This window comes from Eulemur rufifrons, chromosome 26 (genome assembly GCF_041146395.1).
Source record: "Eulemur rufifrons isolate Redbay chromosome 26, OSU_ERuf_1, whole genome shotgun sequence".
Classification (NCBI taxonomy): domain Eukaryota; kingdom Metazoa; phylum Chordata; class Mammalia; order Primates; family Lemuridae; genus Eulemur; species Eulemur rufifrons.
In genome coordinates, this window is record NC_091008.1 from 2,464,592 (window position 1) to 2,536,680 (window position 72,089).

Sequence of the window (72,089 nt, forward strand, 5' to 3'; positions counted from 1 at the left end):
CTCTCTGGCTCAGACTCCTTAATTATAAAATGGAGGTAAAGATGCTACCTACCCAGAGAATGATGCAAGGATTAAATGTGTTGATACCCCCACACAGTACAAAGAACAGCCCCTGGCACCAGTGAGCCATTCAGCAAGTGTCAGAAATACAGTGAGTGCATCACATTCTGCCACGTACTATGCACGGTGCTTTCACTTCGTCTCCTTCTCTGTGCCCCATTAATGTTCTCTGGGGCAAAATATATATATATATATATATATATATATATATTATATATGCAAAGGCTATATAGTGATTTGAATTCTCCTATATAGTAAGTTGAATTCGCTTGGAGGCAAGATATCACAAAGATGGCATAATGTTTTCAACCCAAATAATATGATGCAAAATAATTTTTAATGGACAGTATTAGATAATATGCTGTTACTAATCTTGGAATATCCTAAAGAGAAATGTCCAGTGAATTCACTTCTGTTTTGCACATATTTACTGACTGTTCACCATGTGCTAGGTATGGGTTGAAGCTCTGTGTGTATCATATTAAAGGAATCTCTTTCCAAAAGGTCCTTTTTATTATTTTACAAAGATCAGACTAAAATTTCTACCCAATTCAGTATGTTCATAACTTCTATTCCCAGGAGGCATTTCTCTGGGTATGATTTTTCATTTGTCTTGAAAGTCCTTTCTCATCGTCTTTCAAAGGAGTTCTGCATCTCCTTTCAAAGAAGCCATCCCGCTTCATTCTCTCCTCACTTTGGTCCCTGGAATCAGTTCTGTTGAGCTTTCTGTTCTCACCTCAGGATGCTCCTCCTTTAGGAAGATCCTCTGTGGCCAGGCCTGCTGTCACTGCCTGGGCACAGGCAGAGCCAGACTTCCCAGCCCGCACGAGGACTGGTGCCAGGTAACAAACCACACCCAAACTAAACCTGTGTTTAACGACAACCACTTTATTAATGTCCGTGACACTGTGAGTAGACTGGGTGACTCTTCTGGCTGGGGCAACGTGGCAAATCTCCGTAGGGCTGATGGTCTCGGATGGCCTCATTCATCACCCTTAGCAGGTCGGTCAGGCCTAGTGAGCCTCATCTCCGCAGCAAGGAACAAACCTGCCTCTGCTTCCTGCCTTCCCCCCTCTGCCAGGAGGCCAGTCCTGGTTTCTACCCGCAGTAGTCTCAGAGTTCTGAAAAACAGGAAAAGAAAAGCCAAATCCCTAAGTTCAAACACTTTTGAAGCCTCTACTTGCAAGTTTTCTCAGTTCAGTTGGCCAAAGTGAATCAAGTTGTCAAGACCAGGGTTCAGAAGGGGAAAAATAGCCTCCGTCTCTTGATGGGAGGAGCACACAAGTCAAGACATTACAAAGACAGAAGGAGATATGAGATTTTTGATACTTGATGTTTTGGAAAAGCATTAAAGTGGTTACAGTGGAAAAATCAGTACTGAGTTGGACTTCCTTATATTTAGGATGGTGTAGTATTTTGATGTTTTAAAGTACATATGGAGCAAAGATGGGCACCAACTTCTTTCCACGACTTAGGAACTCTTCGTTCTCCTCCTTCTCTTCTTTCTTAGTGTCCATAATTGGTACAGTTTTAGGAGAAGCAGTTTCAAAGGTCAACCTAAAACTTAACAGTTCATCCTAATCTTATAGGATGGTTAGCTGTCCCCAGCCTTTTTGGCACAGAGACCAGTTTCATGGAAGATAATTTTTCCAGGGACCAGGTTGGGGGCGGGAAGTGGGATGGAGCTCAGTTTGTGATGCCAGCGATGCCGGTTTGCCACGAAGCCGAAGCTTCCCTCACCCACCCGCTCACCCGCCTGCCTGCCCCTCACCTTATGCTGTGCTGCTCCCCCCTCACGGGAGACGAGCCAGGAGCGGGCAGAGCTCTGCATCCGGGGCCCTAACAGACCTCGGCGTTGGGTTTGAAGACTGCCAGGGGGTCAGTGATATTAACAGGGATTCAGGATACAGTCTTAGCATTTTAGGGTCAGCAGTTCTAGCTCCATTGTATTTCATCCAAGCATGAGCAGGCAAGCAATTATGTCTAAGCAATTTATACTACTAAAAGTATAAGAAAGTGATTTAAAAAACCAGAATTCCAATTTATTATTTTTAAATGGATATATCTTTTCAGTAGACAGACAGATTTCATTTACCACCGAAGGTAACTGCTTTCTATTTTTCTTGTAATGTGAATACTAATAAAAGTTCCCGTGGTAAGAAAAGAATCAAGACCAATAGATGTGCTGATTCTTGGGAGAGATTTCACCAGACATTGATAGAAGCTGAGAGTTATCAAAGCTCTAGTATAAAGTGGAAAACTTAGGTCTGTCATGTTCACTGTATTAAATTTGGCTGTTTCCTTCTGGCATGAGATTACCACATGTATGTGACAATTAATTACATCATAGTCTATTTTACATTGATTACATTTTAGCCTTCCTTTAGTGCCTCCAAAAACTATGAGAACCTTCAAAATCATTAAATAGCAAGGAAGACCCAGCTGTGATTGAATAGCAAAAAATCAAACAATACTCAAGAGCCTGGAAACCAAAGCAAAATAAATAAATAAATAGAGCTGTTTACCCAGGGTGGGGACGGAGTTGCCCCCACAATAGGTTATGACCGCGTTTGAGACTCTAATAGAACTGTATACATGCCCTTCACAGCGCTCGTCCCAATTGTAACTAATCACCCATCATTTCTCTGGTAAACCGCGATCTCCATGAAGGCATGGGCCACGTCTGTCGTACGCCCTGTTGTGTGTATCTCCAATGACTGACCCATGACGGACCTTTGGACCTTAAATAGGAAATAGGGGAGTGAGTGGCAAGGCGGCAGGAGGAAAAGATCAAAGGCAAGACAAGAGCAAACCTTAGACACTGATTGAGATGGTTTGGTGAGGGAGCGGCTGAGTTGGGCGCAACTGCCTGCACAAGTTAACGAGGGAAATGATCACCCGCTACTAGTTTGATAGGAATGAAAGCAGAGGAAGCGCACGAGTTAAAGACTTTCCATTTTGAGGGATTAGGAGGCCCAATGTCAAACTGAGCCTAAGGGTAGCTAAAAAGTGGAGCCATTAGGAAGTCGGGCAATTAAAAGGTTAATAAATCAAGGATCCAAAAACAATGCTTTAAACCTGGGCAAGAGAGAAACTTGCCTCAAGTCCCGTCCTACTGAGGGGCTGCTCTCTGTCCCTCGCCCAGTCTTGTTGCTCCCCAGAGGGCAGGGAGCTGACTCAGCAGTAAATATGCCCCCTTCTAGATCACACTTTTTATATCTAGGTCTCCAATATTCCAGGCACAGATCCCTTTCCAGGTCTGTCCTACCAAGGGGGACCACACCGCCATAATATGCTCCCTGGATCGAAGGGAGACTTGAAGGGACTGTCTGAGGGGCTGTGGACAGTTTGGACATGTGGTCTGGAGTATCTGCACCCTTGTATCCAAGGGCCTTGGGGCGCAGGAGCAGGGACGGATACACAAGGAGTGACAATGGACTGGGGACCCCCTGAAACACCAACTCGTGACATGCAACTCTGCCAAGTCCAGGAACTCTAATCTTAACCCAGGCTTCCAGGTCATTTTGAAGGCAAATATACCTTTAAACTCTTAAATTATATCTTTATTTCCCATGTATATTTCTTTTCTCTCCCTTTAGTAGAAGAGAATGTAAGATTTCTAGGGTAGCTGGTGTCCAACTGGTTTCTGCCCTAAAAATCTTTCACTTTGCTTTATTAAAGAGAGAGGAAAGGAATACAAAAGGGAAACAAAGAATATTATTTTAGGTCTGGAATTCATTATAACTCTTTATATTTACTTGAAGTCATTGAAGCTCAGCAAAGTTAAGTGAATTGCCTGAAATCTCAAAGAGAGAGGAAGAACCAGGCCATGAAACCACGTTAGGTTTAGAATTCTGAGACTTCCTTTTCCCCGTGTCCTGGGAAACAGTCTGCACTTCATCCAGTTGATCTGGTTCTTTCTTCTTTACTTTCTTGTCATCCTCTGTTCTGTTTAACACTGTCTCTACCCAGTGATTCAAAATTACCAGTCTGAAACCACGTATATCTTATACAGAAATAAGTACATATAATCTAATATAGTAAATGTATATATTTTATATGTACTTATAATTCTGATATACAAAATTTTTTTTACTTTCCTTATGCAATATAAGCACATTTTATATCTCTTTATTATATTTAAAATGATCACTTCTAATGGCATAGCAGTATAAGCTAATACTCCATAATTTATTTAACCCATTTTTCTATTATTTAATATATTAAGGTTATTTCTGTGTTTTCCATTATCATGACCACCATTTTATGGATATACCTTTTTTTTCATTCTGCTGAATCATTTTCTTAGGATAAATATCAAAGAATGGTATTTCTGAGTTAATGTGTAGAGATATTTGTATTATTTCAGATTATTGCCAAGTCTTTTGTTTTTAACAAAATAATTAAAACAGCTAAATATGAGCCTTAAACTATTCACATAGCATTTTCAGTTAGAAATAAAAATGTAGAAAAAATACACCGATCAGAGACATTTAATGCCTTTTTACTGTTCCAGATCATAAGTATATCATGTCACTCTCCAGACTCGAATAAAATTAACTCAGTATTTCTTGACATCTTTTTTTAAAGAATGACTCAGACTTCTACTTCCATCCATAGCCTCTGCCCTCGCGTTAGTGCTGAATCCCTGAGGCTTGTGTCATTTAGAACTAAAGACTCCTGACCTTCAGGCTATGTGGTATTTTACCAGCAAAAGGTTTTTTTTTAATTTCAGAATATTATGAGGGTACAAATATTTTGCTTACATGCATGGCTTTTGCACTGCTGGAGTCAAAGTTATAAGTGTGCCCATCACCCAGGTAGTGTACGTGGTACCCATTAGGTATGATTTCACCCATCGCCTTCTCCCCCCTCCCACCTGCATGATTTCCTTTGAGTTTTACTTCCCTATGTGCACAGCAGTGCTCATTGGTTAGTTCCAATTTAATAGTCAGTACACGTGGCATTAGTTTATCCATTCTTTAGATATTTCATTTAGGAGAATGGTCTCCAGTTCCATCCAGATGCTTGCAAAATGTATTAATTCTTTTTTATGGCTGAGTAGTAGTCCATGGTATCCATATACCACATTTTATTAATCCACTCATGAATTGATGGGCACTTGGGTCAGTTCCACATCTTTGCAATTACGAATGTGCTGCAATAAACATTCTAGTGCAGGTGTCTTTTTGATAAAATGACTTTTTTTCCTTTGGGTAAATACGTATTAGAGGGATTGCTGGATCAACTGGTAGTTCTACTTTTAGTTCTTTGAGGAATCTACATACTATTTTCCATAGAGGTTGTACTAATTTGCAGTCCCACCAGCAGTGTATAACTGTTCCTTTCTTTCTGCATCCACACCAGCATCTATTGTTTGGGACTTTTTGATAAAAGCCATTCTCCCTGGGGTTAGGTGATATCTCATTGTGGTTTTGATTTTCATTTCTCTGATGATTAGTGACATCGAGCATTTTTTCATATGTTTATTGGCTGTTAGTCTTCTTTTGAAAAGCTTCTTTCTGTTCATGTCTTTTGCCCACTTTTTAATGGGGATGTTTTATTTTTTTTCTTGCTGGTTTGCTTGAGTCCTTTGTAGATTTTAGTTATTAGCCATTTATTGGATGTATATCTTACGAATATTTTCTCCCATTCTGTAGGTTGCCTGTTTTGCTCTGTTGATTGTTTCCTTGGCTGTGCAGAAGCCTTTTAATTTAATCAAGTCCCATTTATTTATTTTTGCGGTTTTTGTGAAGTCACTCTTAACTAACAAATAATCTTGTGGTCACTGTACATTACAAAACCTGATCCCAACTTAGAATTAGGATGCTCAATAATACGTAATTATAAAACCTCTGAACTTCAGTTAAAGCAAATCTTTTGTGCTTTCCCCAGGTCAGTTCTACTTCAGTGTGGAAACCTAGGGTATTTTCCCTGCCTAGTATTTCTACTCTTCCTTCCCAAGCTTAACCTCAACTTCGGCTCCTCCAGAATCAATATGCAGAGAGGGACAAAAGGTAAGGGAGTCAAGTAAGTTCTTAAATGACCAGCTTTATGTACTCCAGGCCTGGCAGGTGTTCAAAGGTGACTTTTTCTTATATGGGCTCCCCGCCAGCCTCTGAGGATCTCCTCTCTGCAGTTACCCAAATGGAACTGGGCATCTCTAGGCATATTCTGTAGAGTCAGCCCCTTAGAGTAGAGAGCGACCCCTTAATTCTACTTATGGAGGCTTACTCGAGCCTGCCAGAAGCCGCCTTTCACAGGACTGTAGACAGCCCCAGGCCAGTTTTCGTTCACACGGGGGCCCACACCTGGTTTCCAGGAAACACTCAAGCATCCTTGGCCCTGACAAATCTGTGGAGAGCCAGCCAGCTTCTGTAACCTCTTTCCTCTGGTTCAGCAGCAGCGTATCCTGAGGTTTGCTTAGGCAAACACTAAACACCAGACCACTTGAATTTCAGGGGTCAGCCCCTCCCCTCTCAGGCCATGTCGGCAGGTGTAGGTGTACTCAGGACATGCCAATGTATATTTTAAAATGTCTCTTCCCAAATCCTCTCCAATCTCCACACACGCTCACCTTTTTATTACCTTGACATAAATAAGAATTTTAAGAGTTGTCCAACTGGTTTTTAATAATCTCCTTTGAAAACTGGCATCTTGTTCTGGCACAGGTCTTTGGAAAAATCACAGCTTTGAATCTTGGCACCTCAGTTAAGACTTCTGATTTAATTGTCTGTTAAATGTATTTCATAATCAATCATGTGCTATTGAAATTTCTGTATCATTTAACAGATGAAAATAGAATAGGTTCCCCATATATCTTGTCAGTTAACTTTTCTGTTGGGGTTTCTTTAATTTTTCTTTTCATTTAGCTCTCTAATTTCAACTAGATATGTTTTTCTTTTGGCATGAGATATGCATTAATTTTTAGTGTAGTTACATAATTATCTAAATATTATGTTCATCTCTCTGAATATTTACCCTTTCTTTCATTTTGAAAAGTTTATTTTCATATATTACTTTCTTATAGCATCAGATCCATTTTTGGCCTAGTCTTTCTTTCATTAACCAACACTTACTGTTGTTGTATAGTGTCATGTTTTACTATATAGTAAGGTTGCGAACTTCTTGTTATCTTTCTTTTTTTATTGCAAAATATTTAAGGGGGTACAAATGTTTTAGGTCACATGGATCACTTTTGTAATGCTTGTCCCAGCTAAAGCTGTCCGCATGACCCAAATGGTGTTCATAGTAACCGTTAGGTAGGTTTCCACCTATGATATGAGAATAACTGCTCCTGCTCTCTTTCGATTTACATTTATGTGGAATGTTTTTTTCTATCCTTTCATATTGAGTCTGTGTGTGTCCTTGTGATTTAGATTTTTCTTCCATTCAGCCAGTTTATTCTTTTGAGAGGAGCATTCAGTCTGTTAACATTGATTGATAGCACTGATATGTGGGATGCATTAACATTGATTGATAGCATTGATATGTAGGATGCGTTAACATTGATTGATAGCATTGATATGTGGGATGTTGGTCTGTTCATCGTGTTGGTGGTCCTTTATTGCTTTGTTTTACCTCTTGTTCTATTGTTTTGTAGAAGTTGTGAGTTTTGGAGGTGTTAGGTGAATTTACACTGGTGGGTATCTCGTGCTGATTTGTGTACAGTGCTGTTCTGAATATTTCGTGCAGGGCAGGTCTGGTCATGGCAAATTCCCTCAGTGTTTGCTTGTCTGGAAAAGACTTAATTTCTCCGTCACTTGTGAAGCTTAGTTTTGCAGCATACAAAATTCTAGGCAGGTGGTTGTTTTGTTTATGTCAATTGAAGATGGGGCCCCAATTCCTTCTGGCTTGTAAGGTTTCCACTGAGAAGTCTACAGTTAGTCTGATGGGTTTTTCTTTGTAGGTTATTTGATGTTTTCATCTTGCTGCTTGCAGAATTTTCTTCCTTACTTTGATTTTGGCCAAGATGACTACTATGTGTCTTGGAGATGTCCTATTTGCTGTGAATCTTCCTGGTGTTCAATGTCCATCTTGTGGCTGTATGTCCAAATTTCTGGCAATCCCAAGGAAGTTTTCCTCAATAATTTCCTGAAATAGGTTATCCATGCTTTTAGTTCTTTCTTCTTCTCCCTCACAGATACCTATAATTCAAATATTAGTTTGCTCTCTCAGTGATTGCTCAGACTTTTTTATACTCTCATCTGCCTCTTTGAGTGACTGGGTTATCTCAAGAGCATTGTCTTCAAGCTCTGAGAGTCTTTCTTCTCCTTGGTTTAGCCTCTTGTAAAAGCTTTCTGCTGCATTTTGATACTCCCTAAAAGCCTCTTTCATTTCTTTAAGTTCTATTATATTCTTTTTTATGCTGTCTAGCTCTCTAGTGACTTTTCATTTTTTCATTGATTTCCTGAAATTTTTGTTTGTTTCTTTTTGAAGGTTTTCAACTTTCTCTTCAATTCATTTTATTTGCCATCCATATTCTGAATTCCACTTCTGTCATTTCGGCAATTTCCTTTTGGATGGAGTCCACTACTGTAGCTCCATTGTGTCCCTCCAGGGTGTCAAACTATTTTGTTTTTTCATGTTGCCAGGGTTCTTTTTCCGGTTTCTTCTAATCTGGCTCCCCTTCTCTCAGCTCCGGGTTACTAAGATTGTAGGGCACCTCTTCTCCTTTGCTGGGGACTCTCTCTAACTAAGTCCAGGAGTGACAGCTGCTCAGGGCTGGGGGATCCTGATGAAGTGTTGGAACTCAGGGAGGTTTTGCTGGCTCAGCAGTAGTGGTGGGGACTCCGTAGTGGGGTGTTGGGGTCCAGGCAGAATTATGGAGTCTCAGGGGTAGAGTCACAGGCCCAGTGGGGTCCCTGGAACTGCTGACTATGGCATAATGAAGCTTCAGAGCTGGCTCTGGGGATTTCAGGGGCAGAGCCACCGTTATGGGGGGCTGTTCCACCAGCATGGGGACTGCTGATGCCCTGTCACATAGTTCCATAGGCGGTCTGGCACTGTTGTTCAGCCCAGGGTCTCCCCCCATACCTGGAACGCACTGCTGTAGCCATCCCAGGCTTCCCAAGTGGTGCCTGTGGTGTCTGGGTCTCCTGCTCTGGTCAGTTCCAGAGAGGAAGCATGCTTGGCCCCTAGGAACGGGGCACTACACAGGGGAGCGTCTTTTCCCTCCCCAGCTTGGTGGGGGGATGCAAAGGTTATTGCTGGGTCCCATGTAGACCTGGCTTGGTGCACCAGAACAATCGGGATGGCCTTGATTGCAGAAACCGGGGATTGGCAGGCACCAGCGCTCTGCGCACCTGCTCTCCAGTGGAGTGTCGCCGCACAGGCCCTGAGCAGCCCCCCAGCCAGCCCAGAGGTCTGCAGTGGAGGACGGAGACCCCTCACAGATCAAACTGCCCATAACTTTTGTTTCACTCCTGAAAAACAGTGTCTCCTTGGGTTGCTTCTATCCTGCTGTCTTCCCTTCCTCAAAGCAGTGTGAATTGTATTGGGATCCCTAGCTTAATCTCTGAGATGGTGCGTGATGCTTGTTAGAATCAGCCATGCCTTGTCTGATTGAGTTGGTAGATGCTGTGATGCACTATAGAGTTGTTCTCCCTGTCAGTGGTTGATGCTTGCAGGAGAAAGCCAACTGCAGAGATATTTTTTTGTGCCTATGATAAGCTCTAGTCCCTCACATGGAGCACTTGAATGCCCTAGGCTTTGGGCGGGGCCTCGTAGCTTCTAGGGGGTTGCTTGATCTCCCACACAGCAGAGGTGGGTAGAGGGGTGTGAGGCTGGGCACGGTTGGGTTGCGCCAGTCTGGAAGGCTTTGCAAATCCTCGGCAGGGCTCAGAGGTTGTCTTTCTGGCTTCTAGGGGAAGCCACTGGGAGGGGAGGGTCAAGGCCGACTCTCTAAGCCGGAAAGCCTGGTTGTGAGGAAGGGGCAGCACTTCCCAGACTCTCTGTGGGGAGTGAGCTCTGCCCCTCCTGCGTTGCCCCTGCCCTCGGGTCCTGAACATGCTGCACTTGGTTGCTATGGTGCCGCAGGCTAGAATCTTCTCCTCCCTCCGGAGGGCCTTCCCTGGTCAGACAGAGCAGCTTTCCTGGGAGGAGACAGGCACTTCCCCAGTTCCCCACATCTCAGACCCCCACAGTCTTCTGTCGGTTCTGCCCATGTGGGCTCCCCCACTTCCCAAGTCCAGCTCCTAAATCTCCTGCTTAAGCCTCACCTGAAGACTTTGTACATACTAATATCATTTCTGAGCAATTCTATTTTTCTCATTTTTTTACTGACTCAAATAGTACCTTAAATTTTTATATAACCATTCAAAAATAGAGGAGTCTGTTTGTCATATGAGCATATCCAAGGTGAAATAAACTTAAGGTGGGATTTTGTAGGGGAAGCTGATGCCTGAACAACAAAATGCTGATTCTAAAATCAGGAAAGAACTAATAAATTATAGAGGGTCTTTAACTTGGGACTTCATGAGGATGCTAAAACTATTGCTTAGAGTACGTGCAACCCAGTCTTACAATAAGAAATGCAAAGTTTACATACTGATAATACCAGTATATGTAGAGCAAAGCCTAGGGCATTCAACAGCCTCTGATTTCATTCTCCATGTCTTCCTCAGGGATGTTGCAATAGCCCTTACCTACTGTGGGTAGGGCAGCCAGCTGACTTCAGTTTTCCGCTTTGAGTCACATCTCATTTGGTCAACTGCAGTATGGCCGTTACTGTTTCTTGGCTCTTACTACTAAGTGGAAGTAGTTCTTGGTCTCCTTTCATGTTAGTCCTGTTTACTTCAGAAATGGATTTTTTAAGGCCAGAGTTCTGTCCTATCCTGAGCACAGGGCATCTGCATGCCTCATGTTGGGATTAGATTCTAACTCTGAAAGCTTTGATCTCTCTGTGCTTTGTGGCTGGCAAAAATGGTACAGCCCATTTGTAGAAAGAGTATCTTCCGAAAATCATGGGCTTGGAAGTCAGATAGATTTCCAAGTCTAAATTTTCTGCAAAGAAGAGATGACAAACAAAAGAACACCCCCTTAGTTTAAAGGTGACTTCCGTGAACCATCTCACTAACCGCACACAGATAGTCTTAAGTCAGGTTTGTTTTAAAATGTCTTTGAATTGTGTTCCTTTTCTTCAGAATATTGGTATCATAGGTCACTGTTGGAGTCCTGGGGTGATTTGCTGGTCAGTGTCTTCCTGCCCACCACAGGCTCTACCACAGCAGAGAGTGATTTAGTTCATCATTACGTTCTCAGCTGCCAGCATTGGCCAAGCTCCTGAAATACTTGTTGAATGGAAGAATACCTTGTGAGGTTGGTGTAGAAGGAAAAGAAATAAAGTACATAAAGCACTATATAAATACTACGAAGCATGTATAGTCGGCCCTCTGCATTCACAGCTTCCACGCCCTGGGACTCAATCACCTGCGCAATGGAAATATGGGAGGGCAAAATAAAACAGCAATAAAAATAATATGGTATAACAATTATTTTACATAGCATCCATTGTATTGGGTATTATAAGTAACCCAGAGATGATTTAAAGTATAAGGGAATATGTGTGTGGGTTATATGCAAATACTGAGCCATTTTATGTGAGGGACTTGAGCATCCGTGGATTTTGGTGTCTGGAGGGGATTCTTGGAACTATCCCCCATGGATACCGCGGTCAAGTGTGTGTGTATATGTGTGTGTGTGTGTGTGTGTGTGTGCGCGTCTCGGTATACAGAGTGCTGTGAGAGAATCTGACATACTACGCGCCAGCCACAGTAGATATTCGGTAAATAACTGTCGAATAAATTTGTGGGAAGAAAAAAAATACCTCGGTGGCTCTTGGAATTGGTTCCCTCTTCCACAAAGAGATACTGTACCATGAATCCCTTTCCTGCCTTTGAGCAGGACTTTAAAACTCTGTGATTCTAGTAAAAGCAGGTGTATTTTCACAATCAAGACAGGCTTTTACAAGGGTTCTATTCTACACTGAAGAGAGAGGCAGGCAGGCAGGGAGGCAGGCACTCCTCAACTTAGTGGATGGGAAACTGGTTTCTTCACGCAGGAATGCAGACTGGCTTGGCGTTTCCGGCGGTGACATGTGTGACACTGTTCTCCAGGTTTGGCTGGAGACACCCTGTGGGTGAGTGTGGGGACAGGTAAGAGGAAGTGGGGCAATTTCAGTCCCTTCACTTAGGGAAAAGTTAAAGAAGAAATCAGGCTGTAAAAGCCAGCTTTTGGGAGAATATATTCAACTTAAAAACTTGTCATGACTGTTACCAAAAAAAAAGAAGAAGAAGAAGAAAAAAGAAAAAAGAAAGGAGGCGGGGAAAAAAGGAGTGGGAAAGGCGGGGGAATGTCAGGCGGGAAAGGAACTAGAGAAGGAAAACCTGAAGAGGAAGGAGGAAAGAGGACGCCACGCTACTTGTTTCTCCTCCTCTTTCTGTCACTTTCTCCAGAAGCTAGGAAAGTTTGCAGGCGCAGCTTTCGGCATGGGCGACAGGGCCCTTAGTCTACCGACCCAGGACGAGACGCGCCCGCCTCACCCTTCCCGCCCGCGCGGGGACGATGGGGCCGCGGGCGACACCCTGGGAGGCGGTGGCCCTGGCGGGTCCCCCGGACCCCGCACGGCTCGCGCAGCGCGCAGCCCCCCCCCCTCCCCGGGCCAGCCTCCCGGAAAAGAGGCCCGACCGAGCCTCTAAACCGGCCTTGCCCCCCTTCCCGGGGGAGCGGAGGCAGAAGTGCGGGCCTGTGATTCACTGGAGGGAGGAGGCAGGAGGCAGAAGCGCTCGCGGGCCAAGCCCGAGGGCCGAGCCGGGGAACGCGCAGCTCGCGCCAGCTCCGGACGCCGTGCGCTCGGCGCGGGCTGCCCCGGGGCCCTGCGGACCCCGCGCGCTCCAGGAGCCGGACAAGGAGTCGCCCCGAACAGGAGGGGTGGTCAGCGGTGGGGGAGATCAGGAAACGGCTTTTTTCTCACTTCGCCGCCGTGTGAGTGTCGGGGAGCTTGGACCAGGAGGATCAGGGAGCCCTGGAAAGTGGAGACGGGGATGGGGAGCCAGCCCGCGATGGCAGTGTGTCACCTGCCCGGATCGGAGTTAGACGCCACGGCTCAGCTGCGCAGCGCTTTCCCGCTACGGGGTCCCCCGGCCCGACCGCCGACCCCCTCGGTCCCCGTGCGCGCCGGGACAGTCCGGGGTGCTCTGGCCGCCAATGGCCCCTGCCCGGTGTGACTCTCAATTCCTTACTTGGTTTTTTTTTCTCCGGAGAACTTTTGGGTGGAGATAACTTTTTGTGTGAAAGCTGCCCTAGGAAGTGAGTAGGAGGAGGAGGAAGCGAAATTTGTTGGAGAAGAGCGACTCCTTGTTTTTCCGAAGTCCCATGCGTTAAGCCATCACTTCTAGAAGATTAAAGTTGTGGGACATGGTGACAGCTGAGAGGAGAGGAGGATTTCTTTCCAGGTGGAGACCCTCCGCGGTCTGCTGGGTCTCTGCCTCCCGCGTGCATGTGTGCGCGGGGTGCGTGGCTCTGCGCGTGGAGAGTCAGCCGGGACCCGAGTGAATGGCCCCCGGGGGCTGCGCGGAGCCGCTGCCTCCGCCGTCTGCGCAGGCCTGCGTCGGGCCTGCAAAGGTGCTAGCTATGGGGGCGCTGGCAGGTCTCTGGGTCCTCAGCCTCCTCACCTACGGTTACCTGTCCTGGGGCCAGGGCTTGGAGGAGGAGGAAGTGGCCTTACTGGGTCAAACTGGAGAGAGACTAGAGCCCAGCACAACTGCCACCTCCCAGCCCCATCTAATTTTCATCCTAGCGGATGACCAGGGATTTAGAGACGTGGGTTACCACGGATCTGAGATAAAAACGCCCACTCTCGACAAGCTTGCTGCCGAGGGAGTTAAATTGGAGAACTACTATGTCCAGCCGATTTGCACACCTTCCAGGAGTCAGTTTATTACTGGAAAGTAAGTGTTTCTGCTTCTTACATTTATTCCTTGGAGAAATCTTAAGCATTTAATTAAGATCCAGCCCCTAATTGAAGAGCGTAGCAGAAAGTATGGGGAACAACTGAATGAATGAGTGATGTATGGTACTGGGTTATGGTGATTATTAAAACGGATGCCCTGTTAATGATCTTGACAATGTAGTCACTCACTAGTCTAGTCTGGTTTTCCTTACTCTTAGGGCCAGCTGTGAGTTTTAAAATGAGATCAGAACTTGTAAACTACTCACTCACCAACCAGAGATCTCCTATTCCAAATCTATTCTGAGTTTTGAGCATGCTCGGATTCTGCTTCAGGTGTCACAGAATTCACACTGTCACTGGTAAAAAAGACCGAAACTTTTCTGTGACTATTGGTTTGTCCTTAAATCTAGAACTGAATTACCACAACCATGGGTCTTGGTAGAGAGAAAGGGGGCCAAGGAAATGGATGGAAGGTAATGTAAAATAGGACCAGTGTGCGTGTGACTCTGTTTGGTCTTTGATAGGTAATTTTCTCTTATGAGATCACTAGGAAGGCCATATTTAATCACCAAGGTAGTGCTCATGATACAAGGAAATTCAATGGCAAACACTCAACAGGAGAAAGACTTCATCTGAAGTTTTCTGCTACCTTTTACATGTCTGGAAATTTTCTTATTAACTAACGAAAATCAGATTATTTGGATGCTTAAGTAAAGTGGTTTCAATATTGTTGTTGCTTTTCTAAATAGCTAAATCTTCTACTTAAGGTGTTCAAGCATTTTCATACTTTTATTCCGTCCCATCAGAATATAGACTGTCTGGACGTTTGATTTGGATGTCCAGATTAGCCTGTGGGACGGACATCAACTCGGAGGGCCAGGCGTCAAGCGGGACAGAGATAGAAGAGAAACCTTAGTAGTTTCAGTCTGTGTATCTTGTGATTTCGGTTGCAGGGCTCAGAACCCTTGCTTCAGTGAAGTTGTTCTTGGAGTGGGATCCTCTAAGAGTCGCCAGTATCCACTGGAAAAATAAAGACTATTTTGTAGGAATCTCTGTCTTGCAGAGACTTTTGCTTACAGCATGATTTCCACTGCTTAGCAAACTGTCAGAACTTAGCATCACTGCCAGAAAAGAAAAAAAAAAAAAAATCCCATCTTTCCTTCTCTTCTGAGAGAGAGAAAAGAGGTCTCAGTGTACTCAGAGCCATTTCAAAGGTTAATTGTGGCATCAGAAAGTCAAGAACATTTGATTTTTATAAAGGAAAAGAGCATTGGCTGGAAAATACCACGTCCATCTGGCGGCCTAGAGGTCAAGTTCTTCATGTCTAATCCCACTCAGCCCTATATTTGGCGGGCTGACTGATACTCAGTATTAAATATTGAATGTGTGATAAAGCATCACTGGACCTCTTCAACTAACTTACAGAATTTAGATTTACACAGATAGCCAACAGTAGTTGAAAATATGTAACTAAATTCTATGAATTTATTTTTCACAATAAAGTGTATGTTCAAGGCTTTTCACCTAACAAAATAAAAATTGTTCTTAAACATTATCTTGCACTGATAAAATTTCTAGGTTTTATCTTTGAGCCTTTATGTTACTTAGTGGGATGAAACAGAAACAAAGCTAGAAATAACTCTTAATTTTTCTCTTTGATCAAAGGTTGACTCCTCTGTACTTTCAATGCAATCAAACATCTAATGAGAAGATTTCTTTTCCTATTAAAATTTCTATTCAGTGCAACAAGTTGTACAACTGTTTTCATACATGAGGAGTTCAAATAGCTACTATGATTTGACTTAAATTTTTATTTGAATTAAACAGTTGACGACGTTTTCATTTGCAGTTTTCCTTTTAGACAAATTGCTGGAACTTTCCTTTAAATGAACACAGATATAAGAGAGAAAGTGGTTATGGAAGCCCAGTTCTGGGCTCAATATTAGTAATGTAGAGCCCAGAGAATATGGTCATTTGTGCTCTCCACAAACATGTCTATGCTTTCTAGATCCTCTAAATTGAAAAGTGAGAATTAACAGCCTGCAATCAGGGAAAGAAGGTAGAGGGAATGTCCAGGAAAGAAATGAGATCAAAGGGGATTTTGCTAAATCACAGACTTCCAATAACAGAGGGCTTATTGAAAAGGGTTTGGGGAGTCAGGCTGGGGGGGGGGAGGTATTGCATCAGAGTAGAGGATGTACACAGACATACAGAGATCAGAATTTGAGTGAAAGCAGAGATGTTGGGAAGAGCAGAGTTATGGTGAAGACTTAAACAGGGCTGAAAGGCATGGGGTGATTTTTTTTTTTTCCAGGATAAGCTTTTAGAGAGTGGTAAGTGTTTGGTTTTAATTATAGCCTCTTTCTGGAGAGTGACTGAGCTAAGTGCTGCAGCCACATAATACAGACATGCAGTCAGGCACCCGTTTGGGAGCTCAGGGAGGTAGGATCCTCGGTGGACTGCCGTGGGTTGCTGAGGCAGGGGAACATGTCTCCCAGGAGTTCACAAAATACTGCTTTTAGATACTAAATTCTCCATTCACTATTGTCCTAGTGTTGGAAACCCTGAAAAAGTAACAGAATTCTTTCAGCCACTCTCATAGGAGAATGAGTCAAGGAAGCTTAGGGGACTAGGGTTTGGGAGGCAGGCGTGTCCACACTCAGTCACTTTGCCTCTGCTTACTGTCAATGTCAAAGTCAAGCACGCTTCCTCTTCCATCCACTGTGTTTATTCAAGACCTGGTTTTAAGTAGCATTTCACACCCAGAGAGCACTCAATAAATACCAGTCACTAAGAGTTCACTCATTATCTTCATAAATATTTAGTTCATACTTAAACATTTAGAAAAATGTAAACGTTTATAGTTAAAAGTATAGGAGAGACAGGAGTTTCTTTCATGCCTTACTTTGACATTGGAAAAGGACTGTGACAAGCAGAGAGGGTGGCTTTCCAACCTCACATATCCATTTCAAGAAGACTGGTTCAAGAGTCAAGTCCATGCAACAAATAGCTGCCTATTCCTATGTGACTATGTGGGTTTTCTGATCGTAGAATCATGGCCAAGCAAGTTACTGGCACACGCTTATGATCAAAGTCCCTAATTTTAAATGTATCTTTAAACACACACACACACCCACACACACACACACCATACACTTTGAAGTGAATCCCTATTCAGGTAATTCTGCTGAGTTTCCTGACTAGCTGTTCTGAAAGGTAGAAATTTATGCAGGTGCAGAGGGCTGAGAACAATTTGTGTCACCCAGATGACCCCTTCCAGAGATCAAAGATGGGAAAGCCAAAAGCCTTGGAGCCCCAGCTTTTAATATGAGCTCAGTATGAAGGCCTATTTTATTTCAAAGTTTGGTTTTATTCAGTTTTTTTCCTATAGCAATATTCTAGAATTAATTTTGATTTAATCTATGTAAGTATTTTATTTGCTATAAGTGGGGTTTGCTGCAGTGTTCTTTCACCATTCTAGATAGTAAATATTCCCAGCAGTGTTACTTCACTGAGTCATTTCTCTTGTGTGCTCTATTGCAAAAAACAAAAAAGACTTTCTGCCTCTAATCTTTTGCTCCCCCTCTCTTCTGATTCACCCTGCACATTTGCTTCACTAAAACATGACTCTCATTACGTCACCACCCTCAGCAAACACCCTCCCTGGCTCCCCACTGGCTACTAAAGAATAGGAAAAGAAGTTAATTTTTACTGAGGCCCTTCTGGTGCCAGTTGCTTTTCAGACATCCTGTCATTTGATCTTCACGTTCACCCTGAAGGTAAAATATTTTTATTAGTTTGAGAAGTATGTATAAAATATTTAACACATGTCCTCACTTTGTGGATGGTGTATGACAGTTTCAGAGAAATTACGTAAGTTGGTCATGGCCACACATCTTCTTAAGTGGCAGAGCGTATATTTAAACCTAAACTTGTGTAACTTCAACAAAACCCTTACTGTTCCCATCACCCCGTCCTGCCTCTTAGAAAAATGTAAGCCCCTTAGTCCAGTTCTTCACATTTTTCAGCTTTGTCTTTCTCTCTCTACTTTTAAATTCTCTCCTCCCCAAAAATGGAAGGGTCAGTTTCTTCAGCACATCTCGACTTCTTCTCTTCTTTTGTTCAGTCTGTATTCCACTCCTTGGAATTCACACCCTGTTTGTCTTTCCCCAAATCCCAGCCACTCATTAACACTCAGCTAATGATATACCACCTTCCTCACAGAGCTTTCCATGATTCCTTAGCCAGAAATAATTCATCTCAACGATGACCTTTCATAATTCTTTCTGCAACTGTCTTGTTAGGCATGATTTTCCACTTGTTCACAGCCATCACTGAACCTCTTACCTCCCTTGCCGATCCCCTGAGCAGTGAGACTCTGATTTATAATCTTCATAAATCTCACAGCACCCAGTGTGGTGCTTTGTACTAATAGGCACTACATAAATGTGTGAAGAATGAATGAATTAATAGATGAATAAGCAATTATTTATTTCCCTCTGGCAAGCAATGCGATAGAGCAGATACAGAGGAGGATTTCTAGTGAGGAAATCTGAATTACAGTGCTGATTCCGCGAATTACTGACTGAAACCTTGAATAAGTCTTTTAATTTTTCTGAGACACGTCATTTTCACATTATCAAAGTAGAAACAATGATACTATTTACTTACCAATCTCCAAAGTTATTCCGCTGATCCATTGAGGTAACATACGTGAAAACACTTTGAGAACGTATACATATTGTACAATTTTAAAGTAAAAATTGTTTTAAATTTAAAGCTATGTCTCCATAATTGTTAATCATATACAAAACCTTAAAAGAACTGGCTTTTGTTCTTTTTAAAAGTTTTCTGTGAGTATCTTATCTCTTTTCTGATTTCAGGCTGTAGATTTTTAAAAAACAGTTAAAAGTAAACCCCATATGTTTTAGTTTTAATCTATTTTATCCAGCAAGATTTTCCACATGATATTGTTAGTTCGGCGATGTCCAGGAGAGTGATTAGGGGTATATTTTTTTAAGTGTCTATACTGCAGATTGTTTTAATTGTTGGTTGTCATGCTTGGCGGAATCTGACAGAACCCTGCTGAGCCGGCAAGAGCAGATGCATATTTAAACAGTTACGTCTAAAATTTAACATTAAGCGAGCAGAATTGAAAATAGGGTAATGGAGTAATCTAAAAACATTTTATTGAATGTCATGAATACATCTTATTCAGCTTTGAATGCCACCTCACCCAGGGACGAGCACTCAGTAGGTGTGTGACGTTTTGAATGAAACACACTCACAAGTGCCCGGCTGTCCTTTGCCTCCTTTACCTTCTCCTGTCTTGTGTCCCGTTCTCCAGAACGACTCTTTCCAGATTTCTCATCTACTCGGACTGCTGATACCTCTCAGCAGCTCATTCCTTTACCTCAACATGCCATTGAAATTACAGAAGCGGTAATAAGTTAACCCTTTCATTGCCAATGACAAATTCACCAACCCGCTAGCGTTGACAGCCTTCCTTCTTCCTGTCGGCATTGAAGTACACGCACCAGTTGAAGAGCCAGCTCCTTTTTCTCTCCTCAAGCACTTGATTTCTACAATTTTTTTACACTTTTCCTTCCTTCATTATTTTTCTATCTCTACTAAATCATTTCTATCATCACCTAAATGAGTTTAAATTCCTTCTATCTAAATCCAAAGCAAAACAAAGTGAACCGCTTGCTTGACCCGATTTCTCTGCTCTTCTAGATGGCAAAAATTCATGAGTTATCTGTACTTGCTGACTCCATTGCAATTATTAACCTATATTGTATTAACACATACTTTATCTTTGATAGTATGCCTGTACTATAATATTAATTAATCTCTACTGTAAACACTTTAAGCTGTAATTTAAGACTTCAATAAATCTATAATTTCTTAGAAATTTATAAAAATATTGTGCCATAATCTTGATCTGAAGAACTCAAAAATTTTAAAATTGTTTTATCAGACTTTTAAAAATTATCCTTGAGGTTGAAAGTTACGAGGTTAAAGACTGTATTATATCCTTTGAACATACCACATTCTTGCACAGGGTAAGACTATAGAGAATGTATGTGAACCAAGTGATTCAGACTCATCAAATTGAAGCTTAATTTGTTTTAGGTATTTTTTAAGACACTTGAAAATGTAAACTCAGACACTTGAAATCAGTTTTTTAATTTGATCATAGTTTGGTTGTCTTTGAAACTCTATGTACAAAGAGAGTAATCATACATTTTTCTAGCTAAAGGATTTAGTTGAATATAGGGAATAGAGATTTAACATTTGTCTAGCACTTAAGGAATACGTTTTATGTGTATTACTCTCTAATCGACATTCTTTAATCTCTCCCTCTCTCTAACATATATATGTGGATATCTACACCTATATTTCTTTCACACATTCTCTAAGTCTCATAACTCTGGAGTAATTATTATTATCTGCATTTTACATATGAAGAAGTCAAGCTCATAGAAGTAAGGTGTTCTTGGTCAAGGTCCCATGCAAGTTACAAAGCTGGAATTCCAACTCTAACACTATGAATTTTGCACTATCTTACTCAGACAGTTGACAGGATGGGTTAGGTATAGATGCACACACAGCTCATCTTTAAAGTGGAAATCAATAAATATGTTATTCGAGTAAAGCAACAGCAGGCTAAAGAGACAGTTAATTCTGGAAAACAGAAACTCATTTTCAAACTGACTGTACCATACAATTTTGGGAAATTGGAATAAGTTCTTGTTTTACATTTCTGTCATGTATAAATAATGACAATATTAATTTACCTTTCAGATTGTCTGAGAATACTTAAACTATTAATTAAATTATACTTTCTCATATTGAGACGTGAAATGAGCTTAGATATCAAAAAACTATTGGTCCCATTAGATATTTAAAATATAATTCCAATTCTATTTTTGTTACTATTGTGAAGTAACAGTTATCTACTTCCTATATAACATTTTGTTTAAATTTGACTTTGAAAAGTTTTAATAATTTTCCACATACATTGTTAAACTTAACAACCTCTTAAATGTTAACAATTAGATATTTAGAACTATAAGTTGTATATAATAGAATAGTGTCATTTTTTCTCCCCACTGTTTATTTAACACCTACTATATTCAGGTGACTTTTAATGTAAGTACTATTTTAATAGCAAGTCAGTTGACTGATGTGTTTTTCCTCCTACATTCTACAATTAAAAGCTTGTTTTAGTTCTCATAGAGCTGACTCTTGGAAGAGACAGCTTCTCTATTTACGTGTGTCCGCTCTCCCATTTAATGAATGAGAAAACATTCTTATTTTAGGCAAAGTAATTGATTCAATAGCAAAAAGCAACTGAATTTCTGAGAACCAAATCATGAAATTAAAGTACTAGGGGGTGTAAACATTTTCGAATATTACTCTTTTAGAAACTTTTCTACCACAATACCAACTTGAAGAAAATGGATGTTTTTTCAAGGTGTTGTTTAACTAGTAAGCTGTGAATCTGATCTAATTTTCATCAGTTTCAGGGTGCACGCATATATAGTATATCACAATTTTGTAAAGTGTTATACTATAGCCATCTGAATTATCGAGGGAATTTATTGTCATCATTTACCTTTAAAGGAAAATTGGGTCAATTGGATCAATAGTCTGAGATTTCCTAAAATAATTCAATGATTTGTTTCCAAGAATAGAACTTTTCAGATCTTTTTTCTTTTCTGATGTGCCTCTGAATGATTCCAGATGTCAAAATGACAAAACAAAAAACCTAAATAAGTTAAAATAGAATTTTTTGAGATCAATATTAATACACTGTGTTATGTCATTTATTCCCCTCCACAAACCTATAAGGTAAATGAGTGCTATTATTTCTTGATTTCATGAAGGAGACTCCCAAGGTTAAATGCATACCCTTAGGAATTCTGTAAGGGAGAAGAAAACTATGCGTTGACTAATTTGTAAGCCTTCATGCAACTCCATTACCAGTTAATGGTTCCTTCAGTAACGACCTTGATTTCATTGGTCTTTTTCTTATTTTCCTGAAATTCATTCACCATTTGTTCATCCGTTCATTCAATATTGAGCACCTACTCATGGCCATTTACTATTCTAAGTACTGGGAAACATATCAGTTGACAAAACCTACCAAAAAATTCCTGTTTTCATGGTGTTTATCCTCTAGTACAAGGAGACAAAAATAAGTAAAATTTTTGATAGATAGTATGCTAGAGGGTAACATGCTGCTCTGTGACAGAAGAGAAGGGTAGGAAAGGGGACGGACGGGGAGTCGCAGGGACAGAGAGGGCAATATTACAGAGGTCAGGGAAGGGCTCCCTGAGAAAGGAGGCGAGGTGGGCACCTTGTGTGTAGCTCCTCCCTAGGGGAGTAAATGCATAGCCCTGTTATAGGAGCGCCCCCCGGGGTGTTCAAGCACATCAGGAGGTCGGCACAGCGAGGCTGGATTAGAGAGAGGGCAGGAGGGGGTGAGAGGAAGTGCGGTCAAAGAAGTTAAAGAAGTCAGACCCTGCAGGGTGATGCAGCCCAAGGTAGGGACACTGCCTTTCACCCTGAGTGAAATGGGAGCCCTGGGGGGCTTGGAGCAGAAGGAGAACCTGCTCTAACTCAGGTTTTAACAGAACTGCTGTAGTGGCTGTGCTGAGGGCAGATCACAGAGTTCGGGTTTGCAGCAGGAAGATCTGTGAAAGACCTACATGAGAGAGAACGGGGTGCAGAGAGAGAACGGGGTGCGGAGAAGGGCGAAGGGAAGTGATGGGTTCTGAGTATATCTGCAGGTAGAGCAGGCAGGATTTTTTTGATGAACTACAAATGGGATGGGAAGAAATGGAGTCAAGGGCAACTTCAAGGTCATTCACTCAACTATAAGCAAAAAAAAATGTACCTGCTGAAGCATATAGTTAGACCTGATCAGCAGTTATAGGAATCTCTTTGGCAATCACATTTCACACTCCAGAGCCTACCTGTTATTTATTGGTGGCCTCTGCTTCTTTGTCTGACTCCCTTAGGTCTGGCGGTTTGAGAGATTGCAGTTATAGATACATTTTTTTCACTTAGCATGGTAGCTGTGGTCACATGATCTGCCTTTGTGTTCTGGCTCAGGTACTTATTAATATTTCAAAAGAAAGACAAAGCAGCACAGGTGAACATGGAGGAAGGGTGCAAGGACGCATGTCTGGCCCAAGGCTGTCCCAGAGTGGCATTAACTGGGCAAATTTGCCATTTTCCATCACATTCCCACCCCAGGCTCACAGGCAAAAACCCTGCTCATTACTAGGACATCCAGTCACTCAGGTGGTTGGTGACAAAAGGAAACTAACAAGAAGAGCCAATGTATGAAGTCAACATCCCTCTCTATTTCCATCAAAATGAAAATGCTACCTCATACTATTGATTGTATTAAATGCCAAGTGTTCACACCCACAGAGAGAGACACACACGTGCACGTTTCTTTGTTTCTCTTGGATTAATGTCAAGGCAAAAGAGTCAGAGCGGTAGTTGGTGATTGGCTCTGCACTGGAATTTTTAGAATTATGCATTTAAAGGATTTACTTCTAGCAAGATTTTTTTAAAACTTGAGGTGCACCCGTTTTGTTACTCTTTTTTAAATGGCTAAAGTAGATTATTTGCTTTCATTTTTAGGAAACAGTCATTTTTAAAAATTTTTCCATAGTGGTGATCTCTCTTCTCTTTGTTCTCCAAAAGCAAAGCACTCACTAAAAATTTATGAACCAACCTGAGTGAGTTGTAGTACTGCTGGCTTTTGCTGTTGTTTTCTGAGCCAAAGAATTAACAGCTATGCAGACACTGAGAAAAGTTTTGAAAGGAATGTTTGTTTTAATGCATTCACCTTAGTTACCACACATAGTATTGAAATAAAAATGTCTGTCTGGGCACGATGGCTCATGCCGGTAATCCCAGCACTTTGGGAGACCAAGGCAGGAGGATCACTTGAGGCCAGGAGTTCAAGACCAGCCTGGGCAACACAGTGAGGCCCTGTCTCTGCAAAAGTAAAAATGATTAGCCAGGCATGGTGGCACACACCCATAGTCCTCGCTACTTGGAGACTGGGGTGGGAGGATCACACAAGCCTAGGAGTTCGAGGCTGCAGTGATCTGTGATCATGCCACTGCACTCCAGCCTGGGCAACGGAGCGAGACCCTGTCTCAAATAATTAAATAAATAAATGAAAGTCCAACTTCTGTCTGATACAACATGTTAGCCTAAACAGTCCCATTCTTGCATTTTAAGGACAAGCACTATAAAAAAAAAAAATCTCCTACAAAAGAAAATATTGAACTATTTATTTCTTAAGGAACACTGAATCTAAGGAACCTTTTCAATGTCACGTCCCTCCTCTGCGTCTCTTTATTTTAAATCTTAAAGTGTGAAACCTCAGGCAAGCCGTGTTGTCTTGTCACATAGGTGTCATTCACTTCCCAAGTGCTGGACAGGTCAGGTGCAGCAGGGTTTGTGTGTCGCATGTCCCCTCTGTCTGTGCAGAAGTGGCACTGTAGTCTCCTCCTCCCATTACTTACTTTTCACCTAGAGAAGCTGGCCAGTTCCCGCGTTTGTCTGCCAGAGGTAAACTGGTTTATTTCCTGTTGGACTTGAAACTTCCTCCATGATTTACAAGCTCTTTTTCACTGTGGAACTTTTCATTTTAATGAATTCCTTAATAGAAAATGCTAGTATATAAAACAAAAGAGAGTAGAACTGCTGGTGTGGGTTCCAGCCGGCTCAGGGCTCTTCTGCCCAGTCTGTGGGCTCCTGGGTCAGTCTTGGAAATACTCTGGCCCATTTAATCTACTCCGGGCAAAATTTCCCAACATATCAAGGAAATGAGTTACTGACTTTATGCTATAAATAAGTAACAGGTTGATAATGCAATCATTTTCAAGAAATAAGGGCATCAAGTTACAAAATGTAAAAACAATGATTCAGTAGCCGCAACAAAAAGCTACCCATCTCTTAAACACATCTTTCACAAGAAAATTCTTTGATTACATTTTTACTCAATGTGACTTTCATTTTGATGCATATGCCAGAATCAATTATAGCTATTAAAGATGAGGTAGAACAGTATTAATCATGTGGTTATTGTAGTGCTACAGTGGAGATGGCCTCAAAATACTTTAACATCCAAACCAGGATACATGGAGATACATGGAAACTAACAATAAAACAGCAATATCTTTAAAGTAAAGATTTTTCAGATAATATGAGACTCTCATGTTTTTCTCTTGCCATCAAGTATCATTTCAACAGCCTAGTAGTGAGAAAAGAATAATACTAGGAAGCTATTATTTAATAACTGAGTTGTAGGTAAGCATATATATTACAGAACAGGTTCAGAGGACTAAATATAAACTTTGTTCTCCATCAATGTATATTTTATGAAATGCCAACTACAACTCATTATCAATGCCTCATTTTTTATTTCATCATCTCATTATTCTATCAATGTCTCATTATTATTTCTCTAACTCTACAATAGGGAAATCAGTAGGAAGCTGTTTGAGAAACAAGTAACTGGAAAACATCATAATGATACAGTAAGAATGGAAAAGAGAATCATAATTCAAGAGACAATCAGTGATAGAAGGGACATTCTTAACACTCCAATGAACATAGGCTTGAAATAAAGAGAGGAGAAACTATTAATAGAAGACTGTCAGAAAAAGTTCTGTTTGGATGGCTGGTAGACTGTAGTAATATTAACCAAAATGCAAGACAGTGAATATTCTGACCTTAAATGGTACCATTTGGCTCCATATTTTCATTCCATTTTTCAGAAACCAAATACCATTTGATAATATACAACCATATAAACATTCTGCTGAAACAGTTCATCTTGTGTTTACTGCAGTTGCCTAAATGGTGTAAAAAATCATGCTTAATATACATAAAGTGAAATATACCAACTCTCTGAAATTTTTCTTTAAATGCTAAACATGATCATTGTAATCTCTACAAGTAAAAATGATAGAGCCAAAGTTCTCCTAATGAGGGTTGTAAATTCAGAAAAGACGAGACGTGAAAACACTGAAGTGCTATTTCTCTTACCCCAGTCTCTCACTACAAGTAAAAATTCTGTCTCCCTTGAGACTGTGAAATAGTTTACAGGTTTATGTATGTCCCTAAAGTTCAAATAGCTAAGTGTCTCCGAGAGCTTTATTACTCTGACTCATGTTTGGTCGGATGATTCAATACTAGGGAATTAATTCACTAAGTCAGAACCAGGCTGAGCATTTGAAACATTAAACGGAAGATTTTTGGGAGGAAATGTCATGCATATTTAGAGGTAAAGCTGTTAATGGAAAAGAACACTGGACTGAGGGTAAATAGAAATGATTTCCCCCCACGGTGTTCTGTGGGCTTATGAGGTTCTGCGTGAGCCCTTCAGAAAAACCGTCTACAGCAACATGAGGCAGATGACTGACTGAATTTCACAACATTTGCCTGAAAAGAAATGTTCTCTTCAGACAGTTCTAGTTATTATTAAAATTTTTATAGCACTTTCAAATTTCTGTTTTAAGAGGAAAGACATCATTTTTATGCCCCCACTCCCAAAACACAAGTGGGTTTGATTCTGGAGAGGTTATTAACGAGGCTGAAGGAGGAGAAATGGAAAAAGTGGGTGTAACCTGTGTGAGGGGTTTAACCTTGCGACAGAGGAAGAGAGAAATATTGTGGCAGTTCAAAAAGTAACAGGTTCAAAGACAGGGTGTTTTCAAGACAGACACATGGATGGCGGGGGAGTAGTGAAGGCAGAGCCGAAAATGTAGGGGAATTAGTAGAACATAAAGGAATAAAGAAATGGGAGAGGTAAATTTGTACCACAGTCACCCTCTTGGCCTATTTGAAATTTTATTTAGCCTCCAAGATCCACATCAATGCCACATACTTCTCCAAATCCCCTATGCCTTAAGGTTTCGTACATAAACATCTGTACGTATGTAACAGCTGAAGACAAAATATGCAGGTTAATATCCATAGAGGAAAAAAATAGCCAATCCAAGATGTAGAGGCCTGATCTTTACCAAAGCTAAGGGTTTAAAGACTTTATTTCATTATCACAGGTGTCAGGTTTGGCGAATATAGTGCTAATGGAAAAATAATTGATGAATTTCTTAATTTTTCTACAAATAGGTAAACATTGGACCACCTCTGTCTCTAGTCGTAAAATTGGTCACACTTTTTGTGCTACTGGTAATGCACATAAATTTTTAACACTGATTACATGTTTCTCTACCTTTCTCCTCCATGAGATGGCATTTTCATAATACACTTTATGTGCAGCAACGCTCAGTAAGGAGGCAGGTTCCTCATCTCCTGTTTTGCCAGACTGCCTCACGCAGTTCAGGTTGCATCAGGAGAACTGGGTTCAGCTTGCTTTTCCACGGTTTGTTTGCAAGGAAAGAGGACAAGGAAACAGGGGCCGCAGGCAGTGGCAACAGCTGGAAGGCATCTCTAATTAGATTCCAGGCAGACTTGGGCCACATTTACAACTTTCCATATGCTGGCTTGCAGTTCCTTTTAAAAAGGTTCCCAAAACAAAATGCAAATTTAAAAAGATTTGCTGCACTTGTATATGCCACTCAGTATGAAATTGTTTTTCTCGATCACCTTAGCATGGGACATAGAATGGTAACCACCGAGTCTGTTACGTAGAAGATGTTATTGAGAAGGATGTCTCAGAAGGTCTGTGTGCTTGTCCAATTTGTTATTTATTCATAAAAGTTTTTAGACTGCCATTACATCATAAAATTAAAAGATGTTTTTTAAGCCTTGTAGATGAAATTCTATCTCACTTTTAAGTTTTAGAGTCTTTTTTGCAAGTTAATGTTACCTTTTTTTTTTTTTTTTAAGAAGCACAAAAGAAGCAAATCACTGTGTTCAATATACAAACCAATCAGTCTCCAGGAACTGTGAACACACATGTTGTGCATTTGTGATTATGGGTTTGTGCGCAACAGTAGAAAGAGGGCTTGGGGTTGTTGGGTTTTGTTTTTCAATGGTCTACCCTGGAAAGACTGATTTAAGATTTTCCTACTCAATGGAATGAAAGGACTGCATTTGTTGCAGAAGAACAACTTTAAAGACCCATTGCCATTGTCAAATAAATTGTTACTCTACTTATTTTTACATTTTATTTTCCAATAAGTAAATGTATTGCTTATTATCTTTGCAGTCTTAAAGGATTTGTTATCGTTTGTTATTTTTTAGGAGAAGTCTCTGAAAATAACTTTTTCAAAAGAAGGAGAAACCCCTAATGCTTAAGGAGATAATGAATAAGATATTGGTAATACCTTTTGGAGAGCTAAATATAAAAGAACTGCAACCTCCCAAAGCGTCAGAAATCACCCTGACGCCTTTGTCGCTATTAACTTACTATGTGATGAATCCTCCTCAAACCTGGCCTTGCCCACCATTATTAGAGACATTGGTTATTCTCAAGTGAAATGTCTCCCCTAACTTATGACAACATACGTAACGCTACAGGTTCATCTTGCTGCCACAATCGCAGCAGCCTGTGACATGGTTCATTGCTGCCAGTCTCTCCCTGCCCCCATTAGGCCACTAGAATTTTCTCTCTAAACTGCACATCCCAGGGCTCTGCTGCCTGCCTAAAAAGCCAAAAGCTGTTGGCACTGTGGAGCCCACAGAGTCACAAGGCCTCGCTGTCTTGGCACGAAAGTCCAAGGACTCGAATCAAATTTTACTTCCTTTGCTTCTTGCTGAAGACACGTTCCTCCTTAAAATATGCATTTTATTTACACTTAACCAGTGCTCGTTGCTAAATTCTCCATTGCACTTTGGGCTCTTAACAGCATAGGCCTTGTCTTATAAATTTAAATTTATGGTAAACAGCTGGTAAATATTTATTAAGTGACTGCATGGCCCCACTGATTTCTAGTATATTTATGTTATTTCTTCACGTTTTTGCTTTTAAAGTCTCAGATCCTCTTCTTCTTTCTGTTAAATGATTAATAATTAACTCTTTATATTCTAAGGGAAACATGTGTTAAATACACCTTATAGGGAGGGGAGGGTCCTTCATCATTATGAATAAGTTGGATCCTAATCTATTTTATTCTAAGTGTATTTTTTCATAAAGTAGGCTTTACCTCACTTGCTTTCAAAATCACTACAAACTCTCTTCTCCCCAATATTATTCCCATATTGTTAGACAAAGAAATTAAATAAGATACTTATTTTTTTCTTCAGCTTGGGCATATAGCTCAATAGATGTTCAACTTCTCTAATGCTGGTTTGAAAAATTATTATATTTCAATATATGTTTATTTTTTAACTTGTCCAATCTACTACCCATTCAGTCTTTATTAATAGACGAGCCTTAATGAATACTTGGTTATAGTTTAAACTTTATCCTGTTCCAGGGAATTAGAGAACAGCCTAAGTCCATTAGAAATATAAAGATAAGAAGAAGAGAAAGAAAAGAGGAATTATCATCAGTCTGTAAGGCAAACAGCTACAGTTTGAGGATAGCTGGCCAGCAAACATAAATACATGCTGCACATTTTCCAGATATTTTATATCCATTTGGGCTTGATAATATATGCTATGAAAAAAACAGTTATATCTATTTTTCATAAATTTTAAATCAAATATTTTTAAGTCATAAAATTTTTTCCTTAATAAAACCTATTAATTTTACTTATAAATGGAAAGAATTTATATTTGGCATATTGCATTAATATATTAGCATTCTGATTAAAATCAAGGTACAATAAGCAGAGGTTGAATTATCTACTTTGTCTTCTCATAAGTAAGATGATACAATGTTATTTTAGAACAATTAGGGAATGCATCTTCCTTCTGTAGCAGCTTTGGACAGGGCCCATTTGTTGGAATTACATGATACATAAACAATCTCCACAAGGTAATTTTCATGGAAAAAAAAAAAAGAGAGAGAATATTCCAAAGCCCTCTCTGCTGTAAATACAGTCACAATTATTTTCACACATGTAATCAGGGAAGTTCCCCTTCACAACCAGGTTTAAATTCCAGTTAGGCTTCTTACGTACTCCATGTAATTCGTACACATACCCACATACCATAAACTATCATTTTCATGCCTTACAAATACTTTAATTCATTCCTCAGCATTTTTTTTATGAGCTTCTGTCTTTGTGAAGTGTTTTTGTGTTTTATCATGATGAGATAATCCTTGTAATAAGAGCTCGATGTGAAATAAATATTAGTAAAACGCTGTAGTTTACATAAGCTATATAATGGTTTTATAAAGTTATAGTTTATAGTTAACAAATACATTTTGTGACACAAAAAGATGATTTTGTAACAATAGCTAATAACCTGACTTGTAAATAAACAGGATAGAGTGGACTAGATAGACTAGAATAGAATAATTCAACCACCATTGCATTCTTCCTGATAGAAATGGATTTACTTGAAATTTTTCCCCCTAAAGAAAGTGTACATCAATGACGGTAAATAGGTTGCATGTAAATCTTAGGTCGTTTCACTTCAATTCCTGATATTTGGGGTTTCGTAATCTATACAAATGAAAGTTTTGTACTTAGTATCTATACGAATAAAAATAGGATACAATGTCAGGAGGTGAAAGAAAAACAATAAAGCAACTTAAGGCAAAGGAGAGTAAGCGGGACCGCGATTCTCTCTGGGGAACCGGGGGAAGCTGGCAGTGTAGACGCAGCCTTGGAGACCCGACTGGAATGAAGAACAAGCTGGGCCGGAACTGGCCGGGCCGAGGGGGCCCCCACAGTGAGGACTTTGAAACTTAGCCCATATGTCATGGGACACGCCTGGAAGGCTTTCAGCACAGGTGTGACATAACCAAAGGGTGGCCCCCAAACAATCATCTGTCGGAATATATGGTCCCGTGAACCTGCACAAACGCACGGCCTGACTCCCCGTGTGTCCAAGTCCGGGCTCCTGCTTCTGCCCCGGGTCCAACCCAAGCGTTGGGATGCAGGAAACACCCCACACCTCACTGCGGGCTCCGGGAGCCTCGGTCGCTTATTTGTCCTGCGCCGGACAGCTAGGCCACTGTAAGGCTTTGTGGCTGCTCCCAGCCCACCAGGGGGACAGTTTGGCGGAGGGAGAGCAACAGCAGAGAGACAGCTGTGGGCCCTTCACTGAGACACGTGCACGCTGCCATCAGGGGTTTGATGAGATAGTTTATTTTGACTGTGAGACAAGATCAAAATCTATTAAAAAAAAAAAAAACATAGACTTGCTAAATTGTATTCTTTGCTTCCATTAAAATTCCAAAATTGTCATTTTGCAATGTTTAAAAAATGATTTTCTTATTTTAGATACTCAGAACTTTATAAACTCTTCCTATTTCAACTAAATATTTTCATGTTTTGCCTCAAGCAAACGTGAACATACTTTCTTTAAAACTTGAGAATTGTCTTCAACATTTCTTGACTATTTCTAGTATAGAAGGACTTAAGGCCTCTATAAAAAATATACGTGAGCTCAAGCATGCTTAACATGAGAACATGTTAACCATCTTAAGGATCGCATTGTCTGATTAAAGACCTCGTCTAAATGAATATATATCCTTTATCTTTAGTTCAAAAACACTGACCATTGGGACAGCAATGGTGATCAAAATGTGTGTCCTTTGAAACTTTATTTCCTTAACACATTTCATTTTAAATCAGGGCTCTTTGTTCTGAGCCGTTACATCCTTTATGACTAGTTAGCCCACTGTGTAACAAAGCACTGCAGGCTTCAGTACATGGAAAAAATATTTTTGATCACAAGTAGAACCAAATGACAGTGTTTAAGTAGATTTCAAAAACGTTTTCAAAGGTTCCGTTTCCATACTACAAGTAACTCAGAAATACTACCTTCAGAAAATATTAGCCCATAGCTCTTATTGCTGGAATATACTAAAGGGCAACATTTTCCAAAAATTACATTAAAAGGTATAATCACAACATTATTGTTCCCACAATGTAGACTTTGTTAAAAACATTTTTGAAAAAGCAGCATGATGTAGAAGAAATAACACCTGATTTAGAATCAGAAAACCTCATTTTGGAGTTGAAAGTTATGATTTAAAACATTTTCTTTTGTTATGTGATCTTAATTAGATCACCTTACCTCTCTAAGCCTCCATTTCCTGAGCTATAAATGAGGATTAGAACAGTTATGAAGGTTAAACAAAGCAACGTGCGGACCGGGAAGCACTCTACAGATGTTAGTCATCCTTATTTGCATGGTACTTACTGAGTTCTACCCATATGAATCTGGTGCTTGAAAATACCAGGCCAACTGCATCCTGGTAGTTTCTTTTATAATAAAAACCATGGCACAGCCAGTGCAGGAAGGCACGGAACCTGGGCTTCTGGATATTTCTGTTGATTTTTTTTCTGAATTTCCTGTTTGATTATGTAGTCATTTAGATTACCACGAGTCCTTGTAGATTTAGGACCTAAAGGACATTGTTTAATTGGGCTAATAGTCAAATTAAAACCAGTTTTCCCATTTGTTTTAATAAGTACTACTTAGAATCTGGAGTGAGGAGAAGGTAAGAATATCTGCAATAACTGCTTGAGGACTTTCTCAAATTAGATTTACGTACGCCTTCGTACCTGGCGACACTCTGAGAAGTGGCTTTAGTCTATTCCTGACAACGAGTGGCTCTGTGTTTCAGTTTGTGCTCTACACTTCCATTATCTCCTGCCTATGTTAAAACTACCTTGATCTTCTTCCCTCATATTTCTCCAATAATTATTTTCATCCATCTGGCACAGGCTTGGAAACAGATGCCGTATGCTCACAAATGCTCAAGAAAATAGTCAAGAAATTGAGAGAGGGGGAAAAAAAGAACATAGTTCTGTTTATGGGAGAAAAGGGCACCAAAATAACCTGAGACAGATGAGTGCACAGAGAACATCAAAGGGAAAGGCTTTACTGTGTTAGAATAAATTTTAAAAAATCATCTCTAAGAGGTTCCAGACATCTGGCTCCTTGGGTAAGGTGTTGAATGTCCAGGAACATTTTAGAAACAATCCAGCTTGCAAAAGGCATGGCTCTGTTTTCAGCAAGTGGGATGTTAGTGTATTACTGCTCAGTGTGAGCTAGGTCCGTCCACCTTGCTGCTCTGAGATGAACTCCCACCCACTGGTAATACTTGTACATCAAAAACTGCCTGCAATAACTGTAGAAATCTTTATCCCTGGGGCAATTCATGTGGTGAGAGTTAAGGGAGATAGATGTAAACTCTTCAAGTACGTTTCTATGTTTAACCTTAAAAGAAATAAAGGAAGAAATTTAAGCTTTTTGAAACACAGAGCTTCCTAGGTATTTTGTTGGAGGCAGAATTTGAAACAAGCATTTCATTTAACAAGTATTTTAAAATATTTATCCTCGTAAAAGATGAAAACTTAGTAATTATGGGTCTATAGTCCATAACCTGAATTTTTTTAAAATTTTGTACTCTTTGACAATTACATATTTTTGAACCGGAGAAAGCTGCTATGGAAACATTATTTATTTTCAGGAAAGAATTTGTATTAATTCAAGGAATCTTTTATTTCTGTATGCTGGGAAGAAGAAAGGCAAAAGGGGAGGGAGATCGTTGTGAAGAGGCTCCCATACACTCAGACTCGTAATGGATATAGTCAGATGTCTTACGAGCTGTCAGCAGTGTAGGAAACCACAGGAAGTCTCTTCAGAAAACCTAAAATGGATTTTGCTGGTAATATATTATTTTAACTATTTGTTTGCTGAGAAAGGCATCAGGAACCCAGAAGAGTCAAACTGTAAAGAACCATGCTCATCATATAGTCCTATAACTTGTCCTAGAATACTTCCAATGTATTTAGAAATATTGCAACTTTTGAATCTCAGGTTTCTTGAAACAATTTTATTACAGCATATGTCATGCATCTTTGACATCAGTGACTTTACCATTGCTTATGCTGCCTTTGAACCTTTTTTTCCAGAGCGCTTTCTCTTCACTTCCATTAAGTTAAGCTTCAGCACTTTTAAAATCCTTTTATTGTGCTGCCACTGATCATTTTACCCCAAATTTATTTACCTATCCGCCTACTATTGGTTTTACAGACGCTGAAATGGAAAATCTTTTTACCCCTTTAAACATTTCTCCCTTACTTATTCACTATGCATTTTCCCTAGATAGATCTGGTCCCACATTTTTGTGGCCAATATTTGGGCCAAAGGGCGCGGGCCCTATTTGAAATTCAAGTTGTTACTGAGAATTTTTATTGCACTAAGTTTATATTATAAACACAGAACTTATTAAAAAGTTTACATTTGCCCTCAAGACTTTAAAGAAAATAGAATGTATTAATAGGATATATTTTGTTTGCATCATCCTTAAAAAGCAGGATGAACTTCAGTCTGGGAAGGACTGATGAAATACGACTAGTGGCAAATGGAAGTCCAAGATAAGTGAGATGTGTCCACCCTCCACGAATTCTAAGGGAGAATGCATGCCAGGTCCTTGGAGCCGACCGCCACGAGGTTTTACCACGCTGACTCCCCAGAGTTCTAACTACTGACTCAGGATACAGAACTACACAGACTTCCAACAAAGGGAGGACATGCTTAGCAGCTCACTGACCTATGCCAAGATCTTTCTGCCACTGAAATTTCTTAAAGGCTGTTCTCCAGTTTCCTCTTTGTGAAATGGGATATTACTTTCCAAAGGTTCTTCAAAGAATGGGAAATATTGTTGGTTCGTTGCTAGACACATAGTAGACACTCAATAAATTGTAGCTATTGTTGCTAAATCTATTAATATTTAGATCTTGGCTTTGAATACAGATTTCAACCATGACACCAAGACTCCTGGTGTCCAGGCTATTTTCTGGTGTTGATATCACACTTTCTAAAAACGTCTGTCATTTGCTGTGTCATCCAACTGAGTGCTGACTGGCTGATCTGTCTTGATCGTGTCCTAGTTCTATCTCAGTTCTTATGTGAACAGTATCTCAACTGTAACGGCATAAACCTAAGAGATGTGCCTCTCCTAGAGAGGGCTGGCCTTCTCCAACCTATAGTTCTCTTGGTCCTTCTAAGCAAGGGGGTCACTAGTCCTGTCCCTATTTTTCAGCCCTCTATTGCCCTCTAGTGACTGATTTCAGCACTACTCCACCCGGGGATTTATCTTTGTATGGAAATAGTTGGTTACCTGCCCCAACACATCGTAAAAACAGCTGAATTGAGAAGAATCCAGAGTGGATTAAATTTCATGCCATATTTTAAACATTAATATGTGTGTGATAATATGTAAAATCAATCACTGAAGCTTCATGAAAGACAAGGATATCAGAATACTTAAGATGTGTAGTATCTCAATGTCAAAAAGAGAAGTCTGGATTTTAGTAATATGACCAATTAATAGATTGATTACGGTGCCCTGATTAAAAAAATTCTACTTGATTAGACAATTGAATTATATTATGTTACTGAAGGAATTTGTGATCATTAGATGGGGCCTTAGATTCTTTGAGATGAAATCATGCCCCAAATTATCATTGAAATTTCTTCTAGAAGCCAGACTCAGTGGCATGCTCCTGTTGTTCCAGCTGCTCAGGAGGCTGAGGTGGGAGGATTGCTTGAGCCCAGGAGTTCAGTACTATATTGTGCAATGATCACGCCTATGAATAGCCACTGCAATGCAGCCTGGACAACATAGCATGACCCCATATCTAAAAAAAAAAAAATGTGAATTTCCAGCATGCTGACATTAGGGGAAGTTATACATGTACTACATCTCAGTTTCGCAGGCTTATAGAAAAGACAATCCCTATAATTAAAAAAAGACCGAATGGTAAATAAACAGTTGAATGTGCCATTCAAAGTGAATTAAGTAATAAATCAAAGTTAATCTGAGGGCAGGTGTTCAGTAACAATTTATAAGTTCTGCTATAGATTGTAAATTAACAGCTGACATTGAATGACAAAAAAAATCGAGTATTTTCTACATCTTTAAATGGCGGGAAGAACGAGAGAAAACATCAAGAAATGGGAAATTCTCTATGGAGATTCACAAAATAAATCTCTCTTCTACCAAATACAAGAAGACACCTGGCTTAAGAACAGTTTCTATGAGAAGAAAGAAACGTGGGGTTTTAGTGCCTGTGAGCTCACCGTGTGCCAGCAGTGTGATGTTCTGCCAAATAAGCTAATGTGGCTGCTAATAAAGTGTCAGCTTCAGGTCCAGGAAGGTAATAGTCCCATTGAACTTCGCACTGTTCAGACCACATCTGGAGTATTACGTTCAAGTCAAAGTGCCAGGTTGTAAGAGGGACATTGACAAACTGACGTGCGTGCCAAAGAGGAGACCTGGCAGCCACAGGGCATGAGGACTGGCTGGAACAACGGAGACAGCTCAGAAACATGGTAACTGTCTTCACACATTTGAAGAACTGTAACGTAGAAGAGATTCTACGTTTATTAAGATTCCAGACAAGTGGAGCCTGGATTAATCCAAATAAAATAAGAACTTCTATTGGTAAACTCTTCAGACATACAGTGAGCTGTCTGGTGAGCCATTGAACTCCCCCCCACAGGAAGCACTCCTGGACAGCTGTAGGCCTAAGTAACAAGTATGGCTCTTTACGGCTTTACTGTTCTGGGTTTTTAATGCTTCTCTCGTAAATCTTCAGCTTTTATGATTTTGATTCCTTACCCGCTTTTACATTTCTTTCTTCAAACATAAAAAAGAAACCCTTTATTTATCTTCTTTTATTCCCAATCCCTCCTCCTATTTCTTAGTCTTGTACAAAGTTGGCACTCTTTGGTACCATAAACAGAATTACAAGATACGGCCACACCAGTATACCAGTGTTTCAACTGTATGCAAATTTGTTTAAGAATAGGGTGCTGTCTCAGAACAGACACCAGAGAAAATAGTTCCCATTTCTGTGCCTCCTTATGGTATAATCAAGAAAGCAAAAGCCTCCTAATGTGCAAGCCTTGATAATCAGTAGCTATAAAAACAGAGAACATAGTCACTTTAACGTGGCTAAGGAGCTGATGTGCAATATTTTGATATTCATATTACAGAGCAAAATAGAATTTAGATGCCTCCAGAATTTACAGGCCTTTTGAAACAAAATCAATATCTCTCTCCGCCCCCTTCCCTCCCCGCCACCCTCTCATTTTCCCTCCTTTCCTTTTTCCCTCTTTTTCTCTTTCAAGATTTATCTCACAGCTGTTGGATAATGTTTCTCAGCGAAAATATTATCCAACATGATTCAGTGTCTCTTCCTGTTTCTCTTAAGCAGTTGGTTTCCTTATCACCAAACCAAACCCACCTCCAGTTCCAGGGCTGGCCTGCTGCTTCCCCCGTCTGCCAGGCCAGTCTGAGCTTTCCCTTCACCGGCTGCCCTGGGGCCCCTATGAGGGTGTGAGTGGAGGCGGGTATTGGGGAGCAGAAAAGAAATGGGGAGGGGTGGAATAGAAATTTCCTTTCTTCTCTGATGGATTTCCTTCAGGGCACTTCTGGACAGCTGAAATCACTTCAAAGGGAGGGAACCGGAGAAGCTGTTCTTTCAGAAGCAGGTTTCTCCTTTCAGGCAGCCCGATATTGTTAGTCCTGTGTGATCACTTTTCGATATGTTTTATTAGAACTTCATTTTATTTCCTGAGAAGCCATCCAGTTTGCATCTGTGTAGCATGCATTTCTCTGTGGACCCCGAGAGCCATGGCATCTGCACTGTCTGCCTCCATTTCCAGGTCAAAAGCGGGGAAACACTAGAGGAAAGAAAACACCCCAACTCCTCTTTTTTGTCCCCCAAAGAGCTTCTTTTCAAATCAAGTGGGGAAAAGGCTGCAGGCCATAGCAATGATCTTCTGCTTCGCAGGGTTGCTGGGAGGCGTATGGATCTAATAAAATACTTTCAGAGTAGAGTACAGATTTCAAAAATGTGTTGATGGTGATGAGATCATCACTTCATCTCTTCATGCCTTTCTCTCTGTGTGTTTAAAATGACACTAATGTATCTATGCCATGGGGTGATTATGAGGACAAATAAGAGGGGGTGAGGTAAAGCCCTTCGCACAGGGACTGGCATGGAGCAGCCAACACCATTTCTGTCTGTTTTTAAGTTGGCCATTAAGGGAATCATCAGTATTTACCTGTGGACGAAAGACCATTGAAAATTACTCTTAGTTCCGTGTGTGCAGATCTTGAACCACTTTCAGGAATGGCAGGTTCCCAGGTCTGCCACCTCAAGTCATGTCCATCAGCCTCTTGTTCCCTCCTTTAATGAAAGTCATGCATAGAGGAAAGAGATGGTCTCTGATAGGCACCAGATATTCCATTGTAGCCAGAAAGTAGTGCTAGAGAAGAGGTAGCCCATTGCTCAAAGGTGGGCTTTAGGAAATTCTTTGCGCATCTATTGCAGGGAAGAGATACAGAAAATTCTAAGGACAAAGCCAAATAGCATTTAAAAGGCTGAAGTGGATGTGGATGGCTACAGCCAACTCCTCCCTGGCTCAGTACTGCACTATCTTTGAGCTCCTGCAGTAATATAATTATTAGGTTTTCCAATATGTGCTTTGGAATTTGGTTCTAAAATATGGTCACCTAGACATACACATATAGATAAAATCAGTGAAGCATAACAAATAAGTAATTTAAGACTATAAACATAACATTAACAGTATGTCTGGAAAAAAATCCTAGAATACAGCATTTATTCGGGCATTACAAAGGTATAAGTGGTTTGGTTTTAAAATAAATAAAACTGCCTAGATATAAAATATGATATTAATATAGCCTCAGGGTTCCAGGGGATGCTCAGATCTTTGTTAACTTAAGCAGGTTTCTGAAGAAAAGAACAATAATTTTAAAGTCTTGTCTAGTTCAAATTTCTGGTGGTATCAGTAAACCACTTGGGTTTGCTGATCTATAGTTATGATAGAATGTAAATTTCATAAAGTAATTCCCTACTCAGCTCATATAAAAAAGATAGCAGATTGAAGCCATAAGTAACTCACAAGCCTACTAGTTCATAATATATAATAATAAACAAAATACTATATAAGTTAATACATTTTGATTAGATAGAAAATTAAAGGCTTAGTTTTAACATGCTATAATTAAAGAAATACTCCATCCAGGTAAATTTAATAATATGTTTTACAATGACAAAGTATAAAATGTCTCAAGCTAAACAAAAAAAGGGTATAATTTATTAAGTAATTTGTAAAATACAGACCATATACATTTTTAATTTAATTGTTCAGGCAGTTTATTTTCTACAAAATAAAGAAAAAATCTGTTTTTCAATTTTAAATCCATATTGGAGTACTGAAATATCACAATTTGAAATATCTGAATATATGTCAGTATTGTACAGAATATCTTATTGACAAAGATTAAAATCTAATGGTTTTCACCTAGTTCGTGGACTTGATGAGAAGTAATATTCATAAATTATTTTTAGTCAATCATCAAATATTGGATACCACTCCATTTTGCTGATGCCTCTTGTCTCATGTATGAAGGCTTAAATATATTAACTTTTAAATTATAGACATAACTATGAACTATTATTGCAATATCCTTAACATTTTCATAAACAAAAAGGTAAATAAATTTAAGAAGAGAAAATAAGAAACTAGAAACCACTCTACAGGAAAACAGAACAGCTTTAATTCAAATAACCAAAATACCTTTAATACTGCATTTGTTTTCTCATGGAACACGTACTGGGCTCCACTGCAATAACTGTGCGAAAATAAATCATATGATTTATGCAAAATATTATGGACGCATTATTGGTGCTAATGTTGAGGTCAAGGAGAAATGTAATTTATGTAAATTGAAGTAGAACTTGGAGAGTTTGCCATATCAAATATATAAATCATATTTACTGACGTGTGCGTATGTGTACTGTATATGGATAAAACCGCCTTTCTTGATTTCTTTTTTACTCTGAAATTTTCAGTGGAGACAGTGTACAAAATTTGAGACGCTGGTCTACTGTAAAAGATGACGCTATTAAATTGTCTTTAATATTGTCACATTCTTTTATTTTAGGTACAATGTTTTATGCTCCTAAAAATGCTACCTGATATGCGAACTCCCTCAGAGAAACCTCCCTCCCCACCCTACTTGGTGCACCCGTCCTCAGTCACTCTCTAACATCAGCTCTTTCACTTGTGTTCCAGAGCAGTTATCACAACCTGGATCTTCCCAGTTGCGCAGATGTGTGATCGTTTACGATCCGCCTCCCTCTGTTTCGTCTATGCTGGTGCCTGGCCCAGAGTAGTGTTCTCTTAATATTTGTCAGAAGATAGCGTAGGGAAATCCCAGTAAAATATGTTTGAGATATTTACAGAGGAATTTCTGCTCCATTGAGGAACCCAGACTGCTTCTTGTCATGTGCTGGAATATCACAGAATGGCCCTAGTCCCCGTGTCACGATACATGTGAGAGCGGCCGGGATTCCTGCACAGGGCTTTGCAGATACTGCAGGCGTAGGAGGCACGAGTCAGGTCTACCTGAGCAGCTTGGAGCCCACAGCGATGAACTTTGGCAAGGAGGTTACTGGCCTCCAGATAGACTCTGATACTGATTGGGTTTGAGGATATATGTTGGGATCCATCAGAGAAATTAAAAGTCTGCCTTTATGAGTGAATGTTTTGTCATCCTTAGTAAAAAGATGCTTTGCTCTGCTAGTTGTTACTGTTTTTTATTATAATAGCTAGGTAAATTTCTAACTCATTAGGAAAGATATTTTCTTCACATGTATTCATCAGCTGCACCAAAGAGGCAACAATTATTCTAGGTTATGATGGAGTCAGTATATGTCATGGGTACTATTTAGTAATTTTGAAAAAAATATGTGGTAAACTTTCTTTTTTTATCACTTTTTCATTCTAAGAAAAACCTCTGAGATTCTGGCAGCACCATGTATCGTGTATATGCCGAATTAAAATGAAAATCTGAAAAGATCACTCATATCCACTGTTTGCTGAAATTGAAGAACGTGCCCAGTTATTGTTGATTGCATTCTACCCTGTGCTCAAGGGAAAGGGGAAGGTCTACGCAGAGAGGACGTTTGGAAGGGGCCTTTGAATGTGGAAGTGATTCCACAACAGAGATTCATTCCGAATAAAGTCACCAGAGTGATGTCTGTGGTTTATTCAGAACGGTGAGGAAGTCGGCCCCCTAACTTGGGTTTGTGAAAGGTTGAAGTCATAATTTCCAGGGTCTAGTCTTCCTAGATGTCTAGACTTCGTGTATTTTGTAGGTAACTCTTTTTATCTTTTAGCAGGATTCTATCATTGGGCTAAATATTGATCCAGAAGTTGTTGGGTAAATTAATTTGAGCAGAAAAACACGGGAAATGAGAAGAAGGGGTGGAGACATAAATTAGAGGCTATTGAGTGATTTGTGTCTTCAGGTCCTCCCATGATCTGACCTCTCTTTTCCTTTGCACACTTTCTCGCACTCTACCCGTCATTTACGTTCCAGTTAAACTTGACTGTTCTTTTGCTCTCGGGCTCTTCAAATTCAACTCATTGACCTAACAAGATTCCTTGAGACTGGAATCCGGTCTTCCTCCCCCAATGTCTCAATCGTCTAATACTTCCAGGAGGTCGAGTTGTTGATACCTTCTCTAACCTGCGGCCACGCCCGTCCCTGCACTCCGCTTCCTGGGAAAATGACCTTTCTTACGTGTCTTCCCTCTCTAAACCTCTCATTTCTAGTCTGTAATAATAATGGCATCTACCTTAGACTAGTGCTAAAGTATACAATGAATGAAAAGGTTCTTAAGCATTCTTGTTTTTGAATTGATGCAGTTTTAACTTGGCAATATTAATTTAGGGTTTTGTCTTGCTGACAATAATTTATACACATGAATTATTGCTTCATCTGCATCATAATTTATTTGAAAGTAGATGTTTTATATTTATTTTCATTTCTACCGCAGAGTTTAGTGCGGTGCCTTACACATTATGTATTTAATTCGTGTTTTTAATTTGAATTAAGTGACGTTTTATAATTTTTAACAGCACATCTATCTTGAATTTGATTATTTGGGGGCTTCTTGGGAACATAATAGTAGGTACAAGCTATTCGAGAGCATAAGGCTGGTGAAATTATTCGTAGAGTGATGGGTTAATATTCACTAAGCTGGCTCAGCTCCTAGGTGAACAAAAAATTCCCCATGGCAGGCCTGTTTAATCAGCTTTGTGATGTCTGGAGCCCTGAGCCTTTGGTGAAAAGTTTCATTCCTGATAGATTAAACAAATTTTGTAGTTTCAGGTGAATAACTCTGAGAGCCTCTTGCTCCTTCTCAGTCAACATTAAACAGAGGACGTATCATCCAAGATAATAAGAAACAGAGCGCATAGAAGAGAAAAGAATCTTAACTAAGTCCTTTGCCAACACACACCTCACTCCAAATTCTCCTAACAGCCCTGCTCTTTGTACTCTTCCTTCTGTTACTGAAATTAGGAATGCCCGGCGGAGGTTATGGAAAGTACTAGTTGCAAAGTCCTATGTCAGCAAGATTCTTTTCTCTGACGGCTTGTTATCAATTCTTTGTGTCTTACAGTTTCTTTTAATTTTAACCAATGCTGATGCAAAGTTGGAAGCTTGTAATTTTTATTTCTGTGTTCTGATTTCCCAGTGGTTACAGAGTTATGGTCCTTTAAAAATGCGTGTGTTTGTGTGTGTGTGTGTGTATTTCAGATCATTTTAAACGATGCACTGCTCTCTCTTTGACGAATATAAATTAACTCCATACAATACCTGTACAGTCCAGCCATCCCCCATCACGCAGTAAACCCAGTTTTAATGCTTCAGCGTGTCATTATTGGTGCCATTGCACTTTATTTAATACCTTCTAAAGCTTGTCAGTGGACCAGATTAAAATTTACAAGAATATGGATGTGACATTTGTGGTTTCCTGGGCCACATCGCTATTTAAAAATTCTGAAACTGCATTCTTACTCCAAAATGTGATGATGTACGTGAAATCCTTGCTAGGTTGACCTTCTCATAGTAGGCACCCAAAACAGACAAACGCTCTTGAGTCCTGCCTGCTCACAGACTTTCATTTGATCTAGACTTCATGCTAAGTATGTGCCACACTTCTTCCACCAGCCTCCAAAGAGACATAGGGCCCTCTGCGTTCTTTGTGATGTATCTTTTTATTAATTACAAAGTTTTCATTTTAGGAGAATTCAGTCAGTCTTTCAGCTTTTAATTACTAATAAAAGTTATCGATTTATAGAATGTTAGAACTGAAAGACCCTGGAGGCTCCCTAATTCCAGACTCCTTATTTTAGTGAAGAAATGTTGTTAGTTTCTTAAAGAAGTTTCCCCGATGTTGACTAGTATGTTCACTGAGGTGCTTCTCCAGCAGGTATTCAGGCTTGTTCTGCAAATGCATGAATAGTCCACAGTGTATCAGGATGTTGCGAAGTGATCCGGGATAATTTTTGTGTTTACTGCTGTGTTTTATGAATGTGTTTGAAGCCTGCTCATCTGCCCCTAATGGCTACCAAATGCTTCTCTAGAGAATGTTTTATGATATTTGAACATTTGTGCAAACATGAATATTCTGTGGAAGCCTTTTCATCCTCACAGAAACCATCTTGTTTCACCAGCTAGAGAATAATTATGATCACTGGCAGAACAGTGGTTTTAAGTGTTCTAACTCCCGGAAACGTGCTCTTGGCTATAAGGTTCTCTCCAACAAATATACAAAGGAATATCAATCTGCACTCCCTTTTATTCAAATTCTAAGGGGAATGGAGCACCACATACAAAACACAGAAAGAAGTGCTTCCCTTCTATAGAAGCAGCTTGTTTCTAGATCCTGTAAGAAATATTTAACAAAACATGACCATATGCACTTTACAGAGCATGATTCCTGTTAGATACGGAACTAGGTTGACACCCATCATTTCTTTGCCTTTCTCCAGCTGCAATCTTGCCATCTACCCATCTTGCAGCTTCCTCCCCTTGTCATGCTGGGTCATGAACCTCTGCCCTTCTTCTCCACAAGCTTCCCAGTGCTTTCTGAGGCACCACTAGCTTTTCTGAAAACATGGGGTTATGTTGCATGGCAACGGGTTTCTGCCATCTCTCTGGCTCCACACCTCACACACTGCCCCTTCCCAAAGTGCACACCCGTCCTTCGTGTCCTTCCTGCCCCTTACAGATGGGGAGAGGTGAGTTGAGAAAAGACAAGTGAAGGAGCTAAATGATGGGGCACGACCCAAAAGCCAGGTGGTCTGACCACAGATCCAGGGCTCCTTTGTTTGCTTTAACCACATCCACAATAATGATTTGTGTAGCAGGTTATAATATACGCAGACATTTCATTTATACTAAGTCATGTAATTTTTCTAAATAACACAGTAAGGTGAGAATTATTGTTCCACTTACAGAGCAGATGTGGACACATAAAGAAGTGACTTACCTGAAGCTGCACCTGTAACTTTGCTGTCACTTGGGTCTACCCCTTACTCTGAGATTTCATTTATATGGAATTTGCTTCAACTCCGAGTAGGTCAGTCAGTCTCCGGGGGATTTCTGTTCCTGGTCTCGTGGTCGCCTCTTTCTAGGCTGAGCCCTTGATCTCAGCTGAAACTCATATTCTAGTCTAGGACTGTGTGTCTCAGCTTCAATGCAACCGAGATATGAAAAATGATCCTTATTTATTTATTGTTAACTTTTTGTAAAAACTAAAGCTAACTACTCTAGAAATTAAAGGAAGCAAAATAGAAAATTTTCACCACCGATGTGACTTACACCAGAATCAGCATACCATTTTGGCTTTAAAAAATAATTTTTCATCCTCCTACAGAGTTAGTAATGGGGTTGGGATTGGAATTTTTAATCCAACTGTCATCTTATTTTTACTATAAAATACTGTTTAATAAAATCATTGATGATTTAGGTTGATAATGGGATAGTTTAGAAATTTAAAGAAAATGTTTGGCATAATGGCATCGATTGATACATCTATTCAGAAGATTTAACCATGGAATAATTTAGGGAAATTTCAGAAATTTCAAAAGGGCCTCAGGACTCTTTTGTGCTCTTACAAATCACTGAAGACCCCCAAAAGCATTTGCTTTATATGACTTACATCTATTGGTTTTTACCATAGTAGAAATTAAAACTGAGAATTTTCAAAAGTATTCATTTAAAAATAACATCAAACTGATTACATATTAACTTAAGGGATTTTGTGAATGTAAATATATTCTACAAAATAATATATGAGTGTTCTCCACTGCTATCTCTGGAAGAAAAAAAAATAATATATGAGTGTTGAGAAGAGTAGCATTATTTGTCATTTTTGCTAATCTGTTTAGCATCCACCCTAACAGAAGATAACTGGATTTCTCACTGCTATCTGTTGTTTCTGTTGAAGTATATGAAGAAAATTCAGCCTCATTGAGATATGTAGTTAAAAAAGGGAGATGTGTTTAGGTGGTGCTTTCAGATGATTGTGTATATTTTCCTTTGGTATTGCACCAAAAGTTAATAACTGTTGGTTTCTTAGAGATTCTTATTTATTACCATTATATAAGACCAGACAACCAATAGGTTGGAAAATGTAAGTCTGCCAAAATTCTAATAACCCTATTGAATTCTGCAATTTTTTAAATATTGTATTTCTATGTGCTAGGCACTGTTTTAAGCACTTTGCATATATTAGCTCATTTAATCTTCATGGTAACCCAATGAGAGAGGTACAATTATTAACCCCATTTTATGCAAATGGGAAAACTGAGCATAAAAATTCTTTGAAATGGATTTGCCATTTTAGTTTTCAACTACATTGTTTCACAGGATAATAATTTAAAATAAACCTAATGAAAAGGATATGTAATAGAATTTCAGAGTTACTGGTAAGCATTAGAGTGTTCAATATAATATTGATATCATATGATATTGAACATTCTAATAACATATTGGTGAATTATAAAGGGAAATAATGTAATTCTCCTTTAGTAGGTCAAATAACTTATTATTTCCATAGCATTTCTCTAATTATATTGTCATGAACTATTTTTAACTTGTATTTCTAATATTTTTTCTTAATATGACATATAAGAACTATATAACATAGTTTCTGAATATAATTTTTAGCTAATCATTTCATTTTGACATGTACTTTCACTTATATTATTATAAAATACCATTAAACTATTTTGAGAATCTGTGTGTTGGATCCCAGTAGAATGACAGCTAAAACAACATTTTACATTTCAGGATTGCAGAAGTTCAAGAACTTGGGGGTGACAGTTTGGGATGTTATTTTGAGAGGAGGGGGCAGGCTGTGGATCCAACCCTGACCACCAGAAACAAACATTTTGCAGAAAATAAAAAAGAGAGTTGCCAGATAGCCTACAAGATAAAACCTACAAGGTTTCTGTTCGTGCCCTTTCTGGACTATAAGCAGTGAACTCTCACCTGAGGGAAATAATCCACCTGTGCAGTGATCACTTCTCACTTTACTAGTAATTTAGGGATATCTTTCTGGGGAAAATATGATCTCTATTAGCATAGGAAGAGAGCTGACCATCTGCTTTTCATATTCGGTGATGACAGATTGAGGAAACTGTTTTACCTGCAGCAACAGGAACAAAGGGTAACTGTGAACAGGGGTCTGACAGTGAGGAAGGGTGGGGGGAATTGCATCCCTAGGATGTGTTTCCAGGCAACAGGTTTTAGTATTCGAGATCTTCAGTGGGTATTATTTATTTTCCCTTTTATTTCCAGTTTTACAAAGAATTATCACTATGAAATGTTCCAAACATACTAAAAAGTCTTGAGAATGACATAGCAAATTCTCTGGGTATTTTTCTACATAAAGCAGAAGGAGTATGAAAAGAATTATCATATAAAACTAAGGCAGCTATAACCGTGCTATTGTGCACATAACAGTATAGGAAAGATGATCTATATAATTGGGGCAAAAGGTTCATTTTAATTTGCTAATTGTCTTCCTTTCATTCAAAGCTACTTATAAAGTTCAACCCTTCAGAATATAAAATATTAATTCCATAACTTTATCTGCTAGTACTAATTGCTTAATAATATTGTCCTTTCAATAATAAATAATAAACAATACCGTCCTTTTAATACAGATGTTGAGCTATTCAAAATAGCTTAATACCTATATTCAAGATAGAGTCAATAGTCATCACTGTTAGAATTTAGAAAAGACACTAATAAAAGGTCGAAGTTACAGATGGATTAGAAGTTTATAAATTTACCCTTTAGAGAAAAAAAATCTAATACCTGTTTATTGTTGCTTATATTTTATTTCTAATGATACCTGCATGAAATTGCATGACTCTAGCCTTGAGAATCTGGTCATAGCAATTAATGCAGACTTTACTCAATAATTCAGTTTATCTTAAGTTGAAATTGCTTTATAACATAGAATTATAGACATCCTTTAAGAATAGTGAACTGGAAGTGTAATAAACCCAGCTATCTTGAAGAATAAGCAAGGAGGAGAAGGAAGGAAGGAGGAGAAGGAAGGAAGATGGAATAAAAGGAGTCGGAGAGAAGACCTTCTAAGGGGGAAGAAACTTACTTTTGAATGGAAACTATTTCACGTACGATTTGCAGCCCTGTTTCCAAACAGACCAGGAAAATTGTAATCCATGTAGAAGAAGCTTTGGCGTCATAAATGTTAATATGTTGTGGATAAGGAAGACAATAGCAAGGACAGATTCTGATGACCAGGAAAGATTATCCAAAGGCAGGAATTTTAAAAGTGATTTGACAAGTTTTCCTCATTTGCTTGTTTAATGCAAGAGGGCATTTTCTCTGGCTTTGAGGGGGAAATTGCAGAATTCATTTAGCTCATTTCATCCCCTTTCTTCTGGTCTGAAGGTAATTTCTTGCATGCCTGTCCCCACTGGGAAGAACATTCCCTTGTGAGATGAATGATTGTTTCCTTTATTTGGCATTTAGATTTAATCTCTTTTCACATCAAATTAATTAGTTGCCTTGATACCATTAGTCCCATATTTCTCTGAGTAGAGTAAGCTAGTTTTCTGAGGCCTGTGCATCTAAATTTCATTTATATATAAACTTATATAACAGAAATTAAAAGCTTCCCTTCTCCCACAGTGATTACTGTAATCTTCCTGGAAATAATCATGTTCAACAGTTTGGTGTATGTCTTTACATTTTTTTCTTTCTCTTTCTCTCTCTCTCTGAACACACACATAATCTAACGCATTCATTCAACAAGTATTTGGTGATGTCCTGTTATGAGCCAGGTTTTGTTGTAAGTGATGTGGATGTAGCAATGAGCAAAGTCCCCACCCTCGTGGAACTGACACATTTGTATCACAAAGATGTAATAATACAGTAGACACTCTTCCGTAACTAGATGTCACGAACACTTCCCCACGTCAGCATTCACAGCCCACTTTGTGTTCTTCTTTCCTTCATCTAAACATCTTGAAATAGTCTATGCTCAGCATCTGTACTTTTTCACTTTCCATTTAGGTCTTGACTCACTAAAATCTGGGTTTCTTCCCACAACGTTCTACTAAAATGTAGTTTATAAGGCCATCTCTGCCCCTCTCCATTCTATCTTTAGAGCACCCACCGAAAGCTAATGAGTCTCAAATCTTTATTTATTTAGTTACTTAAATGGATGGCATTTTTATTTTAACGTTGTTTTCCACTATTTATCATTAAGAAATTCATATCATTTCAACTTTAACACACGGTGAAAAACATTATTGTGATCTAATGTGGGTAGCATACAATTCTTTTTCTAAAATAAATTTTATTGTGCATGTATTAGGTATATAATATGATGCTATGGGATTTACATAGATAGTAAAATTGTTACTATAGTGAAGCAAATTAATATACCCATCATCTCACGTAGTTACCTTTGTGTGTGTGTGTGTGTGTGTGTGTGTATGTGTGTGGTAAGAGCAGTTAAAATCTACTCATCAAATCTTTATTTTACTTCATCCTATGCGTCTCCAAGTGGATATCCCACAGGTACCTCTAACTAAATGCAGGACAATACTTACCATCTATCTCTCTATGTATTCCTCTTCCTGGATGTCTTAGCTCAATGCAAAGAACCTCCTTTCACCCAGCCACCCAGGCCAGACGCTTTGGACTCATTTCTCCCGCGCTGCCCACATATGGTCTGTGACCCTATGAAATGTCCCTCTTTGTGCCCTCTGATCTTCCCCTTGTCTTCATTGTCACTGATCACAGTTTTGACTATCATCATTTATCTCTTAGATTAGGGCAAATCTCTCTGCCTGTATCTTGTTCCACTCAAATCCATTCTTCACATTACAACCAGAGATATTTTTCTAATGCAAAGCTTTCATTGTGTTGCTCTCTTTTGACAAGTACTCTGTGACTTCCTGTGACTTTTACATGAAGTATGAAACCCTTAGTGCAGCTCTGTGCTCTAATGCAACATTGGGCACCTACTTGCCTCTGTAGGCTGATTCCCATCAAGGTATGTCTGAATATCTGCTCTCATATTTTAGACTATTGATCCACAGAGGCCCAAATGCTCTCTCACTTTTTACATTCGAACATGCTGCTTCTCTTACTGAAACGCTCTCTTTGTCTTGCTTTCAACTCTTCACCTGGATGGCTCCTCCTCCTGCAAGAATCATCTCAGATTCATGTTTCCTCATGAATGTGCTTTTGTCCGTGTTATTTTAGGGCTGGCAGTACCTGCCTTTGTTCTGTGTTCACCCAGATACTCCGATGAATGCACTAAAACTCAGATCAAACACAGCCCCTTCAGAGGGGTTTGCTGACCCTGCTATGAGCACTTATAAAACGCTGCGGTTCTCGACTGTAGCACTCACTCCTGTCATCGCAGTCCTCTACTGGGTTCTCTCTCTTACTAGACTGAGTTCCTTGAGAGCAGGGACCATCTCCTTTATCTTGCACAAAGTAGGTGAATGAATGTCAAATGAGTAATTCATTCATCCATCTATTCCCTGAGATGAAAAACCAGGCGTAGACTCATGACAGCCCTCCCCCACTTCCACCCCTATCCAGAAGATATAATTAACAGACAGATGAAATTAAGGCCTATAAATAGAATTACAGTCTTTGAAACAAAAGAGTCTTTTGGAAGGAAGTGATAACGAATACCTTTCAGAATATGGAAAATTAGTTATTTTTTTGAGCATAAATATCTGAATAATATTTGATTCATAAACAGCATTCTCTTGTACCTATTCTCCTCCCTTCAAAATATCAATTTCCACTCCACTATTGGCCTATTTTGTACTCTCTAACCATCCTGGACTTTAGAGTCTGCATGGAACTATTAGTATTCATATTTTATCTCAAAAGGTTATATTAAAATGTAATTAGGCCGGGCGCGGTGGCTCGCGCCTGTAATCCTAGCACTCTGGGAGGCCGAGGTGGGCGGATTGTTCGAGCTCAGGAGTTCGAGACCAGCCTGAGCAAGAGCGAGACCTCATCTCTACTAAAAATAGAAAGAAATTATATGGACAGCTAAAAATATATATAGAAAAAAAATTAGCCGGGCATGGTGGTGCATGCCTGTAGTCCCAGCTACTCGGGAGGCTGAAACAGGAGGATCGCTTGAGCTCAGGAGTTTGAGGTTGCTGTGAGCTAGGCTGACGCCACGGCACTCACTCTAGCCTGGGCAACAGAGTGAGACTCTGTCTCAAAAAAAAAAAAAAAAAAAAAAATGTAATTAGATTAAAACAAGAATGTTGTATTAGAGATTTTCAAAGGAGAATTTATAAACTATAATATCAAGCACCCAGTAATACAAATTAATACAAAAATTACAAAACTCTTCACATATTCTAATGGGAAACCAAAAGTTCTATTTATAATAGCATTTTTCTTTTAAGTTGGCAAGAAAGTAAAAATGGATGGCTATTGATTTTAACAGATTTGGCATCAACTCTAGGTTTACTATTGTTCATATGGCATTTTCTTCACATGGTAACCAGATAGTGACAAAAAATCCACTAAATTTCAAATTTATTTAATTTTTTAGCCAAAGTCATATAGGCATTCAAAACATATTATATGCAACATCTGTTTTTAAACTAATTTTATATTATGCAAAGAAATAAGATAAATATATATTGACGTATTATGGAATCCTTCATATCAAATACCTGTGAATAATATTATAAACATGGTTTTGTAAATCTTTTCTGATGTTATATGTAGTCCTTCATTGGAACACTGAGCTATTATAGTCTTTGACCCATGGATTCTTATAGTTAGAAAGAAACTTAGAGGTCATCTAATACTTCTTTCCCAATTTGGGAGTCTCTTTTATAGATTCCTTGGCAAAGGATCATCTAGCCTGTTTTACTGTTATTTTGTTTTATTTTGGTCTGTTTTTTTAATTTGTTTGTTTGTTTTTTAGAATTTTCTTTTTTGCAATGAGTTGAAATCAGCCTCCTTGGTATATTACCCATTAATCCTAATCCTGTACTTTGGAATAAAACAGAGATGGATTGAACCATCCACCATTCATCAAGTTATAAAAGTTACAGATCTAGAAATCATTCCTAATTCTTTCCTTTTCTTCTCCCTCCTATCCTTCTCTCACTGATTTAGTCCTATCAGTTCTAAAAAGTATACAGTTGATCCATCCACTTCTTTCCATTTCTACTGCCACTAGATGGTAGTCCAAGCCACCATCATCTTTGACCTAGACTACTGCAATAGCCTTCTAAAAACAATCTCTATATTTCAATTCTCATCTCTCTACAATCCATTTTCTATACCAGTGGTCTCCAAATTGAAGTGCATACACCCTAAGCCAACACAAGATGATTCATTAGGATGCAATAAGAAATATCAGAAATTCTATTTATTTTTATCTCATTCTTTTAAATTTTTTTGTATCTTTCATAACTTTTAAATTAATATAATGTGCATGTGTGTAATATATAAATAAATAAATATACATATATTGGGGGTCCATGCTTAAATATTGAATAATAATTTTCAGGTATGTTCTAATTAACAGTCATAATTTGCACACTGCCTTTATAGAATGTAAGATCTTATTAGCATTTTAGATATCATTTTTTCTTTTGCTTTTTCTTAAATTCATAGTCTGATATATCCAACTTCGCAGATCCAGTTACACAGTCTTTTATAGCTAACACATTAAAAAATTGCTTTTTAAAAGTAAAATGTCTTCCATTTGTCCCAATTAGATTTTCTTACACCCTTTGAAAGTTTTGAAACTATTTCATACTTACAGAAAATTGCAAGTACAGTGCAAATAATATATTTTTCCTGAATCATTTGAGACTTAATTGCCGACATGCTGCTTCATCATCCATAATACTTTAGTGTATATTCCCTGCAGACAAGGATATTCTTTTATATTGGCCACAAAACAGTCCTCAAAATCAGGAAACTGACATGCTATTCCCATTTAATCCTGAGATTCCATTTAAGTTTTGCCTGCTTTCCAAGTATGTGCTTTGTTGTAACCATTCCAATTCAGAATCACATACTGCATTTGATGGTCATGCCTCCTCGTTCTCTTTCAAACTGGAAGAGCTCATCAGTTTTTTATTTGTAGAATGCCCCTCAATTTGGGTTTGCCTGATGTTAATTTAGGATTGAGTTCAGGTTATGCATCTTTGGTTGGAACATCACAGAAACAATGCTGTGTTCTTCTCACCGCATGCTATCTGGTGCAATGTCATTCTACATGATTTTGATTTGTCCCATTACTGGTGCTGTTAACTTTGATCACTTGATTAGGATGGTGTCCACTGGGCTCCTCCCTGTATAGTTACTCTTTTCTCTGTATGATTCATAAGTGTTTTATGGGGAGATACGTTTAGAGTATGTCAATATCCCATTCCATATCACACTTTTATTATTTCTTTACATCAGTATGCCTCAGGGTTTCCTATTTTGGGGGGGAATATAAATTGTGATTATCACTATATTTATCTTGGTGCTCAAATTGTCCCAGATTTGGCCACTGAGAGCCCCTTCAATCAGGCTTTTGATATATTCAATCATCCTTTTTATATATTCCCTTTGATCTTTGAGGCCTTCCTTACTTTCCGTCTATATCTAATCTTCTTTCCTTCAGCCACATTTCCTTCAGTCATTTAGACTACTTTTAGTCTTAATTCTGCTACTTATAATATTAACTATTTGCCCCAGAAAATAAGCATCTCTTCTATTTCTGTATTCAAGTCATGGATAATATTGCTCAATGAGTTGAGGCCAAAGAAAGGACCCTATTGTGCTGCTCCAGAAACTACCTTTCAGGTCAGAGGTCCTCAAACAATTAATTTTGCAGTATATTTTGAATATACTACTTGGCAGTTGCTGCTGCCAACTTATGTCACTATCAAGCCAAAAACTCCAACAAGCTCTTCTCTAGATTCCAACCATATTCTTTTTGAATAAAATCATTTATTAGCATTCTTGATGGGGAGAAAAGATGAACAGAACCAATAGCTCTGTCTTCCACATGGCACTGTCTCCATCCCCATCTGATCCCAAGGTTAAGAGAATGTGTACATTCAAATCACCCTGACTGCCGGTAGGACCTTTACTTATAGCCATTTGGTGTTATCAAAGTTATGGGTGAGGGGGTGGAAACTTAGTTCCTGCCACACATTATACATGCAGTAATATGGCACAACTGAGCAAATTAGTAAATAGTTAAGATTAATGCAAATAAATTAATCCAAACTTTAAGTGAGCCTAGCTGTTCATCTAGCAATGAGTATATCATGGAAGAGTCTACAAAGCCAAAAATCTAGATCCCAGTGTAGAACCTCAGAACTTACAGCTTTAAAACTGGGCAAGCCACTAAGTTATTTGAGGAGTTTTTCTTTTTCTTTCTTTCTTTCTTTTTTTTTTTTTTTCCAGTTAAATGGAACACCCCTGTCTGTTCTACAGAGTTGTAGAGACCAGAGAAGAGCATGTAAATGAAAATTTTCTATATCATATTAACTGGCATTAAAGTGTAAAATTATCATTCTTATCCCTAATTAAGAGTGCTGTCATACAGTTGATTTTCCATTATTTTATAAGAAACAGATCATGGACAGCTTTTTCAAATGTTAAATCATTCCTAAGCTCTTTACCTCAATGCTGATCTTTTAAAAAATAAGAGAGAGAGAGAGAGAATGAAGCTAATTTGGCAGTATTTTCTTTTTGACTCTATCTAATTTGTTCTTTTTGAAATGCTCACAAATCATCTCCCTTAAAAAAAATCATTCTCAGATTTCTCTGGGATCAACATAAGTCTCACTATCCGGTTTACAAATCCTTCCTTACTTTAATTGGAAAGTTAGAACAGATTCTCTTCTCAAGCCTTCTGGCATCTTTCCTCTGCTCCTTGATTTTTCAAAAAGTACTAATATTAACTCTTTAAAAGAACAGAGAGAGCATTGGACTTGGCCCCTGTTATTCAAGAATCAGTCTCACAGCGTGGTGGAGCAGGCTGAGATGTTGGGGAGAATACAACTTCTCTACGTCTCGAATTTCCCATCTATAAAATGAACATAAAGAATTCGACTTCTCACTGTTGTAGTGAGAATTAAATACAATAATGCATATGAAAGAAAGTCTATAAATTACAGAACTTTGTGCAAATGTTAGTGACATGATTCAGCAATCTGGGACAACAATAGTAAAAACTAACATTTATTAAAGGTACCCTCCTTACTAGATCCGTGCTCTCTTCCAATGCTCATGGCAACCCAAAATGTATTATTATCCCTATTTTACAGATGAGGAAACTCAGGATCAGAGGGATTAAGTACTACCCAAAGTCACAGGGGTCATAAGCAGTGGAGCATATTCAAACCCAGGTCTGTCTGATTCCAAAACTTGTACCCATAACCTGTGTCCCAAATTTTACCCTAAACTCCTTCCTTTTTGGCCCCAGAAGCTGAAACTCATTTAAGCAGGAGCTGCCCTAAATCTCTCTCTCATTGTAAGCTGCTGCCAAACTTTTTTGTTTCTGGTTCTAAATTTTCCAATATGAAAACCATTCTATTTCTGGAGAAGACAGAAACCACATAGTTGATGAATAGCTCTGAACTCTCTTATTTATCTGCAGGCACACCACCATCTTCTGAAAGCGGCAAAACTCTTCTTTCCTTCTCCTTGTTTTTTTTTCCTGCAAACATTTCCTGAATTTTATGTTTTTTATAAGCCTCTATTCCTTTTGCCTTTGCCACTAGGCGAGAAATGACAGATTTAATTAGAAAGGCTGAAATTGGTTAGCTTTTCAATGAATTGAATAGACATTCTGGTCGAATACATTTTCTGCATAATTATTTACTTAACCTGCCCCTGTGAATCCTTCCCCAAATTTTTACCTATACAGATGTATCCCTCTTTAATTTCCTCCAAGTTTACATTCATGAGTATAGCCAATTTGTCATGTACTTGTACAAAATTAGTTGTTTCACAAGTGAACGTTTTGGATCTCGGACTGAATCAAAAGTTATCAAGGACAATAACAGTGTCGTCTGAATTTGGTGCTTATGTTTATGAAATCCTTACTTCTTTGGGAGTTCATTACATTTTAAATTACCACAACTGTGATTATTGTGAAACTTTGACAGCCAAATAACCAGGAGAGCAGACAGGGTCCATAGGGCTATGCTGCTCTGCGACTGTGACCAGATATCACTTCAGCTCCCACAAAACCATCAGTGTCCGACTGCAGTTAACACTTCAAAGAACTCATAGTTTCACTACACTGTCATTAGAACATTCAAAAATATATAGAATTATTCACCCAAGTTATGGATAATATGTTGGCCTTTCAGTTTAAATCACTATGGAAAAAGTTTTGTTTTTGACCTCAGTATTCCTCTTCTTAATTTGATTCCAAGAATATCTTCATATTTACCTTGCAATTTTCTGCAACATTCATTTTCTTAGAATTTCTATATTTTCTATTTAAAAAGTCTTTTTGAACTTATGTAATAACTATGAAATCAATTACTTTTAAAATGTCATGAACAAACAGGCATATCTTGTCTCAACTGAAAATTCATATGCTTTTGTGATAACTGCTTCTGGAAAAAAAGCACTTGGCAAAATACCTTTGAAAAAAGGAAAATTCCAGAAATTACCATTCACTTAATTTTAACAAATAGGAAGGGTTACCACATTTTCTTACACTATATTATGAGTGACTATAATTTTTTAAAAAGGAGACACTGTGGGAAACATACATAATAACTCATTTCCTGCTATTTTTGGAAAAATGTGATCCTTAGCACTAAAACATTTACTCTAAAATGGCTTTTCAACAATAATGTATTATGTAGTCAGAAACCTTCTCTTTCTCTTTTCAGAGATCTAACAGGTTGGGAACTTAGTATGAAATATTGTTTGACAAACAGGAGATTTTCTATAATTTTTGTATTTCTTTTTAGTACTTCAAAGTTAGCTTAAAATACATGATCTCAGGAAATGATTTAGGAGCTAATGTGAGGCCCCTAGGTTAAAAACAATGATATTAATAATGATACCCTGGTTCTAGATATCCTTTCTCTTATTGTGTAGTTTTTTGTCATATGATTAGGAGATTAGTAAAGTTTATTCAAATTAATTCTGTTATAAGAACTTTAAAAAGGCTTTGAGAAAAGTGGTGAAATCTAAGTTTCAAAGGTACTGATTTACAGCAAGAAAAAATCAACCCTATCAAAAAGTGGGCAAAGGACATGAACAGAAACTTTTCAAAAGAAGACAGAATGGCCAACAAACATATGAAAAAATGCTCAACATCTCTAATCATCAGGGAAATGCAAATCAAAACCACAATGAGATATCACTTATCTCCAGTGAGAATTGCCTTTGTCAAAATGTCCCAAAACAATAAATGTTGGCGTGGATGTGGAGAGATAGGAACACTAATACACTGCTGGTGGGACTACAAACTAGTGCAACCTCTGTGAAAGCAATATGGAGATACCTTAAAGAGATACAAGTAGACCTACCATTTTGATCCAGCAATCCCATTACTGGGCATCTACCCAAAAGAACAAAAGACAGTCTATAAAAAAGACACCTGCAGCCGAATGTTTATAGCAGCACAATTCACAATTGCAAAGATGTGGAAACAACCCAAGTGCCCATCAATACATGAGTGGATTAATAAAATGTGGTCTATGTGTACCATGGAGTACTACTTAGCTAGAAAAAACAATGGTGATCTAGTACCTCTTGTATTTTCCTGGGTAGAGCTGGAACCCATTCTACTAAGTGAAGTAGCCCAAGAATGGAAAAATAAGCACCACATGTACTCACCATCAAATTGGTTTCACTGATCAACACCTAAGTGCACATATAGGAATAACATTAATCAGGTGTCAGGCAAATGGCGGGGAGGGGATGGGTGTATACATACATAATGAGTGTGATGCGCACCATCTGGGGGATGGACACGCTTGAAGCTCTGACTCGGTGGGGAGAGCGGGGGCCAAGGGCAATATACATAGTACCTAAACTTTTGTACCCCCATAATATGCTGAAATTAAAAAAAGTGTTTTAAAGTACTGATTTAGATTCACATGTATTTCAAATGTTAAACATGAAGCTAATTAGGGTAAGACTTTTGAGTTAAGAGCGGAAAGGTTGAATTGGTCCTGTTACTTGGGGTACAGTTTGTCTTCATAGACAATAATTAAACATTATTTAATTTGGGAATCACTGCTTTATGTAGAATATCTTCTTTATCCTGCCCTGACAAAATTTTTACTCTTTCTTCAAGATATCAGATACACACCGGACTTCAACATTCTATCATAAGACCTACCCAACCCAACTGTTTACCTCTGGACAATGCAACCCTACCTCAGAAGCTGAAGGAGGTTGGATACTCAACGCATATGGTTGGAAAGTGGCACCTGGGTTTTTATAGAAAAGAATGCCTGCCCACCAAGCGCGGATTTGATACCTTCTTTGGCTCTCTTCTGGGAAGTGGGGATTACTATACACACTACAAATGTGACAGTCCTGGGATGTGCGGCTACGACCTGTATGAAAATGACAGTGCTGCCTGGGACTACGACAGTGGCACATACTCCACGCAGATGTACACCCAGAGAGTGCAGCAAATCTTAGCCTCCCACAACCCCACAAAGCCTATATTTTTATACATCGCCTACCAGGCTGTCCACTCTCCGCTGCAAGCCCCCGTCAGGTATTTGGAACACTACCGCTCCATCGTCAACATAAACCGGCGGAGGTACGCGGCCATGCTCTCCTGCTTAGACGAGGCCATCAACAACGTGACCCTGGCTCTAAAGACATACGGTTTCTACGACAACAGCATCATCATTTACTCTTCAGATAATGGCGGTCAGCCCACGGCAGGAGGGAGCAACTGGCCTCTCCGAGGCAGCAAAGGCACCTACTGGGAAGGGGGGATCCGGGCTGTGGGCTTCGTGCACAGCCCGCTCCTGAAAAACAAGGGCACCGTGTGTAAGGAGCTCGTGCACATCACGGACTGGTACCCCACCCTGCTTTCCCTGGCCGAAGGACAGATTGACGAGGACATTCAGCTAGACGGCTACGACATCTGGGAGACCATAAGCGAAGGCCTTCGTTCCCCCCGCATAGATATTCTGCACAACATCGACCCCATCTACACCAAGGCGAAGAACGGCTCGTGGGCGGCGGGCTACGGCATCTGGAACACGGCCGTCCAGTCGGCCATCCGGGTGCAGCACTGGAAGCTGCTCACCGGAAACCCGGGCTACAGCGACTGGGTTCCGCCCCAGTCTTTCAGCAACCTGGGGCCGAACCGCTGGCACAACGAGCGGATCACCTTGTCCACTGGCAAGAGCGTGTGGCTCTTCAACATCACGGCCGACCCGTACGAGAGGGTGGACCTGTCGCACAGGTATCCCGGAATCGTGAAGAAGCTCCTGCGGAGGCTCTCCCAGTTCAACAGAACCGCGGTGCCGGTCCGGTATCCCCCCGGGGACCCCAGGAGCAACCCTCGGCTCAACGGGGGCGTCTGGGGGCCGTGGTATCAAGAGGAAAGTAAGAAAAAGAAGCCGAGCAAAAATAAGGCCGAGAAAAAGCAAAAGAAAAAGAAGACGACGAAGAAGAAACAGCCGAAGGCAGGCTCATTTCCAAATTGCCACTCAGGCGTTCCTCGGGGATGAGTACAGGTACTTCCTGTCTGCTTAAACTCAGTTCAGGTCTTATCTTTCTCCTGTTTGCCAGGGGAACCAGCAAATTCGGCTCTAGAATATCTGTGCCCTACGTGTCAGGCTTGTTTTCATGTTGTGCCACCCTGTGCCACCTGGCCGCCACGTGGAGAACGGGTCTGCTCGGCGCCAAAGGAGCTGCTGTCGCGAACCAGGCTCGGGGAGAACCAAGATGCGCTTCTCCGGCTGTTTTATGAAAGGTCACGAGTGCAGCTGCTGTGCTTCAGTCAACTGACCGAGCTCTGTGCTCTACATTATAGAAGGGGACGACAACATGCAGTCGATGAGCATGCTAATCTGATGGAAGTTACAGGGTAGCATGATGAAAAACTGCCTTTGATTAAAGTACCGTCAAAGGTGATGTCCCCTCAAAGGCCATGAAGAATATATTTTCTTAGTGAATTTTTGTATCCCCTCCCTATGACACTTGGGATTTTTAATTAATTCTATTTCATGTATCATTTCCTTTCCTGTGAAAATAAGTTGGTTTTTTTTTCACATGTGAACAGCTTGCACCTCATTTTATCATGCATGAGGGAATGTCAAACAAGAATATTTGAGCACACTGCCAACAATGAATGTAACTGTCGTCTGAATACTTTAATAGAATAACAATTCAGTATAAAGTACGTAATTTATTTTTACAGAAAATATTAAATATTTTGTTTGCATAAAAAGTTATGCAAATGATTTTAATTTTAATTTTATTTTCTGCGTACCATTAGAAGAATTGTTTTACATTTCTTCAAGATTACCAAGCACTGTAATACTAGAAATTACTGTAATACTGTGTGAATTCATAGACTATAAAAAGAAAATTATTCCAAAAACATTATTATCATCATTGTTCAACCATTATTTTGAATGTAATAAGATGAATATATTCCTTACAAATTACTTGGAAATTCAGTGTTTGTGCAGAGTTGAGACAACTTTATTGTTTCTATCATAAACTATTTATATACCTTAATTATTAAAATGATTTATTTTATGGCACGAGCATATTTAGTGTGGCTTTTCTGATCTAACTTCTAGATAAAATCATATCATTCATCTTATCAAACAAAAAACTTTACTGATAGGCAATCGAAGGTATGGTTTGCTAACAGCCATAATAATATGGTTTTACAAATAAGAGATGTTTCCACCTGGCTACTGCGTGGAGGAAGATGTTCACTTATTACTAAATAACATTTATAATGACCTTATTCTTACACAAAGTGGACACTGTGGGGACATACAGAGAAATGGATTCTGCCTGGAGTGGTTATTATAAAAAAACTAGTTTGGAATTCCCATATGTAGACATCATGAGGAGAATTAAAGGAGTATTATCTGTAATGGAGTTTATCAGTGAGCATAGATTCATGTGGTTCTTCTACCTGGAGTTTTCTCTGAAGTGCCCGCTCCTAATACAGAGGCCCCCTAAGCCTCACAGTGTCCACTTGGAAAGTCACAGATGGCTAGAGCTGTGATGTGTGAAGTCACAACTGCGGTAAGCAAATGTGTGTGGCGGTGTGACAACACACATTACATGCGTCTATATCAACATCAGGAACTGCCCCTCACAGTTTCTGGAAATCTATAAAATAAAAGAATCTGTAAACTAGTCCTGAAATTACTAAAGTGAACAAAATGATCTAAAAGATTTTAGTATTTCATTTCTAGAATTTATAGCTCTATTTTATTTTATAGTATAAAGTTGTATTTCCCGAAGTTTGTGTTTTGTCAACTGTGTCTTTTAAATGAGTCTTAAAAATCAAAAGAATATTGTCTGCATTTTCCTTTTTTGGTGGAACATAAAATATTAATGTAACTTACAATAGATGGTATCTCATAAATTCAAAACAATATAGAGTAATCATTACACTAAAAAAGAGTTCTGAGGAAAATAAGCTTGGGAAATACTGGGTTAAACAAATTAAAGGGGTCACTTTAATGTAGACTATCTTAGAGCTTTTAAAATCTTAGTTTGCATTGTAACTCTCTTACAGGTGAAAAATTTTATGCTGTATTTTCTAATTTATTTCACCATAAAAGTCTTCTCTGTAGCACACTGCACAGGACTGGGGTTTTGAGGAACTATTAAATATACAGATAATGTAAACATAGGGCAAACATAGAATCTTCTAGAAGTTCCCAGAAAGACAAAAAAGTTGCAAAGAGACAAATTAGGATTATGAAAACTACCTCATGCTGGAGCCCAGCAGGTATTACCCGTTATGATATGATTTTAAGTTCTCTGAAAATGACCATAACTTTCTCAATGAAAATGAATTAGCCCACAGGTATTTTTGTTTTTGTTTGTTTGTTTAATCAGAAATGGCTTTGCAGATGCTGATCTCTGTTTTAAAGAGAGTACCTGCCGCCTGCCCATGGCTCTAGGTAGACTATGGCTTAAGAGAAGTCTCAGTGGCTTAACCTTAAGAAACTAAAATGTATTGTAAGTCATGTATAAATCACACGCACACACACACACACACACGCACACACACACACAAATGTTTCCAAAATGCTGTTAGACTATCACTAGGAATTTCAAGATGGTCAGGAAGGAAAACATTGTGTGCTTTAGTTTTATGCCTTCATCACTGAAGCTATGTTACTGGGCATTTATTCTCAGGTGTCGTTCTCCTGCACCGAGATCCTGGGGACGCATTTCTAGGCTGGCTGTGGCTCGAGTGTAAACTGCACCTCTTGTAGACCTCTGACTTAGTCTTAGAACCTCAAAGGAAACTCCCACTAGCTTTGTCAGAAGATACTTTGTTAATATAGCTATGTGTCGGGGATGGGAAAGGATATAAAAAATATTTTCTTCCAATAAAAATGAACAAGAACAAAAACATTTGTGGTACCTTGCAATCAGTGAAAACAACCACCTTAGGTCTGTCAACTGTCAAGTCTAACTAAAGGACTTGTTCCATCTATATTACATTCTCTTTCCTCACTTTTCTACAAATTGAGCAAATATTACAGTTTCCTTGACTAGACCCCTTTAAAAAATCTTAAGAATAGAGGGGAAACTGTGTCATGGGTACTTGAATAATTATACAGTTACTTTTTTGTACTTTTACTCAGCATTAATCTATAAGAACCTTCCATATTAGTGTATATACCTGGCATTTTTTTTTTTTTTTGTATTACTGAGGAGTATTCCATTATATAGATAAACCACAATTTTTTTTATCTTTTCACATATTGATGGGCATTTGAGCTGTTTCCACGTTTAAGCTAATATGACTAAAAATGCTATGTACTTTCACATACAAGTCTTATTTGATTTTTCAAGGCAACTGAATTTGGCATCAAGATTAGCTTCCTGAGCATTTGATTCACAGCATTTTTGAACACACGAACTGTGACTTTGTCAGTAGTAGTCAGGATATGTGTCGTTGGCAGCAGAATGCTGCTTTGCCAAAAGCAGCCAAATTCCTGTGTCCTAATAAGCTAATAGCCACATTGTTTCCTGGAGGGAAATTACGTCATGAAATTCCCTCATTCATTCATTCACCAAATGCTTACTGAATCTTACTATCCAGATGTTCTAGGCGCTTGAGATACATCCGTGAACAAAATGGATAAAAATTCTTACCCTTGAGCAGGTTACCTTCTAGCCAAGTGAGGCAGACAATCAATAATAAACATAGCTAATAAGTTATAGACTGTATCACGTAGTGTGAAAAAGAGTAGATCAGGATGAGCTTGCGTCTGTATGACCAGCACATAAGACAACGCCAGACTCATACTTAGCACTCAGTATATTTTTTGAATAAATAAATAAAATAGTCATATGTCTCCATATGTTCAGCTACATTTGCTTGGGTTTCTGCTTTCCATTTCTTCTGGGATGATTTCACTGCTGAAAAATAGAACCGATCATCCCTAATTCCTTTAACAGAAATGTTACAAAATGCAGAAGTTGCTAGCACTATAAAAAACAGTAGCTATTCTATTAGTTATCTAATTTCATTTCTAAATTTTACCTAATCGTTCCTATTGAAAACAACATTATAATTTCAATTTATTTCAGGTTATTAATATATTCCTCGTTTTTCCTCTAAACACCTTTGGATCATTTTTTTTGCTGCCATGAATCATTCTGTTTTCTTTACAATTAGTAGATAACTCTTGTTTTTCATCAGTGCGAAAATGTTCTAACTTCCTTATAACTTTCCATTAATGCTAATTTACTCCATAATTTATTTGCCCTTTAAAGCATCTTTCTCTTTTGACATTTATCTTTAAAAATCTCTTTGTAAGCAGCTATTTATTGAGCCGAGGCATTTCATTAGCTTATTTGGATGCTGTACATGCTCATGAAATACTGCAAAGTAAATCCTTGAAAATTTTCCCTGTACTAGCTTGTCTTTTACACTAAGAAGTACTATATCTACTATTTGCATGGAAAATATACATCTCCGAAATCTGACTTCTAAAGTCTGCAATCTCAGTTTTATGGAGCAAAAGAGCTTGAACCCATAGATTTCAACCGTTGCTCAAATGATCTAACATCCCTTTATTCTGAAAAATGTACTATTATAATAATAATGTTACTATCGTTATTTAACATTTTGTTTGAGAACCCTGAGATCCTTCAAGGTACGAGCCTGCAGTAGCTCCTGTAAATAATGAGCTCTAAGGTCACATTTGCCATCCTGAAATCACCCAGCCGGTGCCCACCTCACGTCCGTGGCATGTGTGTCTTTGAAATTCTCCAGTGGTCAGAAATTAAACCGATGTCATTGAATGAGCTTCATATAATTGTGTGTGAAGAAAGAGAGAGAATGTCAATTACATAAAAACATCAATAACTTCATTTCATTTTGTTCCCTTTCTGTAGGTCCAGACAAGCGATCTTGATATATAAAAGAAAGAAAAATAGGTAGCCGGAGGCTTCACGTTGCTGGTGTGTATCCTCTACAGAGAAAAACAAAACAAAGCAGAAAAGTTTGATAAGTTAGACCAGGTTTTTTGTTTTGGGTTTTTTTTGTTTGTTTGTTTGTTTAAGTGAGAAAGATGAGTACTTTGTAGGAAAGCTGTGTGCTCGTAGGCCAGCCATTTGTAGCAGGGGCTTAGTTTTCTACCGAAAGGGAGGTTTGCACTAAATCAAAGCAAGATGGCAAAAGGCAAAATTGATCTTTCGCAAATCATAATGTTTAAAAACAGACGTCACGATCCCCTTGAGCTTGCTGTGTCCTCGTGTGTCGTTCCTGAGTCTTTGGCTGTCGGTGGTTGACGGACGGTTAACAAACGATAAAAATGCTGAAATCAATCAAATGTGGAATTCAACCTCTCTTCTCCTTCCCCCCTAGTTCCTCCCACAATCCGCAGCCTGGAGAGACTCAGCCAGCGAGAGCTGCTGTACCTATGTGTTTATGAAACTATAAAGTGAAAGGCATATCATTTAAAAATAATAGAATATGATTATTATTGCTAATAATAGAAATATGCTATTATTATTTAACATAGTTAATAAGAGTAGGATTACTAACAGGCATTTTTAAACACATACCATTGTTAAACACATCGCTATATAAGAAGCATTAGCTTAAAGTCATTGGAACCCACCAATAGATTAAAATGGATTTTAAACCACCACAGGTTAACTCTAAAATAAACGTAACCAACATCTTAGAGGACAATCTAAAATTTTGGGGCTATAATTCATATCCCATAATAAGGATAAATTAACCCGGTGTTTTCATCTCCCTGTAATGGTTAAAATCTAAGTTTCCATTACATCAACTGTTTGGCCTCATAGCCACTAGAAAAATAAATAGTCAAAGTAATTTGGAAAGATTTTCATGTATGTTTGCTTCTAAATAATGTATAAGGTAGCAGGCATTTTCAAAATGAAGTTCTGGGAAGGTATCTTAAAGATACATTTATTCCATAAAATCAAAATTTTAAAAATGATTTCTTTTGCAAGGTGTGGCTCTGTGGATTTATGAAAAATATTGCTCTTTATTTTAATTTCATATGGAAACTTGGAGAATATTGCTAATCCAGCTGGAAGCCATTCATGTGATAGAGATGTTTGTGATAAACCCTCCCCAGAGAGCTTGTTAAGTTGTTGCATCAGACAAGAGTTGTTCATAAACCTTAGCTGTGTTTCCAAGAGCCGTTGTTTCTCCTAATTACATCAACTACAAGTTCCCTCAATTCATTCATAGATACATGCTGAGCATTACATCTAAGTCAATCCTCATTTCATTATAACTATTCTTTGCTTTTTAGTTACTGAGAGCTTTGTCAATGGATAAGACTACTGTCTTAATTTTAAATTAGAATTTCTCAAACTCTTTTTGCTTTCTAAAGGAATATAATAGTTTTGAAAGATGCTGGGCTTGACAAGGATTTGAGTTAGTTGATCAATACCCCAATCTGAAACCTGAAATTAACTGTTAGCGTGAAAACAGTAAGAATTCATGAATAAATAAACATTAAATAAAAACAAATCTTACTAAACTTTGGTCATCAGATGAGAAGGCAAGGACTTGAATTGATTTTTTACTTAATTATACTTTTGACTCAATATTCTATGTGGAAAGAACTTTCCATTTTCTTGTATTAATGTATAGAAAGGCTAGACCACAATATTCTGTGAAGTCACCCAAAATTTATATGGTTATTACACTAATCTGGGTAAGGAATGGAGAAAATAGAAATGAAAATAGAAAAAGGAATCTTCCTTCCAAGCCCAATGTAGTTTAGAATAGGATAAGTCTCAGAGTTATAAAATTGAATTTATAAAGGAAATTAACACCCTAGGAGACCTCAGGTTGGGTGGCTCTATTTGCTATTCATTCAGAACAATTCTACAAACCAGAGTAATACACTCCTACCCACATTTAACTGCACATGCTTTCCCTTCATGGTTTGCTTCTAATATCATTTATGTGTTGATGTTATCTTCAACAATAGTTTTCCATATTATAAAACTTGGATTGTTTCATTACAAACATTAGTTTTTAATATATTGCAGAGAATTCAATGATAGTTGTATGCTAACCGTTATGCAAAGGACATTTTTGTCTTTGCTGATGTTATGTCACTATAGCATGGCATTGTAGAATACCAATAGAAAGCTTTCTTATTTTCCCAGAATTAATGCCCAGAATCCACAGGCTATTGTCAAGTAATGTCAATTTCCAAAGTCATAAATGTTACTACTCCATGTGCACTTCCATTAAAGGGCTGGTAACTAGAATCTCTGTAAAACTCAGGAAAATCAGCAAGGAGAACTTAATTTTATTTCAAGACCTAAGTTCTAAAATAGACAGGACTAAATATTAACAACCAGTAACTTGTATTGTTTTTCTCATGTGACATGGCTATTCATATCTCAATTTTGAAAGAAAGTTCTGCTTCATCTGTAAATTCTCCGATAAGAATTATTTTCCCTCGGTACTTAGAATATATTATTCTACTGTGTTCTTGCTTCAGTTGCTGCTGTTGGGAAAATCGACTGTTAATCTAATTGTTCTTCCGTGGTGACTCATGTTGTTATTCTCTGATTTTATAAATATCTTCCCTTTTTCTTTAACTCTACTATGTCTAGGTGTATATTTGTTTTTGTTGACCTCCCTGGGATTCCTTGAGTTTCCTGAATTTGGTATTAGCGCTTTCATAAAATGCAACATGGCAATTCTCTCTCCAAATAGTTCCTTTTCATGGTCTCTACTATTTTATTACCCCGGAACTATCATTGGTTGTATCTGAAAACTCTTCCTCTGTCCTGTCATCCCAAATTTTCATTTCCTTGTTGCCCTTGCTGCATCTGGGGTAAATTCTTTATATCCATCCTTCCTTTAATAATTTTTTCTTCGACTGTATAATACACTAGTTTACCTGTCAATTAGGTTTTCAGCTTTATTTTACAGTCTAATTTTTAGAACAACTGTTTGGCTCTTTACCAATAGAGTCTTGGCCTTTGTTTATGTTTTTGGTTCCCTCTTTTCTGAAATATATAAGGAATGCTAATAATTTTTTTTCTGATTATTACAATATCCATAGACTTTGCAGGTATGGGTCACAATGTTTTGTCTCTGCTAACTTTGCTCGTGGCTTCTGTATTCCTGTTTTTAATAATAATATTTTATTGTGATATGATATTCATTGGAACTCTGGAAATTGTTTCTAAAGTTCTTTCTCCCCTGGCAGATTTGTATTTCCTTTTGCCAAGCTCTTGGGACCATTACTAATCCAGAATCACTTTCACTTAATTATGGCCTTGGTCTTTGAAGTCACATAGTACTGTGATTCTTGCCCCATACCCATGTATAGGAGCTGCGGGTGCTTTGATGGGGGTTATAACTCTTCTTGATTATTCAGTAGAGTAGTTTGGGTTTAATTTATCGTTTCATTTTAATTCTAATTAAACTAACTGGAAGTTCTTAAGAGTCATCATCATTTTTTATGCCACTAAATAATGCTGGGAATTTAAACAACTACTGCCATTAATTGATCATTATTTTCATTTTCTTAGGAATCAAGCCAGGTTTGAGAGCTAACTAGTAAGCAGGAAGCTTGGGAAAGGCTTCCTTTACAAAAGGGATATGAACAAACGTGTTCTGTGTATGATGACTACTCCAAAGTCATTGGCCAATTAAGTTATCTGCCTTATAAGAATTATTCTATTCTTTTTATATCAAGATTACAAAACAGAGAAAAGAGGAAGTGTTCTGAATAAACAAGTATTCCTTTAAGGAGAATTGGTTCAGTCTCAGCCGTCAAAGAAACAATTTAAAACAAGATAATTTTCAACTGGAAATAGCCAAGAAAACAGCATAATACCCAGGTTAGACAAGGGGGAAGTGAAATGGATGTTTTCATGCACTATTAGTTTAAATATAAATCACTACCAGTCATAGGAAGACAAATTGACATTATTTGACATCAAAAATCTTTTAAAAATATGTACATACTTTAGCCAACTAAATTTTCTGAACTTTTTCCTAAAAAAATGTGTGCTAACATGTAGGTACATAACTGTTTATCACAGCCTTGTTTATAATTCTGAAAAAGTTTAACAAGAGTGAGGCTTTTTTTTTTTTTGAGACAGAGTCTCACTCTGTTGCCCAGGCTAGAGTGAGTGCCGTGGTGTCTGCCTAGCTCACAGCAACCTCAAACTCCTGAGCTCAAGCGATCCTCCTGTCTCAGCCTCCCGAGTAGCTGGGACTACAGGCATGCACCACCATGTCCGGCTGATTTTTTCTATATATATTTTTAGCTGTCCATATAATTTCTTTCTATTTTTAGTAGAGATGGGGTCTCGCTCTTGCTCAGGCTGGTCTCGAACTCCTGAGCTCAAACGATCCGCCCACCTCGGCCTCCCAGAGTGCTAGGATTACAGGCGTGAGCCACCGCGCTCGGCCAAGAGTGAGGCCCTTTAACTAAAGTCATGGGCTGAGGGATTTTCCTAGCTCTGTTCTTTTAGGAAGGACATGACTTCAAGCCATCTCCAGCCAAACCTTTCCTTACTTCCACCTGGCTACAAGGTGGTTGAGTTTTCTGCCTTTATTAAAAATTTATTTCTATGGTTTATCACCTCAACATTGACTTACATTTAATGTGAACTTGTATGATGTTTACTCCTAATTTTTATTCTAATATTATTTTATTCTTATATTTTGAGATTTCCACTCCTGTCTTATTTTCCTTTAACTTAAGTACTTATTCTTACATTTTTAATAAAAATAATTTAACTTTGTGCATTCTTAAAAAACTACTTTGAGTCTTAATAACCTCATTTATAACGTTTTACTTTTTATTTTTTTGAGCTTTTTATTTCAGCATATGACGGGGGTACAAATGTTTAGGTTACATACATTGCCTTTGCCCCATCCGAGTCAGAGCTTCAAGCGTGTCCATCCCCCAGATGGTGTGCACTGCACCCATTAGGTGTGAATATACCCATCCCCGTCCTCCCCCTCCCACCTGCCTGGCACCCAGTGAATGTTACTACTATATGTGCATTTAAGTGTTGGTCACTTAATACCAATTTGATGGCGAGTACACGTGGTGCTTGTTTTTCCATTCTTGTGATACTTCACGTAGTAGAATGGGCTCCAGCTCTATCCAGGATAATATAAGAGGTGCTAGATCAAAGTCTGAACTTTTTACTTTTCATATCGAGCTTCTTATTTTTCATCTGTTTATTTTCAAGTTTAATTTTTTTAACTTACTTGCTTTTTTTCATATTTTAAAATTAATATTTTGTCTTTGGCATAAGTTCTCCCACCTTAAAATTACATTTTATTTCTGTTTTTTTGTTTTAGAGTTACCTACTAAAATGTTTGTTTTGCATTTATTATTTCATCTTAGTTTTTTTCTGTTCTATTGAACAACTTGATTCCATGGCTCTTATTCGAGAGGAGAATCCCAGCCCTGTCCACAAATGACCCCTTGGCTTACGACAGCGCAGTAGCTTTCTATTCCACCACTGTCCTTTCTAAACTCAGTTTTCGTAAGATGTCCATTCTCCTTGCCAGCTCCACTGAAACTGAACTGGCAATGAACTTGAAATGTACTGTCAGCCCATTACAATTGCAATCCAGTTCTTAACAAAGGCTCAATTGAAAGATACATGATTGAGGGCTGCCTAATAAAAGATGTGCAACCCTTCCAAGTCTCTCCTGGATCAAGTCAGATCATCAGAAAGCTGGTACTTAAATACACAGTGTTCTGGTCCTATCTAGGCTAATTATACAAAATTGTGCTTGGTATTCTCTCATTGGTTTATTTTGGAGAGTCATATAAGATACTGCCCTGTGAAAAGCATTAATGTATTTACTGTGGATAAGTTACTTGGGAACATAGTTTTCCTGGATCAACTGCTTTGTTTCAGTTTTGTGGCTATGGTTTGGTCAATTTTATCTACTGATTCTCTGCATCGTGCATCCCATTTTCTTATCTTCTTTGTTGGCTGTTAAAACACACAGAGTTGAAACCAGGGCCCGTAGCCAACAAGCACACAGAATTTCTTGGCAAGCAATTTACTACTCACTTCTAGTCTTATTCTATTTTTCTCATTTCAGTATATTTCCTGCATAGTGATTTTTCTTAGTTACATATTTTTATTTTAGCTGTGTATATTATATGCATTGTTATACTTCACCTTAGAAAATTTTGAAACAAGAAGTGCTCCGAAAGAGAAACAAAGAAAAGGTTAGCATTATAACTCCATTTTACACTTAAGAAAACCAGGCCAATGTGATAAGAATAGGCACCCAGTCAGTAACAGAATGGAAATTAGAACATCCAGCTTTGTGTCACAAAATGACTTAAAATTCAAGAATCCAACACCATTAGATTATGTTGCTAAGTTATAATTGCCAGATTTCTATCAACACTGGGGATCAGCCACCCATCAGAAATAATCAAATTCCTTGTGCTATTTTCTACACTTTATTTTGAGTAATATTAAAGTTGCAGAAATACATCAGCCAAGGCAAAGCCAGTGAGGATAAGTAACTGGAGGCGCCAGCTCCCACCTCTTCTCCAGATGCTCAGAAAAAATGAGACAAGTTCAACCTGATGTTTTGTGAACACCCATCTAGAAACACTATAGCCTTTATTGGGTGGGTTTTTGTGGCAATTTTAAAGTATACAAGGATATGTAGATGAGAATAACTTTAAGACTTATTTTACAATAAAGATTCATTTTTGCTATTTAATATTAAATGAACTGTTTAAGTGATACTGATAAAATATTTCAAATAGTGGATAAAATTATGCTGAAAAACTTTATTTCTAAGCCACAAAAGGGTTAGAAACTCAATCTCTGCTCCACAGAACTTTGTATCTGTTTCGAAGCTCCATACTGTATTGGTATCATCCAGAGATTTCTTTCTAGAAGCCTATTTTTGCTTTGTTTTGTTTTCTGATTCTAAAAGTAACTATTCTCATTGTAAAAAAAAGAGAGAAGTAAAAAGTATAGAAAGGAAACTGAAAATTAAAACTTTATTATTCATAGAATAATTATAGCTACCATTTTTTAAGCATTTATTTAGTGTGAGCACAAATCTCAGGCATCTCGCATACATTTTCTCTACCCCACAATGGCCCTATAAAGTAGAAACACTCCTTAACCCTATTTTATGGCTGAAGAAAATGCTCAGTGATGCTAATTAAAATAAGTGATTAAGTGAACATAACCACTAATCATAAAAGTTGTAGGTGGAATTTGATGTATTGCATTCCAGTTTGTACTTACTCATTTGTGATAGCTAATGGATAGGTAAGATATTCCGTTTGGATGGGTTGATAGGTAACTTTTCATATCGTTAGTACCATTCTGTTTGAAACCTGATTCTGCTATATACAATTATATCATAAGTTTTTCTTCATGTTTTTGAATGTTAACAAAAATGGAAAAGGCTGCTGAGTCAGTTTGCATTACATTCAGCTGGAAGAGACAGCAACCGTGACAGATACGCTTAACACGCGAACATTTAAGTGCTTATTCAGCTGCAACTCTGCTAGAAATATTGGGGAACGTAAATGGTCCATATAACGTGATCATAGTGTTGGCCCTCGCCCTGCACACTGCTGTTCTGCATCCCACAGGGAAGGTCGTTCTCTTACAACTTTTTATAAGCCTGTCTGGCGCTCAGAACGCACTTGCTGAACGAGGGGATAATGGAAAATGGTGAGGAAATGTGTCGGTCTGGGAGAGTAACGTTAGGGAACACCTACTCAAACAAGGGAGCCCTTACGTTAGTCAAGACAATTGATTTGAAACTATCCAAATTCATTTAGAAAGAGGGAAAATACAGGAAAGGAACTTGCTGGAAATTAAAAAAAAAAAAACTCTTAGGCAGAGCAGAAA

At 38.7% G+C, this 72,089-nt stretch overlaps 1 protein-coding gene across 1 annotated transcript; it reads left to right on the top strand.

Annotated features, from left to right (window-relative positions):
- Positions 1-13,614: 13,614 nt before the first annotated feature.
- On the top strand, positions 13,615-59,212 carry ARSJ (arylsulfatase family member J). Its single transcript, XM_069459195.1, has 2 exons — positions 13,615-14,009; positions 57,811-59,212. The coding sequence occupies exons 1-2, from the start codon at positions 13,615-13,617 to the stop codon at positions 59,210-59,212; spliced, it is 1,797 nt and encodes a 598-aa protein (XP_069315296.1).
- Positions 59,213-72,089: the final 12,877 nt, after the last annotated feature.

Excerpts from the sequence above, each read along its gene's own strand:
- ARSJ (XM_069459195.1), top strand. The coding sequence starts at position 13,615 with ATGGCCCCCGGGGGCTGCGCGGAGCCGCTGCCTCCGCCGTCTGCGCAG. Across the intron at positions 14,010-57,810 it reads AGTCAGTTTATTACTGGAAA|ATATCAGATACACACCGGAC; the intron begins GTAAGTGTTTCT and ends TCTTTCTTCAAG.